Source organism: Bufo gargarizans, chromosome 2, assembly GCF_014858855.1.
Source record: "Bufo gargarizans isolate SCDJY-AF-19 chromosome 2, ASM1485885v1, whole genome shotgun sequence".
In the NCBI taxonomy this organism is placed as follows: Eukaryota; Metazoa; Chordata; class Amphibia; order Anura; family Bufonidae; genus Bufo; species Bufo gargarizans.
In genome coordinates, this window is record NC_058081.1 from 627,801,220 (window position 1) to 627,873,308 (window position 72,089).

Below are 72,089 nucleotides of genomic sequence, written 5' to 3' on the forward strand. Positions count from 1 at the left end.
TTTAATATATGCAAATTAGCCTATAGGAGCAATAGGGGCGTTGCCATTGCAGAGAGAGCTGAGCCCATTGATCCTAGAAGCTCATTTGCATATATTAAAACATAATTTTTCTCAGCAGTGCGGGCACATATGACCATGGGACCAACACAGATGCCTTCAGCTGCCAAGTGCACATGTAACAGGTCAGCCAGTTTCAAAGGTGCAAATCTGCTGACAGATGCCCTTTAACCCCTTAAGGACGTACCGGTACCCTATGTTTGCTGAGTCCTTAAGGACTCAGGACGTACCGGTACGTCCTAAGTTTAAAAGTAGATTGCGGCGTGGCGGGGGTTAATAGGAACAGGATGCCCGCTGAAATCATTTAGCGGGCATCCTGTCACAACGCCGGGGGGGTCATGTGATCCCCCCGTATCGTCGATCGCCGCAAACCACAGGTCAATTCAGACCTGCGGTTTGCGGCTTTTACCTGCGGTTTGCGGCGAGCGGTGTCACCGGGTCCCCATGCGGCTGTGGGGGGGATCCAATGGCATGGACGGCAGCGCGATGTCTAAGGAAGGCATTGCGCTGCCTTCCGGTGAAGAGCCTGTGAGATCCAGCCCCCTGGATCTCACAGGCCGGAAGCTGTATGAGTAATACACACTGTATTACTCATACAGCCAAGGCATTCCAATACAGAAGTATTGGAATGCATTGCAAAGGATTAGACCCCCAAAAGTTCAAGTCCCAAAGTGGGACAAAAAATAAAGTTAAAAAAAGTTTAAAAAAATAAAGTTTCCCCTCCCCCCAAAAAAAACTTTCAAGTAAAGATAAACAAAAACATAATTTTCCCCAAATAACGTTAAAAAAGTTGGTTAAAAATAGGGGGAAAAGTATACATATTAGGTACCGCCTCGTCCATATCGACTGGCTCTATAAACATATCACATGACCTAATCCCTCAGATGAACACCGTAAAAAATGAAAAATAAAAACTGTGCTAAATAAACAATTTTTTTGTCACCTTACATCACAAAAAGTACAACAGCAAACGATCAAAAAGGCGTTTGCCCACCAAAATGGTACCAATCTAACCGTCACCTCATCCCGCAAAAAATGAGCCACTATCTAAGACAATCGCCCAAAAAATAAAAAAAATATGGCTCAGAATATGGAGACACTAAAACATTTTTTTTGTTTTAAAAAACCTATTATTGTGTAAAACTTACATAAATAAAAAAAAGTATACATATTAGGTATCGCCGCATCCGTATCGACCGGCTCTATAAAAATATCACATGATCTAAGCCCCCAGATGAACTCCGTAAAAAAAAAAAAAAACTGTGCTAAATAAACAATTTTTTGTCACCTTGCATCACAAAAAGTGTAATAGCAAGCGATCAAAAAGTCACACGCACCCCAAAATACTGCCAATAAAACCGTCATCTCATCCTGCAAAAATCATACCCTCCCCAAGGTAATCGCCCAAAAACTGAAAAAATTATGGCTCTCAGACTATGGAAACATTAAAACATGATTTTTTTTTGCTTCAAAAATGAAATCATTGTGTAAAACTTACATAAATAAAAAAATGTATACATATTAGGTATCGCCGCATCTGTATCGACCGGCTCTATAAAAACATCACATGACCTAACCCCTCAGATGAACACCGTAACAAATTTTAAATAAAAACTGTGCTAAATAAACTATTTTTTGTCACCTTACATCACAAAAAGTGTAATAGCAAGCGATCAAAAAGTCACACGCACCCCCAAAATAGTGGCAATAAAACCGTCATCTCATCCCGCAAAAATCATACCCTACCCAAGGTAATCGCCGCATCCATGACAACCTGGTCTATAAAAATATTGCATGATATAACCTGTCAGATGAATGTTGTAAATAACAAAAAATAAAAACGGTGCCAAAACAGCTATTTCTTTTTATTTTGCCTCACAAAAAGTGTAATATAGAACAACCAAAAATCATATGTACCCTAAACTTGTACCAACAATGCTGCACCCCTATCCCATAGTTTCTAAAATGGGGCCATGTTTTGGGAGTTTCTACTCTAGGGGTGCATCAGGGGGGCTTCAAATGGGACATGGTGTAAAAAAAAAAACAGTCCAGCAAAATCTGTCTTCCAAAAACCGTATGGCATTCCTTTCCTTCTGCGCCCTGCCGTGTGCCCGTACAGCTGTTTACGACCACATATGGGGTGTTTCTGTAAACTACAGAATCAGGGCCATAAATATTGAGCTTTGTTTGGCTGTTAACCCTTGCTTTGTTACTGGGGAAAATGGAATAAAATAGAAAATTTGCCAAAAAATTGAAATTCTGAAATTTCATCTCCATTTGCCAATAACTCTTGTGGAACACCTAAAAGGTTAACGACGTTTGTAAAATCTGTTTTGAATACCTTAAGGGGTGTAGTTTCTTAGATGGGGTCACTTTTATGGAGTTTCTACTTTAGGGTTGCATCAGGGGGGCTTCAAATGGGACATGGTGTCACAAAAACCAGTCCAGCAAAATCTGCCTTCCAAAAACCGTATTGCATTCCTTTCCTTCTGCGCCCTGCCGTGTGCCCGTACAGTGGTTTACGACCACATATGGGGTGTTTCTGTAAACTACAGAATCAGGGCCATAAATATTGAGTTTGGTTTGGCTGTTAACCCTTGCTTTGTAACTGGAAAAAAATTATTAAAATGGAAAATCTGCCAAAAAAGTGAAATTTTGAAATTGTATCTCTATTTTCCATTAATTCTTGTGGAACACCTAAAGGGTTAACAAAGTTTGTAAAATCAGTTTTGAATACCTTGAGGGGGTAGTTCATAGAATGAGGTAATTTTTGGGTGGTTTCTATTATGTAAGCCTCGCAAAGTGACTTCAGACCTTAACTGGTCCCTAAAAATTGGGTTTTTGAAAATTTCTGAAAAATTTCAAGATTTGCTTCTAAACTTCTAAGCCTTGTAACATCCCCAAAAAATAAAATATCATTCCCAAAATGATCCAAACATGAAGTAGACATATGGGGAATATAAAGTAATAACTATTTTTAGGAGGTATTACTATGTATTATAGAAGTAGAGAAATTGAAACTTGGAAATTTGCAATTTAAAAAAATTTGGGTAAATTTGGTATTTTTTTATAAATAAAAATGAATTTTTTTTACTTCATTTTACCAGTGTCATGAAGTACAATATGTGACGAAAAAACTATCTCAGAATGGCCTGGATAAGTCAAAGCGTTTTAAAGTTATCAGCACTTAAAGTGACACTGGTCAGATTTGCAAAAAATCCGTAAGGTGAAATAGGGCCGAGTCCTTAAGGGGTTAAACCAGGCACAGGCTCAGCTGAATGTAATACCTTTCACTTAATGATCCATTGCTTTCGAATATTATTTTGGAGAAAAAGTATATTTTAATGCATATTCAAATGAGCAGTTAAGGGAATGCACGAGGGCAGGCCCAAGACACTCAGTGCATGCTCGCTTCTCCTGCTTCTTCTGCCAGCCACTCCCTCTTCTTTTTGATTGATGGCACCAGGTGAGATGACTATGCAGGAACCTGGGCCAGGAAGAAAACAGAGGGGTTGATAGTGGAAGCAGGAGGAGGAAGGGAGCACAGAGTGCCTTGGTCCTATCCTTTGTGCACTTAACTGCTCATTTGTATGGATTAAAAGTACTTTTTTCTCTAGAGTGAAGCAACAGATCGTTAAGTGAAAGGCATCATTACAATAAAGGGAATGTGTAATCAGGAAATTGCCTATTGTGTAACCCCTTCCACACCTCATGTATGATGGAAGTCTGGTATGTAAACATGGCGTTCACTTAGGAGCTGAGCCAGTGTGATAGCCACTGGGCACCTGCTGTTTTATACAGTAGGCACCTGGGACTAATTTAACCCCTCAGATGTCATGGTCAATCATGACCATGGCATCTGAAGTGGCTTTTTCTAGGAGCGCTGTGTTCTCAGGAGCCCAAACGGCTCCTTCATGCAGTGATCAGGGAAGCTATTCACTCATTGAGTGGCCTTGAGCCTTAGGAAGATTCAAGGCTATCTCAACAAGATGTTGTGACAGGGCTACATAGCGAGCATAGCGAATCTTCCGTAGGCTGCAACGGTAATTTATTGCAGTCTCTGGGAGAAGCGATTTCATGATTGCATGTTCAAGTCCCCTAAGGAGACTTAAAATAAGTGAAGAAAAAAACTTTTTACAAATATTTTTTTTTAAATATAAAAATTCAAATCAAAAGTAAACAGTAAAAAAAATAAGCATTTTATGTATCACCAGGCATCAAAACACCTGCACTACAAAAATACAAAAATATTCATCCCATATGGTGAATGCTGTAGGGGGGGGATCTAAATGGCCGATTTGCCATTTTTCCATCTCTTCACCTCCCAAAAATGTTATAAGAGGTGAGCAAAACATACACAATCCAAAATGGTATCAATGAAAACTACAGAGCTCCCTGCAAAAACTGAGCCCTCATAGGCTATGTGAAAGGAAAAATAAGAAAACTATGGTACTGGGAAGGCCAGGAATAAAAAAACAAAAATGGAAAATTGCAAGGTGCTGAAGATGTTAAATCAAGTTGTTGTTTTTTTTTACAAAATTTCCACAGTATTAGTAGTATTGTAATAGTAAAATTTTAGGATGAAATTTTACAGCATCAGAAGCAGCGCTGTTTCTCAGTTCTACACCGAAACTCCTGTTGTGGTCAATGGGAATTTTAGTAGAAACCAGTTGGAACAGATGTTGTTCAGTTTATAGAATGTGACGGTCCTGTGCCAAACAGGTTTCAGCTATATGCAGCTAGACTCTGCTCTACATCGGGAAGTATTTACAGGGGATCGGAGTGACCGTCTGTTCCAAACTTTGTAAAGTGCTATAATATCAGACACAACTGCCTCCAGAAGTTTGTTGTTCACTCCTATGAGTTTTTTCAGATCTTCTTTAAATTCCTTCTTCTGTCTGTTCCTTGAAAAGCTGCTTTCAACTTCCATGGCCGCCGTTATAAGAGTCATATCTAGGCTTTCCTTCACCAGGGGCAAAGCTTTAGTTTGCTGCCCTATCTCTGGCCTTTCCAGTTTGGTTAGGCCCCATAGCAACATTATTAATGGAGCCCCTTTAATGTGTTGGTCCATTCCCATCACATGCCCCCATTTGAGGTTAAAATATTTTTCAGCTACCCAAAAACCTATTCTTTGAATAATATTAGATTGGTGGGAGTCTCCTATAATGCTGTGGACCTACTGTGCCACTAAATGGATATGGGTTGAGACTACTGCCAAGGGGAGTGTCAAGGGGAAACCTTAGTTTTCACCTTTTCAACCTCATATGGGGATCTGGACTTCGCTGCAGGGGCCATCAGGCTACTCCCTCTACGAGTAGTGTCCATTCATAGACTGCTGACCTAGGCTACAATGAGCGTTCATGACATCTGGAGATCATAAATAAGGTTTCACAGGAGCCGATGGCTGAAGGGATGTGAAGTGATACTCTGCAAACAGACTGATTTTTAACCCCTATATCTAAAAAGCAGCTGAACATTAATAATAAAGGTCAATAAAAAAAAAATTTGACCCAAATGAGTAAAATACAAGCATAAAAAAATTCCTACAAAGGTGTCCATAGCCAATAATCTGTCAGCAGATTTGCACGCATGAATCTCACTTCAATGGGTCCGCAAATCCGGAGATGGGTGCAGTACGCAGCCCTGCAGGGTATTGCGATGGTGAGGTCACGGTTACTTAAGCAAACGAGGGTTGCTCTGGGTTACTCACAGTTTTCTTGAAAGACTCTGGGCAGGCATACACAGTGATGGAGAGGCTGGCACAGGAGACCTCTGGGGCACTCTCAGTGTATAGGGACCAGGCCTGATGGTAGATGAAGTGCCCTGGATGTTTCAGGTGTTTAATGTGCCAGGGCAAGATCCCGATTTATGATAGGAATAATTGAGGAACACGATGTTGTGGTGAACCAAAACTTCCTTTTACTGGAAACAGTTAACTTTGTACAGTCTAGGTTCAGTTCCACGTGGCAGTAGCAATTATAAGCAGGCTTTTACAAATGGCAGGCACAATGTTCTTGCAAGATACTCAGAGGGTTAAAAAACCTACAGATCGGGCTGCACTTTTCCTCAGAAATCCTGTGCACTATTCCTCAGAACTCCTGTCTGTCTTAATCCCAAGGCCCGTATGCCCTATCAATGGCTTTATCTTTGGTCACCAAAACTTCCTCAGGTATATATATCCTTGCATTAGGAAGATCCTTCTGCCCTTCAGCCCTCAGGTTGGCGGTTACACTTCTGCTCTGGTCTGCACTTTGGTTGTGAGAACTGCAGGTTTCTCAGGAGGTAACTTCTTCCCCTCGTGGCAACTAGAAGCCTGGGCTGTCTAGCTGCATGTCAGGCGGTGGCCCTCAGCACCTCTCTAGCTAAAGTGCACACTCTCCTCTGGCTCTACCCAGACAGGTTTCTCAGGAGGTAACTTCTTCCCCTGGTGGCAACTAGAAGCCTGGGCTGTCTAGCTGCATGTCAGGCGGTGGCCCTCAGCACCTCACTGGCTAAAGTGCACACTTTCCTCTGGCTCTACTCAGACTCCTGACTACACAGCCCCCTTCCCTGAACAGGACCTGACTATATATATTAGGGGTTACCTAGCTCCCTCTCCTGTCTAGGAGGAGGAACTACACCCTAATAGGCCTGATACATACATAACAGGGAAAAATACACATAAAAGCATAGCAATATACATTAAAATGGACTTTTAAATACAATGCCACTGTTCCACAGGAGGTGGAGAACAACGTGGCCCAATTGACCCTTGTGTAGTGCCCACATTTACCTAGTGGGACACTACATAGGGAATGGTCCGGAACAGAAGCACCGAACGGAACCCTACGGGAGCACTACGGAGTGCTTCCATGGGGTTTCGTCCCGTACGTCCTTTCCGTAAAAAGATAGAACATGTCCTATCTTTTTGCAGAACGGCCGGATCGCAGACCCATTAAAGTGAATGGGTCCACGATCCGCTGCGGCTGCCCAATGTATGGTGTTCGTGCATTGCGGCCCGCATTTTGCGGGCCGCAGCACGACCACGGGGCGCACGCGTTTGTGGAGGCCTTAAAGTGTAGAGGAAGCAGCAGTTGCAGATAGAGTAGAGTCTCTAGGTGTAGCAGCAACTCCCTCGGTGCTTCTAGAGGCTCAGTTGCATGCATTAAATCATCATTTTTCTCATCTATTAGGGCACATATGAACATGAGGCCAACACATGTCTTCAGCTGCCAAATGCACATGTAACAGGTCAGCCAGTTTCATAAGTACAAATCTGCTGACAGATGCCCTTTAAGCATGGAGCTATTCTTTATTTTGTGTCACTGTATGGTGGAATTTCCTTGTATAGCATTTACTAGAGTTTGTGTAGCACTACAACTTAGGCAATGTGTCGTCTGTATATTATTTATGCGGTGTATAATGATGTTGACACTGGCATTATTTAGGCAGCTATATGGAAGTTTCATTTGCCCAACTTATGGCACTATTATTTGAGGCGGTTTTGGTAGTTTGTTAGGCCTGTTTCACACTAACGGTAAAACTGATTGCCGGGCACAGCCAGCACTGCCAGCAATCCATCCAGCCCCATCGACTATAATAGGGTCCGGCGGAGATCCGGCCACAACCCAGCAAATATGCCAAAGGAGCCGCCGGACAAATACCGCTGTACGCAGCAGTTTTCGGATCTGTTTTACCGTTATGAAACAGGCCCAACTTTTAATAAATGCAAACTTAAAAAAGGGAAATAAAAAACTAACAAAAACAGCCTCAATTTTATTGCATACAGAAAATCTCTTTTATGACCCTTGCTAGCTTGGATGGGGGGGATGGGGGAGAGTTTAGCTCCCAGGAATGCTTCAAGCACTTTATAGACCAGTTACACAACATTATTATTACCCAATTATAATATGTACTCATCTTCTTGTCTACGGCAGAAGGCTGAGCTGGTCATTCAGGGAATGGAATGTGTCGACCTCAGCTATGCAAATGTTCAACACAGCGTCAAACTCTCGTTTCCTATACTTATTTAAGTGATGGCATGCTTATGTATGAAGATGTATTCTCTTTTGCACCCCCCTTTCTTATCTTATGAGAGCTCCTAAAGGGCTGGACTGGGTGTGGACAGGAGAGGCAGCTGCCTAAGGCACAGCTTCTTTCCATACATACTATCCTATGCTATACCTATGTACAACTTGACTGGCAGAAAACATCACTCTACACTCCTGCAGATCACTGTAATCACTGTCATTATGGTGGTATGTGTATATGAGAACTATGGATGAGACTGTTATATGGACACTAATATGATACTGCTATGTGTTGTTATGGTGCTGATTTTTCACAAGACTCCAGAACTGGACACTACTTATGGAAGTCACATTTTCCAATAATTAATAGGGTCTCTTGGTACTCAGATACTCCCAGGACTTATAGAAACATAGAATGTGTTGGCAGATAAGAACCATTTGGCCCATCTAATCTGCCCAATATACTGAATACTATGGATAGCCCCTGGCCCTATCTTATATGAAGGATGGCCTTATGCCTATCCCATGCATGCTTAAACTCCTTCACTGTATTTGCAGCTGCCACTTCTGCAGGAAGGCTATTCCATGCATCCACTACTCTCTCAGTAAAGTAATACTTCCTGATATAGGGTTGAATTGCACGGTCACAACAGATATATGTGAAGTACTTATCACCAATTGCAAACAAGAAAGTACTAAATTAAAGGCTCCGATTGATGACAGGAACGCAATGATGATGGCCACGAGTAGAGGAATGGAGTAGATGGAAGCCTGTATAGCATACAGGCTGATAGCGGATAAATGACCAGAAATGAAGCTATACTGAACTGAGCCTGCTCTGAATTCAACCCAGCAAGAAGGCCTATACAATTTAACAACTCAACAACAGATGCATTTCAAAACACAGCAATGAAAGTTGGTAGAACTACAGATCCCAGAACACACAGATAAGTCACTAGGAATAGAACAAGATACAATGAATCCTAAAAGAAATGCTCAGAGTATCCGTTATCCCCAGCAATCAAAATGAAACAAGGCCTGGATATGTAAAGGCTAAACAATCAACAACTACACCCTAAAGCAACTAGGCCAAGCTAGGGAATAACCCACCCAGATTCAAATGCAATTCCTGGTAAACAGGTGAACATGAAGCTACTGGGAAATCCCTGCTGCTTAAAATACACGCACACTGTTTCCTCAGAGCAATGCTGGTTATTTATAAAGTCTGTGAATATAATGCACACCACCAGAAAGCCCAGTCTTTATTCTCTGGCAAGGGTACTGTGACAACATTAGGTCACCTACTAGTTGCTATAATATTCCACCATTACTGTGACTACCACACAAACTCAATGTTTCCCTTCTAGAAACATTTTACATTCATATACTGTATGTATGTAATGGGCATATATACATTTCAGTCACTGTGTACATTCATTACATTACTTATCTTGCCCTGGCCTTGAGTTACATACTGTATTATACTCCAGAACTGCACTCACTATTCTGCTGGTGGAGTCACTGGAGAAGATTTACTACTGAAAATGTGCCATTTTTTGTGCACTTTGGCAGGCATACTTTGCACCACTTTTACAAATTTTTCTATGTTTTTTACACCTTGCCCAACAAGGGGAGTGGCTTCATAAGAAAGAGGCATGGCATTACAGTAAAGGAGTCATAGACTAAATGTGCCCCCATGTGCCAAACTTTTGCCACATTTTTGGAATAAAACTATACGTGGTGTAAACTTAGACAATACTTTATTTTTTTGCATGTGGACAATTTTTTGGGCACATGGACAGAATTCTAGAGTAAATATTATGCAGGATTTACGATACTCCACATTTACATTAGGTCAACACACCAAAATAGTAAATTGGTCTAATATTAAAGGGGTTTTCAGGGACAATATAAGATCGGCGGGGGTGCCAGGTGTACACAGTGGGGCAAATTGTTGATCTGCGGGGGTGTCAGATCCTCGCCAATCTAATATTTATAACCCATCCTTAAAATCCCAGAAAACCCCTTTAAGACTGTGATTCGTATTGTTAGGGCAAATTGTGACACTATTAGTAATCTGCCCCACTGTGTACATACAATACATTACTTATCCTGTATTGAGTTACATCCTGTATTACACTCCAACTCCAGAGCTGCACTCACTATTCTGCTGGTGGAGTTACTGTGTACATTCATTACATTACTTATCTTGTACTGATACTGAGCTACATCCTGCATTACAGTCCAGAGCTTAACTCACTATTCTTCTGGTGGAGTCACTGTGTACATGCATTACATTACTTATCTTGTACTGATACTGAGCTACATCCTGCATTACAGTCCAGAGCTTAACTCACTATTCTTCTGGTGGAGTCACTGTGTACATGCATTACATTACTTATATTTTATTGCTACTAAGTTACATCCTGTATTACAGTCCAGAGCTGCACTCACTATTCTGCAAGTAGAGTCCCTTTGTATATATTAAACACTATATTACTTATCCTGTATTGATCCAGAGTCCATTCTGTATTATATGCCACTCCAATTCCATTCCCTGCTGGGTCTGCGTCTACACAGATATTAATCTGGTGATTTACATTCTGGAAAGTGACCTGTTTACACAAGACGCTATATAGCCATCACATGTAGGAAAAGATATTTAGGACAAGTGTGGCAGCAAATTTGATAACTGTTTCTAATAACAACCAGCATATTAGCAAATACAGCTAAAGTAATGTAAAATGTATGTACACAGTGATTCACCAGCAGAATAGTGAGTGCAGCTCTGGAGTTTAATACAAGATGTAACTTTGGCTCAATACAAGATAACTAATGTAATGTATGTTCTACCAGCAGAATAGTGAGTTCAGCTCTGGAGTACAATACAGAATGTAACTTAGGATCCATATAGTACAACTCATGTAAAATAATGTTTGTATACAATGACTCAACTAGCAAAATAGTGAGTGCAACTCTTAAGTATAATACAGAATGTAGCTCATGATTAGTGCAGAATAAGTAATATAATGTATGTAGAAAGTGACTCCACCAACAGAAAAGTGAGTGCAGCTCTGGATTATTTTTATAAGTAAAGCAGTTCTGATGAGCTAACGCTGAGTACCTTTGTAAACACATTACATTACTTCTGCTATCCCAAGCCTATAATATAGTCCTGACCTGAAATCAGATTCCTGCTGGTGGAATCTGGGACAAACAGACACATTTAACAGCTTAGCTGGGCTCTTATATTACTGCTCTGTGCTTGGTGAATAACTATACGTCTCAGAATACATATCAACAAAACATGCTCTGCATAGAAGTCGAAGAAGAAAGGGATGTTGGGAAATTTAATCTTTGTAGCTTTTATAATTGTAACATGTAAGTCCTTGCAATTTTGCTCATATTTAAAATATATTCTTCCAAAATATAAATGCTGGTAAAATGGCGTTCATACATTTTCATTGTCTCGCAGCTTCATCTTATAGACGAAGGAAAGAGAACAGATACAAATTGTTCTTTAGTTGCGCCTTCGGAAAAGACAGAACAGAGTACTCAGAGTCTAAACTGAAATATTGATCTTACTTTGTGTCAAAGTTTTTTGGTGTGAGGGTTATTGTGTGATGTGATAGTGTATTTCTTCTGTGTTTCCATTAGTTTTCCCATCACACCCTGAATTTCGTGAGAGGGAACAAATGAATGGACTTGTCTCCCTTGAAAAAAAAAAGTGAAATAAATATATATCCAGACCATAGCGCTTCTCTGATACTGCAATCTTCAATGACTCAATGTATCAAATTCTAAGGAAGCAATCAAATTCTAGAATTATATGACCAGCAGAGCTATGAAAGGACAAATGTATCAACAGGCCCACGGGTCCTCTGCCAAGACATGTGTCACAATTCAAGAGCATTAAAAAAGATGACTGAGGATATTAGGGCCTAGAAGACAACTCAAGGTTTTACAGCTTACACAGAATCTTTTGTCTCCTTCTCACATAAGTGACCGGCTTGTCAGCCCAGACTAGACTTGCTTGAGGGCTGCTATGATAATTTAATTGGATTTTTTTTTTGAGTTTTCATTGAGTTTGTCCCTTTTCAGTGAGTAATGTGTTTGACCATAGTTGAAATGTGGCTATGTTTGGAACACAAAAACTGTACTTGGTGCCCCTTGAAACCAGTCAGAGCAGCACTGTGACTAATCCACATGGCCAACTGAATCAGTTTAAAAAAATTAGGCCCAAAGATCCAATTTAAAGGGGTTGTCCAAGATTCATATTTTCATGACCTATCCTCTCCTGGTACTACCACAAATCAGTGCTTTGAAGAGTCATTCAGTGCTCCAGGGAGCTCTGCGGCCTCTTCCTAGATCATTGACATCCCATTCATTGGCCACATGGTCTAGGCGCAGCTCATTCCCAGTCAAGTGAATAGGGCTCAACTGCAATACCAAGCACAGCCGCTATCAAAAGGATGGTACTGTGCTTGATGAGCAGCGAGAAGGCCACAACAGTCACGGGAGTGCTGCGACCACCTGAAACAGCTAATCGGCACAGGTGCTAGGTGTCGGACCCCCTCCGATCTGATATTGATGAACCTATCCTAAGAATAGGTCATCAACACAAAAATCTCTGAAAACCCATTTAACTCTATGGATGTTGAGTATATTTGTTTTACTTATCGGTACTCACCTTCTGTAAGGATACTTCCATATTCAATTCAACATTGTGACATCTTCTGGTTTTCTGTTAGCTCTCTGGCTACAATGCTTTATATTTTTGGAGTATTTTCTATAAAGAACATATTTTATACCCATAAATATAGGGTAAGCTTATGTGGATGCTTTAGGGCCCCATGGGGAAGGAGGTCCAGCTCAGCTTGAGTGAAGTGCACTTGAACAAGGCTGATCCTCTTCCCTGGCTCAGCAATAGTAGAGGTGACCAGACCAGAGATGTTCACCAACCCTCTCTTCTATATAGGACGAGTAGCTGGTAGAGTCAATGCAAATTTTGCTAGTAGGCCCCCTTTTCTTTATGTCTTCCCCTGTCCATAAGGCTTCAAGGTCTTTTAAAGACAGGTAATGCAGTGGTGTGCAACCTGGTACTCTCCAGCGGACAGCCTTCAGTGAGGCACATCGGCAATTGTAGTTTCATGTCAGCCAGAGGGCTGCAGGTTGCACACCACTGGTTAAGACATGACATATAGACCTTTTTCTCTTTCGTCAGCTGTAACCACAAACTGCGAGCAATACGCCTCCGCTTTCTGTGGCATAATAAATAAACATTTAGCACCTTCGCTAATGGAGATATATATGAGTGTAGTTTATCAGAAGCCAAGGGTAGAGGAAGAGCGAACCAATGAAGCTACAACTGATCAATAAGACACTTGTGCAAGGTATAAGTAAGATAAAGAATGTATATTCGCAGCTGAATCATGGCCTGTGGAAGAAAAACATCAAATAATAATAATAAAAACCTACAGAAAACTCAAGGAATAGATCATAGAGTATATGGTATTGTCCAGAGGTCAGGTCAGCATTGCAGATTGTACAGGTTCTCAGCCCCACGCCCCCATAATAAATGGGCAACCTTAATTGCTTGTTGTGTAAATCTCCTCGACCTTCTGAGGTTAAGGATACATTGAAATTCACTATAATGGACCATCACAATTAACTTAGTTATAAGAAGATGCAGAACATAGTGGTTGGTTCTCTAGTAATTACAATCTGTTATCTACATTATTCGGAACACCTTGTCATGGTGCCTGTGCCTATAGATGGCCCCTGAGGAGGGGTGCATGCTAAAGGTGTCATTTACATATGATTACACCGATCTATGTGTATTGATATGTTAATAAAGGCTATGCACATGCAGTGGCGTGCCTAGGGTGTTTGCCTAGTTCCTTTCTCTGCCCCTCTCCCCCCCCCACCACCACCAATACTTGACCACAAACCTCTTACATCCAGGGACATCTCCTGTCATGTAGACCTTCTCTTTCCTCTTCTCCTCCGTTAGACACCATGACAAATTCTTTCAGCCGTCTCTCGTCTCTACAGAGTTTGTAATATAGACATGTTAGATTTCTCAGTTTTTCCATCAACCCCCCCATCCTGGTGTCCCCACAGTGTCATCCTGCTGCCACTCCCAATACTATGCCCGTTGTGCCCCCCAATGCCCCAGGTACTATACTGCTGAAAAAATAGTGACCCTAATAGACATAATCGGGGTCATTTATCACACTGGTGTAAAGTAGAACTGAATTTCCAAAAGAGCTGTCAAATATGAAAGGTGGAATCTGATTGGCTGCTATAGGCAACTAAGGCTACTTTCACACTAGCGTTCGGGCGGATCCGTTCTGAACGGATCCGCTCATATTAATGCAGACGGAGGCTCCGTTCAGTACGGATCCGTCTGCATTAATAACTTTAAAAAAATTCGCAAGTGCGCAAGTGCGAAAGTAGCCTGCGCGGATCCGTTCAGACTTTCAATGTAAAGTCAATGGGGGACGGATCCGCTTGAAGATTGAGCCACTTTGTGGCATCTTCAAACGGATCCGTCCCCATTGACTTACATTGAAAGTCTGGACGGATCCGCACGGATCCGCACGCCTCCGAACGGCCAGGCGGACACCCGAACGCTGCAAGCAGCGTTCAGCTGTCCGCCGGTCCGTGCGGAGGCGAGCGGAGCGGAGGCTGAACGCCGCCAGACTGATGCAGTCTGAGCGGATCCGCCTCCATTCAGACTGCATCAGGGCTGGACGGCTGCGTTCGGGTCCGCTCGTGAGCCCCTTCAAACGGAGCTCACGAACGGAAACCCGAACGCTAGTGTGAAAGTAGCCTAAGCCAGTTCTACTTTACACCAGTTTTTATTAAATTACCCCAAATGTCCCTATAGTGTCTACAGCAGTTATAATGTCCCTTAGAGTGCTCCCAGTAATAATAACACCCTATATTGTGCTTGAGGTAATCCCTGTATAGTGTCCCCAGAAATAATAGAATAGCCCCTACAGTGCCTCCCCAATAGCAACGCCCCCCACGCTGCCTCCATATAGTAATTTGCTCCACACTGCCCCCATACAGCAATTTGCCCCCACGCAGTAATTTCCCCCACACTGCCCCCACGCAGTAATTTCCCCCACACTGCCCCATATAGTAATTTCCCCCCACAGTAATTTCCCCCACACTGCCCCATATAGTAATTTGCCCCCACACAGTAGTTTCCCCCACACTGCTCCCATGCAGTAATTTCCCCCACACTGCCCCCACACAGCTAGATTGTGTGAGAAATCAGAAAATGACCTTATGTTTCAATTAAATTTTTTATGTTAAACACATTTTTAAATAATTTTTGATGATGTTATATTTAATTGTCCATGTCACTGTCTATATTTAACCCTTTCATGACCAAAGGTCATTGATGCCCCAGTGTCCAGGTCAAAATTTACAAATCTGACATGCGTCACTTTAAGTGGTAATAGCTTTGGAACACTTTTACTTATCCAAGCCATTCTGAGATTGTTTTATCGTGACACATTGTACTTCATGACAGTCATAAATTTGAGTCAATATATATCACCTTTATTTATGAAAAAATCCCAAATTTACAAAAAAAAATGAAAAAATTTGCAATTTTCTAAATTTCAATTTCTAAAACAGAAAGTGATACCTCATAAAATATTTATTACATAACGTTCTCCGTATGTCTACTTTATGTTGGCATCATTTTGGAAATGTTATTTTTTTTTTCCCGGACATTACAAGTAGAGTTGAGCGGACACCTGGATGTTCGGGTTCGAGAAGTTCGGCCGAACTTCCCGAAAATGTTCGGGTTCGGGATCCGAACCCGATCCGAACTTCATCCCGAACCCGAACCCCATTGAAGTCAATGGGGACCCGAACTTTTCGGCACTAAAAAGGCTGTAAAACAGCCCAGGAAAGGGCTAGAGGGCTGCAAAAGGCAGCAACATGTAGGTAAATCCCCTGCAAACAAATGTGGATAGGGAAATGAATTAAAATAAAAATTAAATAAATAAAAATGAACCAAAATCAATTGGAGAGAGGTCCCATAGCAGAGAATCTGGCTTCACGTCACCCACCACTGGAACAGTCCATTCTCAGATATTTAGGCCCCGGCACCCAGGCAGAGGAGAGAGGTCCCGTAACAGAGAATCTGGCTTCATGTCAGCAGAGAATCAGTCTTCATGTCATAGCAGAGAATCAGGCTTCACGTCAGCCACCAATGCAACAGTCCATTGTCAGATATTTAGGCCCAGCACCCAGGCAGAGGAGAGAGGTCCCGTAACAGAGAATCTGGCTTCATGTCAGCAGAGAATCAGTCTTCATGTCATAGCAGAGAATCAGGCTTCACGTCACCCACCAATGCAACAGTCCATTGTCAGATATTTAGGCCCAGCACCCAGGCAGAGGAGAGAGGTCCCGTAACAGAGAATCTGGCTTCATGTCAGCAGAGAATCAGTCTTCATGTCATAGCAGAGAATCAGGCTTCACGTCACCCACCACTGCAACAGTCCATTTTCATAAATTTAGGCCCAGCACCCAGGCAGAGGAGAGAGGTCCCGTAACAGACAATCTGGCTTCATGTCAGCAGAGAATCAGGCTTCACGTCAGCCACCAATGCAACAGTCCATTGTCAGATATTTAGGCCCAGCACCTAGACAGAGGAGAGAGGTCCCGTAACAGACAATCTGGCTTCATGTCAGCAGAGAATCAGTCTTCATATCATAGCAGAGAATCAGGCTTCACGTCACCCACCACTGCAACAGTCCATTTTCATAAATTTAGGCCCAGCACCCTGGGCAGAGGAGAGAGGTCCCGTAACAGACAATCTGGCTTCATGTCAGCAGAGAATCAGTCTTCATATCATAGCAGAGAATCAGGCTTCACGTCAGCCACCAATGCAACAGTCCATTGTCAGATATTTAGGCCCAGCACCTAGGCAGAGGAGAGAGGTCCCGTAACAGACAATCTGGCTTCATGTCAGCAGAGAATCAGTCTTCATATCATAGCAGAGAATCAGGCTTCACGTCAGCCACCAATGCAACAGTCCATTTTCATAAATTTAGGCCCAGCACCCAGGCAGAGGAGAGAGGTCCCGTAACAGAGAATCTGGCTTCATGTCAGCAGAGAATCAGTCTTCATGTCATAGCAGAGAATCAGGCTTCACGTCACCCACCACTGCAACAGTCCATTTTCATAAATTTAGGCCCAGCACCCAGGCAGAGGAGAGAGGTCCCGTAACAGAGAATCTGGCTTCATGTCAGCAGAGAATCAGTCTTCATATCATAGCAGAGAATCAGGCTTCACGTCAGCCACCAATGCAACAGTCCATTTTCATAAATTTAGGCCCAGCACCCAGGCAGAGGAGAGAGGTCCCGTAACAGACAATCTGGCTTCATGTCAGCAGAGAATTAGTCTGCATGTCATAGCAGAAAATCAGGCTTCACGTCAGCCACCACTGCAACAGTCCATTGTCAGATATTTAGGCCCAGCACCCAGGCAGAGGAGAGAGGTCCCGTAACAGAGGATCTGGCTTCATGTCAGCAGAGAATTAGTCTGCATGTCATAGCAGAGAATCAGGCTTCACGTCACCCAACATTGGAACAGTCCATTGGCATATATTTAGGCCCCGGCACCCAGACAGAGGAGAGGTTCATTCAACTTTGGGTAGCCTCACAATATAATGGTAAAATGAAAATAAAAATAGGATTGAATGAGGAAGTGCCCTGGAGTACAATAATATATGGTTAAGGGGAGGTAGTTAATGTCTAATCTGGACAAGGGACGGACAGGTCCTGTGGGATCCATGCCTGGTTCATTTTTATGAACGTCAGCTTGTCCACATTGGCTGTAGACAGGCGGCTGCGTTTGTCTGTAAGGACGCCCCCTGCCGTGCTGAATAGACGTTCAGACAAAACGCTGGCCGCCGGGCAGGCCAGCACCTCCAAGGCATAAAAGGCTAGCTCTGGCCACGTGGACAATTTAGAGACCCAGAAGTTGAATGGGGCCGAACCATCAGTCAGTACGTGGAGGGGTGTGCACACGTACTGTTCCACCATGTTAGTGAAATGTTGCCTCCTGCTAACACGTTGCGTATCAGGTGGTGGTGCAGTTAGCTGTGGCGTGTTGACAAAACTTTTCCACATCTCTGCCATGCTAACCCTGCCCTCAGAGGAGCTGGCCGTGACACAGCTGCCTTGGCGACCTCTTGCTCCTCCTCTGCCTTGGCCTTGGGCTTCCACTTGTTCCCCTGTGACATTTGGGAATGCTCTAAGTAGCGCGTCTACCAACGTGCGCTTGTACTCGCGCATCTTCCTATCACGCTCCAGTGCAGGAAGTAAGGTGGGCACATTGTCTTTGTAGCGTGGATCCAGCAGGGTGGCAACCCAGTAGTCCGCACACGTTAAAATGTGGGCAACTCTGCTGTCGTTGCACAGGCACTGCAGCATGTAGTCGCTTATGTGTGCCAGGCTGCCCAGGGGTAAGGACAAGCTGTCCTCTGTGGGAGGCGTATCGTCATTGTCCTGCCTTTCCCCCCAGCCACGCACCAGTGATGGGCCCGAGCTGCGTTGGGTGCCACCCCGCTGTGACCATGCTTCATCCTCATCCTCCTCCACCTCCTCCTCATCCTCGTCCTCCTCGTCCTCCAATAGTGGGCCCTGGCTGGCCACATTTGTACCTGGCCTCTGCTGTTGCAAAAAACCTCCCTCTGAGTCACTTCGAAGAGACTGGCCTGAAAGTGCTAAAAATGAACCCTCTTCCTCCTCCTCCTCCTCCTCCTCCTGGGCCACCTCCTCTTCCATCATCGCCCTAAGTGTTTTCTCAAGGAGACATAGAAGTGGTATTGTAACGCTGATAACGGCGTCATCGCCACTGGCCATGTTGGTGGAGTACTCGAAACAGCGCAACAGGGCACACAGGTCTCGCATGGAGGCCCAGTCATTGGTGGTGAAGTGGTGCTGTTCCGCAGTGCGACTGACCCGTGCGTGCTGCAGCTGAAACTCCACTATGGCCTGCTGCTGCTCGCACAGTCTGTCCAGCATGTGCAAGGTGGAGTTCCACCTGGTGGGCATGTCGCATATGAGGCGGTGAGCGGGAAGGCCGAAGTTACGCTGTAGCGCAGACAGGCGAGCAGCGGCAGGATGTGAACGCCGGAAGCGCGAACAGACGGCCCGCACTTTATGCAGCAGCTCTGACATGTCGGGGTAGTTGTGAATGAACTTCTGCACCACCAAATTCAGCACATGCGCCAGGCAAGGGATGTGCGTCAAAGCGGCTAGTCCCAGAGCTGCAACGAGATTTCGCCCATTATCGCACACCACCAGGCCGGGCTTGAGGCTCACTGGCAGCAACCACTCATCGGTCTGTTGCTCTATACCCCGCCACAACTCCTGTGCGGTGTGGGGCCTGTCCCCCAAACATATGAGTTTCAGAATGGCCTGCTGACATTTACCCCGGGCTGTGCTGAAGTTGGTGGTAAAGGTGTGTGGCCAGTGGCGCACCTACAGGGGGGGTCCAGCGGGTCTGGACCCCCCCTAGGCTATATGTCCATTTAAATTTTTTATTAATTTTTGACTATTATATAAATATACGTTATATAAGTTCCCGTTTTGCTGCTTAGCCTGATTTCCATCCTGGCAGGCGGCAGCATTATACTCATTTCCCCTCCTCCCCCAGGCTCGTCTCAGCTCAGCCTGGCACCGCCTACCGGCTTTCTCCTGCTGCTTGCTGGCTCCTCCCCGCCTCCTCCTTCCCGCCTCCATCTTCCCGCCTCCATCTTCCCGCCTCCTCCTTCCCGCCGTCTCCGAGTCCTACCCACCGCCGGAAGCTCTGTTACCGGCACCATCTTCCAGTCAGTGCAGGCAGGCTGAGGCACCGCGGCCGCCCTCACGATTTCTCGCCGTCGCCGTAACCGTTCCGCCGTAAGATTCAATTAATATTCATTAAGAGCGACTCAGGGAGGTGGTGGATCATTCATGGGGGCCATGGCTAGAGCCTAGACTTCAGACCCCACTCCAGTATCTGCTCTCTGCACCTTAGTTTATGAGGAGTATAGTGCTACTGCTGTCTGACACGTGACACCTGCTCCTGCAGAGCAGATACTGGAGTTTGGAGGTGTCTATAGGGGTGCAGGGCAGATACTATCATGTGTCACATGTTAACATGATTCACATCATATAATGTAAGGATGCAGGAGGAGCAGATACTGTCTGGGGGTGTCTATAGGATAGGGGACGGTGAAGAGGTGCAGAGCAGATATCATACTGGAGTCTGGAGGTGTCTATAGGGGTGCAGAGAAGATACTGGAGGTGTCACATCATTATATAATGTAAGGGTGCAGGAGCAGATACTGGTGTCTATAGGGGTGCAGGAGCAGATACTGGGGTTTGGAGGTGTCCTTAGGGGTGCAGAGCAGATAATGGCGTCTGGAGGTATCATATACTGTAGGGGTGCAGAGCCTCTGCACCCCTACAGTATATGATGTGACTGTGACACCTCCAGACCCCAGTATCTGCTCTGCATCCCTATAGGATATGATGTGACACCTCCATCTGCTCTGCACCCCTATAGTATATGATGTGACGACTGCAGTATCTTCTCTGCACCCCTATAGTATATGATGTGACTCCTCCTGACTCCGGTATCTGCTCTGCACCCCTATAGGATATGATGTGATACCTCCAGACCCCAGTATCTGCTCTGCACCCCTATAGTATATGATGTGACTCCTCCTGACTCCAGTATCTGCTCTGCACCCCTATAGTATATGATGTGACGACTGCAGTATCTTCTCTGCACCCCTATAGTATATGATGTGACGACTGCAGTATCTTCTCTGCACCCCTATAGTATATGATGTGTAGTGGCGTCGCTAGAGGGGGGCGAGGGGGGGCAATTGCCCCCCCTATGTTGTTCCTTGCCCCCCCAGGTGCCCCCCCGCTGATTCCCCCGAGTGAATACTAATGAGCGCTTCCATTAAGGAAGCGCTCATTAGTACAGAAGGACCAGGAAGTGGTGAACGCTCTGTACTCACCACTTCCTGGTCCTCGGCTGTCGGCTGTGCAGGGCTGCGCACAGCGTGAGGTCGCTCTGTGACCTCACGCTGTGCGCGCCAGTTTAGAGCACGCACAGTCGACTGAGGAGGGAGAAAATGGCAGGCGGCGTCCGTCCAGGAGCAGGAGAGGTAAGTGTTTTTTTTTTTAATTTTATAAAAAATGTGGCTGCTGGGGGCATTATGGGGGCTAATAGGAGGCATATGCGGCTAATAGGAGGCATATGGGGCTAATTGGAAGCATATTTGGGGGCTAATTGGAGGCATATTTGGGGGCTAATTGGAGATGTATGGGGGCATTTGGAGGCATATTTGGGGGCTAATTGGAGGCATATTTGGGGGCTAATAGGAGGCATATGGGGCTAATAGGAGGCATATGGGGCTAATAGGAGGCATATGGGGCTAATTGGAGGCATATGGGGGCTAATAGGCATATGGGGCTAATAGGCATATGGGGCTAATAGGAGGCATATGGGGGCTAATTGGAGGCATATGGGGGCTAATTGGAGGCATATGGGGTCTATGGGGCTAATTGGAGGCATATGGGGGCTAATTGGGGGCTAATTGGAGGCATATGGGGGCTAATTGGAGGCATATGGGGGCTATGGGGCTAATTGGAGGCATATGGGGTTAATTTGAGGCATATGGGGGCTAATTGGGGGCTAATAGGAGGCATATGGGGGCTAATTGGAGGCATATGGGGGCTAATTGGAGGCATATGGGGGCTAATTGGAGGCATATGGGGTCTATGGGGCTAATAGGAGGCATATGGGGGCTAATTGGAGGCATATGGGGGCTAATAGGAGGCATATGGGGGCTATGGGGCTAATTGGAGGCATATGGGGTTAATTTGAGGCATATGGGGGCTAATTGGGGGCTAATAGGAGGCATATGGGGGCTAATTGGAGGCATATGGGGGCTAATTGGAGGCATATGGGGGCTAATTGGAGGCATATGGGGTCTATGGGGCTAATAGGAGGCATATGGGGGCTAATAGGAGGCATATGGGGGCTAATTGGAGGCATATGGGGGCTAATTGGAGGCATATGGGGGCTATGGGGCTAATTGGAGGCATATGGGGTTAATTTGAGGCATATGGGGGCTAATTGGGGGCTAATAGGAGGCATATGGGGGCTAATTGGAGGCATATGGGGGCTAATTGGAGGCATATGGGGGCTAATTGGAGGCATATGGGGTCTATGGGGCTAATAGGAGGCATATGGGGGCTAATTGGAGGCATATGGGGGCTAATTGGAGGCATATGGGGGCTATGGGGCTAATTGGAGGCATATGGGGTTAATTTGAGGCATATGGGGGCTAATTGGGGGCTAATTGGAGGCATATGGGGGCTAATTGGAGGCATATGGGGGCTAATTGGAGGCATATGGGGGCTAATTGGAGGCATATGGGGTCTATGGGGCTAATAGGAGGCATATGGGGGCTAATAGGAGGCATATGGGGGCTAATTGGAGGCATATGGGGGCTAATTGGAGGCATATAGGGGCTAATTGGAGGCATATAGGGGCTAATTGGGGGCTAATAGGAGGCATATGGGGGCTAATTGGGGGCTAATTGGAGGCATATGGGGGCTAATTGGAGGCATATGGGGGCTAATTGGAGGCATATGGGGTCTATGGGGCTAATTGGAGGCATATGGGGTTAATTGGAGGCATATGGGGGCTAATTGGGGGCTAATAGGAGGCATATGGGGGCTAATAGGAGGCATATGGGGGCTAATAGGAGGCATATGGGGGCTAATTGAAGGCATATGGGGGCTAATTGGAGGCATATGGAGCTAATTGGAGGCATATGGGGGCTAATAAGAGGCATAATGGGGGCTAATTAGAGGCATAATGTGGGCTAATGAGGCATAATGGGGGCCAATGGGGCTAATAAGAAGAATAATGGGGGCTAATGAGGCATAAGGGCTTATATGGGGGCTGATATGGGAGTGATGAGAGGCATAATGAGGGCTAATGAGAGGCATAATGTGTCATCCACAGATCCCCCATAACAGTGTGTCTTCCACAGATCCACCATAACAGTGCGCCTGTGCACTGACGAGAGACAGAAAGAAGGGGAAAGAATCCGTGGAAGCAAGCAGAGGACAGCACAGCAGACGACTGAATAGCTTCTTTTGTAAGTAAATTGTTTTATTATAACTGTATCCCTGCAGACCGCAACTCTCTCGTATTTTGTAATCTTATTTTGTTTTTGCCCCCCCATTTTTGACTGTGGTATCTTTGTGCCCCCCCTATATATTGTTCCTAGAGTCGCCACTGATGATGTGACGACTGCAGTATCTGCTCTGCACCCCTATAGTATATGATGTGACGACTGCAGTATCTTCTCTGCACCCCTATAGTATATGATGTGACGACTGCAGTATCTGCTCTGCACCCTTATAGTATATGAAGTGACGACTGCAGTATCTGCTCTGCACCCCTATAGTATATGATGTGACGACTCCTGACTCCGGTATCTGCTCTGCACCCTTATAGTATATGATGTGACGACTCCAGTATCTGCTCTGCACCCCTATAGTATATGATGTGACGACTGCAGTATCTGCTCTGCACCCCTATAGTATATGATGTGACGACTCCAGTATCTGCTCTGCACCCCTATAGTATATGATGTGACGACTGCAGTATCTGCTCTGCACCCCTATAGTATATGATGTGACGACTCCAGTATCTGCTCTGCACCCCTATAGTATATGATGTGACGACTCCAGTATCTGCTCTGCACCCCTATAGTATATGATGTGACGACTCCAGTATCTGCTCTGCACCCCTATAGTATATGATGTGACGACTCCAGTATCTGCTCTGCACCCCTATAGTATATGATGTGACGACTGCAGTATCTGCTCTGCACCCCTATAGGATATGATGTGACTCCTCCTGACTCCGGTATCTGCTCTGCACCCCTATAGTATATGATGTAACGACTCCAGTATCTGCTCTGCACCCCTATAGTATATGATGTGACGACTCCAGTATCTGCTCTGCACCCCTATAGTATATGATGTGACGACTCCAGTATCTGCTCTGCACCCCTATAGTATATGATGTGACGACTGCAGTATCTGCTCTGCACCCCTATAGGATATGATGTGATACCTCCAGACCCCAGTATCTGCTCTGCACCCCTATAGTATATGATGTGACTCCTCCTGACTCCGGTATCTGCTCTGCACCCCTATAGTATATGATGTAACGACTCCAGTATCTGCTCTGCACCCCTATAGTATATGATGTGACGACTCCAGTATCTGCTCTGCACCCCTATAGTATATGATGTGACGACTCCAGTATCTGCTCTGCACCCCTATAGTATATGATGTGACGACTGCAGTATCTGCTCTGCACCCCTATAGGATATGATGTGATACCTCCAGACCCCAGTATCTGCTCTGCACCCCTATAGTATATGATGTGACTCCTCCTGACTCCGGTATCTGCTCTGCACCCCTATAGTATATGATGTAACGACTCCGGTATCTGCTCTGCACCCCTATAGTATATGATGTCACGACTCCAGTATCTGCTCTGCCCCCCTATAGTATATGATGTGACGACTCCAGTATCTGCTCTGCACCCCTATAGTATATGATGTGACGACTCCAGTATCTGCTCTGCACCCCTATAGTATATGATGTGACGACTGCAGTATCTGCTCTGCACCCCTATAGGATATGATGTGATACCTCCAGACCCCAGTATCTGCTCTGCACCCCTATAGTATATGATGTGACTCCTCCTGACTCCGGTATCTGCTCTGCACCCCTATAGTATATGATGTAACGACTCCGGTATCTGCTCTGCACCCCTATAGTATATGATGTAACGACTCCAGTATCTGCTCTGCACCCCTATAGTATATGATGTGACGACTCCAGTATCTGCTCTGCACCCCTATAGTATATGATGTGACGACTCCAGTATCTGCTCTGCACCCCTATAGTATATGATGTGACGACTGCAGTATCTGCTCTGCACCCCTATAGGATATGATGTGATACCTCCAGACCCCAGTATCTGCTCTGCACCCCTATAGTATATGATGTGACTCCTCCTGTATCTGCTCTGCACCCCTATAGTATATGATGTGACGACTGCAGTATCTGCTCTGCACCCCTATAGGATATGATGTGATACCTCCAGACCCCAGTATCTGCTCTGCACCCCTATAGTATATGATGTGACTCCTCCTGACTCCGGTATCTGCTCTGCACCCCTATAGGATATGATGTGATACCTCCAGACCCCAGTATCTGCTCTGCACCCCTATAGTATATGATGTGACTCCTCCTGACTCCAGTATCTGCTCTGCACCCCTATAGTATATGATGTGACGACTGCAGTATCTGCTCTGCACCCCTATAGGATATGATGTGATACCTCCAGACCCCAGTATCTGCTCTGCACCCCTATAGTATATGATGTGACTCCTCCTGACTCCGGTATCTGCTCTGCACCCCTATAGTATATGATGTGACGACTGCAGTATCTGCTCTGCACCCCTATAGGATATGATGTGATACCTCCAGACCCCAGTATCTGCTCTGCACCCCTATAGTATATGATGTGACACCTCCAGACCCCCGTATCTGCTCTGCACCCATATAGTAGCCTGGATGCGGCACCATCTTCTGGCAGCGACTAGTCAAGTAAATCTACTCTCTGTCCTCTGATGTATTACATAAAGGAGATGCCCTGGTAAGTAAAAGAAGCAGAGTACTGAGTGACTGACTACATGACCTTCCAGGTTACCTCACTTTGTATTGTTAAAGCTCTAAAGGGGTCCCTTCCAAGAAAAAATTATTACAGCAAGAATAATACACAAAGAGGAGATGCCCAGTCAAGAACATGACAGTGTCTAGCCATAAAATACGTAACATGTTGTTCTGTTAATCCTGCTGTAAGAACAATTTCTAATTTCAGCTGTATGGCCATGTGGGAGTGGCCTAGTAAATATGGGAGTGGCTTATAATAATGGGCGTGTCCATTTTTTTTTGCGGCAGCATTTTTCCCACCAGGACCCCCCCTAGACAAAATTCCTGGGTGCTCCCCTGTGTGTGGCTGACTGGATGAGCAGGTGGAAGAAGAGGAGGAGGAAGCCGAGAAGGAGGAGGTGGCAACAGGAGGCAAAGAATGTTGCCCTGCGATCCTTGGCGGCGGAAGGACGTGCGCCAAACAGCTCTCCGCCTGGGGCCCAGCTGCAACTACATTTACCCAGTGTGCAGTTAGGGAGATATAGCGTCCCTGGCCGTGCTTACTGGTCCACGTATCTGTGGTTAGGTGGACCTTGCTACAGATGGCGTTGCGCAGTGCACACTTGATTTTATCGGATACTTGGTTGTGCAGGGAAGGCACGGCTCTCTTGGAGAAGTAGTGGCGGCTGGGAACAACATACTGTGGGACAGCAAGCGACATGAGCTGTTTGAAGCTGTCTGTGTCCACCAGCCTAAATGACAGCATTTCATAGGCCAGTAGTTTAGAAATGCTGGCATTCAGGGCCAGGGATCGAGGGTGGCTAGGTGGGAATTTACGCTTTCTCTCAAATGTTTGTGAGATGGAGAGCTGAACGCTGCCGTGTGATATGGTTGAGACGCTTGGTGACGGAGGTGGTGGTGGTGTTGGTGGTACATCCCCTGTTTGCTGGGCGGCAGGTGCCAACGTTCCTCCAGAGGCGGAGGAAGAGGCCGAGGCGGCAGCAGCAGAAGAGGCCGAGGCGGCAGCAGCAGAAGAGGTAGCAGGGGGAGCCTGAGCGACTTCCTTGTTTTTAAGGTGTTTACTCCACTGCAGTTCATGCTTTGCATGCAGGTGCCTGGTCATTCAGGTTGTGCTAATGTTCAGAACGTTAATGCCTCGCTTCAGGCTCTGATGGCACAGCGTGCAAACCACTCGGGTCTTGTCGTCAGCACATTGTTTGAAGAAGTGCCATGCCAGGGAACTCCTTGAAGCTGCCTTTGGGGTGCTCGGTCCAAGATGGCGGCGGTCAGTAGCAGGCGGAGTCTCTTGGCGGTGGGTGTTCTGCTTTTGCCCACTGCTCCCTCTTTTGCTACGCTGTTGGCTCGGTCTCACCACTGCCTCTTCCTCCGAACTGTGAAAGTCAGTGGCACGACCTTCATTCCATGTGGGGTCTAGGACCTCATCGTCCCCTGCATCGTCTTCCACCCGGTCTTGATCCCTGACCTCCTGTTCAGTCTGCACACTGCAGAAAGACGCAGCAGTTGGCACCTGTGTTTCGTCATCATCAGAGACACGCTGAGGTGGTATTCCCATGTCCTCATCATCAGGAAACATAAGTGGTTGTGCATCAGTGCAGTCTATGTCTTCCACCGCTGGGGAAGGGCTAGGTGGATGCCCTTGGGAAACCCTGCCAGCAGAGTCTTCAAACAGCATAAGAGACTGCTGCATAACTTGAGGCTCAGACAGTTTCCCTGATATGCATGGGGGTGATGTGACAGACTGATGGGGTTGGTTTTCAGGCGCCATCTGTGCGCTTTCTGCAGAAGACTGGGTGGGAGATAATGTGAACGTGCTGGATCCACTGTCGGCCACCCAATTGACTAATGCCTGTACCTGCTCAGGCCTTACCATCCTTAGAACGGCATTGGGCCCCACCATATATCGCTGTAAATTCTGGCGGCTACTGGGACCTGAGGTAGTTGGTACACTAGGACGTGTGGATGTGGCAGAACGGCCACGTCCTCTCCCAGCACCAGAGGGTCCACTAACACCACCACGACCATGTCCACGTCCGCGTCCCTTACTAGATGTTTTCCTCATTGTTATCGTTCACCACAACAACAAAAATATTATTTGGCCCAATGTATTGTATTCAAATTCAGCTGAATATAAATTTGAGGCCTAGTATTTAGGCGCTGGGTGACAGGTATAGATTTACTGACAGAATTAGACTTGGAAATGCACAGTAGCGTGTGTGTGAAGTTATTCTGAATGACCCTATGTGCACCTTGAATATTATATACCCTTTTAGGGATGTATTTAAAGTAGGCCTGATGCAGCAGAAACCACTAAATTAGGAAATTGCTAAATTGGGAATTGTATTTCAACCCAGAACAAAAAATGTGCTTTGACGGACACTAAATAACTTGCCCAGCCAGAACAGTACACCAGTAGCGACAGATTTAGCGGGATATAAATTTGAGGCCTAGTATTTAGGCGCTGGGTGACAGGTATAGATTTACTGACGGAATTAGACTTGGAAATGCACAGTAGCGTGTGTGTGAAGTTATTCTGAATGACCCTATGTGCACCTTGAATATTATATACCCTTTTAGGGATAGATTTAAAATAGCTCTGATACAGCAGAAACCACTAAATTAGGAAATTGCTAAATGGGAATTGTATTTCAACCCAGAACAAAAAATGTGCTTTGACGGACACTAAATAACTTGCCCAGCCAGAACAGTACAGCAGTAACGACAGATTTAGCGGGATATAAATTTGAGGCCTAGTATTTAGGCGCTGGGTGACAGGTATAGATTTACTGACAGAATTAGACTTGGAAATGCACAGTAGCGTGTGTGTGAAGTTATTCTGAATGACCCTATGTGCACCTTGAATATTATATACCCTTTTAGGGATAGATTTAAAATAGCTCTGATACAGCAGAAACCACTAAATTAGGAAATTGCTAAATTGGGAATTGTATTTCAACCCAGAACAAAAAAAGGGGTTTGACGGACACTAAATGACTTGCCCAGCCACAACAGTACAGCGGTAACGACAGATTTAGCGGGATATAAATTTGAGGCCTAGTATTTAGGCGCTGGGTGACAGGTATAGATTTACTGACAGAATTAGACTTGGAAATGCACAGTAGCGTGTGTGTGAAGTTATTCTGAATGACCCTATGTGCACCTTGAATATTATATACCCTTTTAGGGATAGATTTCAAATAGCTCTTATACAGCAGAAACCACTAAATTAGGAAATTGCTAAATTGGGAATTGTATTTCAACCCAGAACAAAAAATGTGCTTTGACGGACACTAAATAACTTGCCCAGCCAGAACAGTACAGCAGTAATGACAGATTTAGCGGGATATAAATTTGAGGCCTAGTATTTAGGCGCTGGGTGACAGGTATAGATTTACTGACGGAATTAGACTTGGAAATGCACAGTAGCGTGTGTGTGAAGTTATTCTGAATGACCCTATGTGCACCTTGAATATTATATACCCTTTTAGGGATAGATTTCAAATAGCTCTTATACAGCAGAAACCACTAAATTAGGAAATTGCTAAATGGGAATTGTATTTCAACCCAGAACAAAAAATGTGCTTTGACGGACACTAAATAACTTGCCCAGCCAGAACAGTACAGCAGTAACGACAGATTTAGCGGGATATAAATTTGAGGCCTAGTATTTAGGCGCTGGGTGACAGGTATAGATTTACTGACAGAATTAGACTTGGAAATGCACAGTAGCGTGTGTGTGAAGTTATTCAGAATGACCCTATCAGCACCTTGATTCTGATATACCCTTTTAGGGATGTATTTAAAGTAGGCCTGATACAGCAGAAACCACTAAATTAGGAAATTGCTAAATTGGGAATTGTATTTCAACCCAGAACAAAAAATGTGCTTTGACGGACACTAAATAACTTGCCCAGCCAGAACAGTACACCAGTAACGACAGATTTAGCGGGATATAAATTTGAGGCCTAGTATTTAGGCGCTGGGTGACAGGTATAGATTTACTGACGGAATTAGACTTGGAAATGCACAGTAGCGTGTGTGTGAAGTTATTCAGAATGACCCTATGTGCACCTTGAATATTATATACCCTTTTAGGGATAGATTTAAAATAGCTCTGATACAGCAGAAACCACTAAATTAGGAAATTGCTAAATTGAGAATTGTATTTCAACCCAGAACAAAAAATGTGCTTTGACGGACACTAAATAACTTGCCCAGCCAGAACAGTACACCAGTAACGACAGATTTAGCGGGATATAAATTTGAGGCCTAGTATTTAGGCGCTGGGTGACAGGTATAGATTTACTGACAGAATTAGACTGGGATATGGCCAAAAAATAACCACACTATTGCTGGTTAAATGCACTTGGTGTAACAGCTTGACCAACCACACTACTGAGGGTTAAATGCACTTGGTGACAGGCGCAGCTTGCCCCTGATGTAGTATATGGCCAAAAAATGAACAGACTATTGCTGGTTAAATGCACTTGGTGTGACAGCTTGACCAACCACACTACTGAGGGTTAAATGCACTTGGTGACAGGCGCAGCTTGCCCCTGATGTAGTATATGGCCAAAAAATGAACAGACTATTGCTGGTTAAATGCACTTGGTGTGACAGCTTGACCAACCACACTACTGAGGGTTAAATGCACTTGGTGACGGGCGCAGCTTGCCCCTGATGTAGTATATGGCCAAAAAATAAACAGACTATTGCTGGTTTAATGCACTTGGTGTGACAGCTTCACCCTGATGTAGGCTTTAGCCAAAAAACAACCACACCATTGAGGGTTAAATGCACTTGGTGACAGGCGCAGCTTGCCCCTGATGTAGTATATGGCCAAAAAATAAACAGACTATTGCTGGTTAAATGCACTTGGTGTGACAGCTTCACCCTGATGTAGGCTTTAGCCAAAAAACAACCACACCATTGAGGGTTAAATGCACTTGGTGACAGGCGCAGCTTGCCCCTGATGTAGTATATGGCCAAAAAATAAACAGACTATTGCTGGTTAAATGTACTTGGTGTGACAGCTTCACCCTGATGTAGGCTTTAGCCAAAAAACAACCACACCATTGAGGGTTAAATGCACTTGGTCGCAGCTTGTGCTGGCGCACCACAAGACGCAAAATGGCTGCCGATCACCCCAGAAAAAAGTGACTGACAAACGGTCTGGGCAGCCTAAAAACAGTGAGCAATTGAGTATCAGCAGCTCAATGACCCACAGCTGCAGATCGATCAATAATTAAGTCCTTTGGAGGAGTTAATCTGCCTAATCTCGCCCTACTGTCGCAGCCGCAACCTCTCCCTACGCTAATCAGAGCAGAGTGACGGGCGGCGCTATGTGACTCCAGCTTAAATAGAGGCTGGGTCACATGGTGCTCTGGCCAATCACAGCCATGCCAATAGTAGGCATGGCTGTGATGGCCTCTTGGGGCAAGTAGTATGATGCTTGTTGATTGGCTGCTTTGCAGCCTTTCAAAAAGCGCCAAGAAAGCGTCACAAAAGCACCAAGAAAGCGACGAACACCGAACCCGGACTTTTACGAAAATGTCCGGGTTCGGGTCCGTGTCACGGACACCCCAAAATTCGGTACGAACCCGAACTATACAGTTCGAGTTCGCTCATCCCTAGTTACAAGGCTTAGAAGTTTAGAAGCAATTCTTAAAATTTTTAAGAAAATTTCCAAAACCCACTTTTTAAGGACTAGTTCAGGTCTGAAGTCACTTTGTGGGGCTTACATAGTGGAAACCCCCCATAAATGACCCCATTGTAGAAACTACACCCCTCAAGTTACTTAAAACCAATTTTACAGACGTTATTAACCCTTTAGGTGTTCCACAAGAATTAAAGGAAAATGGAGATGAAATTTCAAAATTTCACTTTTTTAGCAGATTTTCTATTTTATTACATTTTTTTCTTTAACACATTAAGGGTTAACAGCCAAACAAAACTCAATATTTATTACTCTGATTCTGCGGTTTACAGAAACGCCCCACATGTGGTCATAAACTGATGTAAGGGCGCACGACAGGGTGCAGAAGGAAAGGAACACAGTATGGTTTTTGGAAGGCAGATTTTGTTGGATTGGTTTTCTGAACGCCATATGTTTTTTATTTTTCTACCGTCGTCTTTTGCAGGGGCTAGTTTTTTGCAGAAAGAGTTGAGGTTTTTATTGGTACCATTTTTGGGTACATAGGATATTTTGATCATTCATTATTACACTTTATGGGGCAAGGTGGCCAAAAAATTGGCTGTTTTGGAAGTTTCTTATTTTTATTTTTTACAGCGTTCATCTGAGGGGTTAGGTCATGTGACAGTTTTGTAGAGCAGATCGTTATGGACGTGGCAATACCCAATATGTATACTTTTTCTTATTTATTTAAGTTTTACACAATAATAGCATTTCTGAAACCCAAAAAATCGTTAATTTCTAACGATAATTTGTGTTCCCTTAGTCCTAACAGCAGCACAGATGGGGTTAACTGCCCCCCGTGGACTGGTAGGACCGGCAGAATTTTTAATGAGCCCAAAAGACTAAACCAATAAAAGAACTCCAGCTCCCTTAAAGGGAGGGGTTCATCCCCCAACCCACCGTGTATATCACAAGAAAAAAATACTTTAGGGCGGGAAATTTGTGTGCTGCTGTTAGGACTAAGGGAAAACAAATTATCGTTAGAAATTAAGGATTCCCTTACGTCCTACTAGCAGCACAGATGGGGAGATAGCAAGAAGAATCCCCTAGGGAGGGTCCTCATGCTCGGCAGAAGTAAGGACTGTCTGCCCAAAGGCCGAGAACTCCGATATCCTAGCATCGATCCTATAATGGGAGATGAAGGTAGATTCAGAGCTCCAGGAAGCTGCCTTACAGATCAACTCTAGGGGGAGAAGATTTCTCTCCGCAACAGAGGTAGCTACGGCTTGGGAAATAAAAGCTTCCCTAATGGCTTCCTTAACCCAGCGACTAATAGTCATTTTAGACGCCTTACGGCCTTTTGACTTACCGGCAAACAGGATAAAGAGATTTTCATCCAACCTGAATTCTTTGAATCTATCCACATAGATCTGAAGGCATCTAGATATATCCAGTGGATGTCGGACTGGAACATCAGAGGAGGAGGCAGAGAGTAATACAGGTAGAGAGACTACCTGATTAATATTTTGAAAGGTAGAAACCTTAGGTCTAAAATAAGGTAGAAATTTTAGAAGGACCCTATCTTGTAGGAACATGGTATATGGGTATGACGCGGAGAAAGCTTGTAGCTCCGAAACTCTTTTGGCCGAGGTTATGGCCAGAAGAAAGGCCATCTTAAGTGTTAAGAATTTAAAACTTGCCTCCTCCAAGGGTTCAAAGGGGGGGATGCTAGCCCCCTAAGAACAACTGACAAATCCCATTGAGGAACGGGTTTCAGTATTGCAGGCTTCAATCTTTCCGCTCCTTTAAGGAAGCGCTTGATGAGCGGGTCCCGAGAAGATGGTCTGTTAAGACAGGCCGAGATGGCAAACACTTGGACCTTCAGGGTAGAAGGGGAGAGACCTCTGTCTATCCCATCCTGAAGGAACTGTAAGATCGCTGCGAGGGGCGGATCTGCAAACGCCACCTGGTTGGAGCTACACCAAGAGGTGAAGATCCTCATAATCCGGGAGTAGGCCTTTCTGGTAGACTCTGCTCTGGAATGCGATAATGTTCTCAGGACCGACTCAGAGAGCCCTTCCACTCTGGGAAGGGACTGGTCAACCTCCAGGTTGTCAGGTTGAATCTGTGCAGATCTGGGCAGAGATGAGTGTCCCACGACACCAGGGTCTGCTCCAGGGGGAGTCTCCAAGATTGTCCCCGACTCATCTGAATGAGCTGTGTAAACCAGGATCTCCTGGGCCAAAATGGTATGATGGCTATTACCAAGGCCTGATCCTGACGGATTTTCATCAATACCCTCAGGATCATGGAAAAAGGAGGGAAGATGTACGCCAGCCTGAACCTCCACGGTATTGTCAGAGCATCTATCGCCAGGGGGTTGTCCTCCCTGTATAGGGAACAGAACCTCTGTACCTTGGCATTGAACTTGGTTGCCATGAGATCTACCTCTGGCATCCCCCATCTGAGGACTAATTGTTTGAAGATCTCCGGATGTAATGACCATTCCATGGTCGGTAGGCCGCGGCTTAGGCGGTCCGCGATGACATTGAGGGAGCCTCTGATGTGAGTGGCGGATAGATGGGATAAGTTCAGCTCTGCCCACCGTAGAATTACCCCGATCTCGGAAAGAAGGGGTAAGGATCTTGTGCCTCCCTGCTTGTTTATATAAAGCACGGCAGTCATGTTGTCTGACTGGACTTTCACTGCTTTGCCCCGAATCCGAGGGGCGAAGTGAAGGAGGGCTAGCCGGATAGCACGCATCTCGCAGAGGTTTGAAGAAAGATGCCGCTCCTGAGGAGACCAGGATCCCCGAACTGGGGACCCGTCTAGATGAGCGCCCCAGCCTACAAGTGACGCGTCCGTGGTCAATATGAGCCAAACTGGTTGGGTCATAGACTTCCCTTCTGGCAGATGGAACCACCATCTGAGGGAATTTCGGGTTTGGTTGGATAGGGAGCACAGGGAATCTAGCCCCTTGGGGCTGCCGTTCCATTTGTTTAAGACCTCCGATTGAAGGGGTCGGAGGTGCCATAAAGCCCAAGGGACTGCATCCGCAGCCACTGAGATGAGCCCCACCATCTTCATGAGGGTCCGTTTGGAGACTCGTCGTGGTACGTAAAGGAGCCTTGCTAGGTCCTGAATCCGCATTCTTCTTTCTGGTGTCAACTGGAGGGACATCTCCAGAGAGTCGATTATGAATCCCAGATAATGGATAGAAGTCGAAGGGCTCACGTTCGACTTCTGCCAGTTGACAATCCAGCCTAGGCGGAGCAGAAAAGAAATTGCAACATGAAGGTGGTGGGAAAGTAGAGGGACTGAAGGGGCTAGAAGAAGCCAGTCGTCCAGGCAAGGGACAATGGTCAGACCTTGGAGTCTCAATGCTGCCACTACCGATACTACCACCTTGGTGAAGATCAGGGGGGCAGACGAGATTCCGAAGGGAAGGGCGGCAAACTGGAAATGTCTGCACACTCCTGATATCTGGACCGCGATCCTGAGAAACTTCCGGGAGGGAGGATGGATCGGGATGTGGAGGTAAGCGTCTTTGAGGTCCAGAGTGGGCAGGTCTCATCAAGAGGCGTATTGCAGTCATAGCAAGCCAGGTGTTATCTCTTGGTGGCTGATTTCCGTGGCTGATCGGGCTCTCTGGGAGAGGCCATAACTGAAAAATAGAACAAAAGAAATTAAAGCATCCTAACAACGGAAATAAGGGAAATCCCTCCATGATTTTAGGAGCACAAACAAGAGGAGAAGTCAAAGATAAGCTGAACAGCAAAAACCGGTCTGAAATAGCAGTATCACACAAATAGCAGGAGACTCTGGAGCTAACTTGTAAAAGCAGTGCAGCCAGAGACCGACTAAGGGAATCAGGGCGCTTAAATAGAGTAGCTCCGCCCAGGGGAGTGGTGAAGTCCAAGCTAACTCTCCCCCTCAATACTGCTATCCAAACTGTCTTCCCTTTACAAAAAAAGGGAAAAAGGCTTATGCCTAAGTGAGGGTACCCTCATACACCACATATTCCCCCCAGGAATAGAAAAAACGGCCGGAAAAACTGTCGACTGTCGGCCGAGAAACCGGAAGTGACGCCGCGGCTAGGCCATGTCAAACTTTCAGCAGAGCGCCGCCGAGCCATCGCAGGGGGGGGGAATAATGGAGGCAAGCATGCCGCTAGTAAGTGCATGAAACCGCTCAATGAGGCGCAAATACAAGCGCATTAAGATAAAAGGGGACTAAGGGTGACCCCAGGTCAGAGAAAATGTCCCCAACTCCCCAATTAAAAAGAAAAAAGGGAGAGAGAAAACTCGCCAGTCCACCTGTCCAAAGGACAGAAAAAAACACGGTGGGTTGGGGGATGAACCCCTCCCTTTAAGGGAGCTGGAGTTCTTTTATTGGTTTAGTCTTTTGGGCTCATTAAAAATTCCGCCAGTCCTACCAGTCCACGGGGGGCAGTTAACCCCATCTGTGCTGCTGGTAGGACGTAAGGGAATGATGTTTTAGTGTCTCCATAGTCTGAGAGCCATAGCTTTTTTATTTTTTGGGCGATTGTCTTAAATATGGGCTCATTTTGCAAAGCGTCCGGTTGCCATGGCAACCATCGGGCGCTGCGATCACAGCAGCCCTGATGGTTGAGAGAGGGAGCCCCCTCCCTCTATTAACTACTGCGGCATCTATGGGGTTACAGCAGTGTCAGCATAGAGCTGACACATGCTGCTGATGGCGGCGGCTCAGGAATGGAGCCGCCGCCGCCATCACACACAGAAGGGGGACCGCATCGGGGGCAGGGGGCAGCGCTGGAAACGGGGGAGGAGGGGCAGCATTTTACACATTACAGATCGGGGCAGGAGGGGGCGGACCGCATCGGGGGCAGGATAAGAAGGACAAGAACAAGAAGGGGGCACAGATCGGGGGCTTCAAGAAGGGGGCACAGATCAGGGGGTTCAAGAAGGGGGCACAGATCAGGGGCTTCAAGAAGGGGGCACAGATCGGGGGCTTCAGGACACATTACCGATTTCAGATTCTGATCTGCAGAGCGCAGATCAGAGCCTGAAACCGGCATTTTAACACTGTCGCGATCCGATTAGTTAGTCTGCACAGACTAACCAATCGGATCGATTGCCGGCAAGGGGCCACTCTGATTGGTCCCCTGCCGGCATTACTGCACTGTATGCTGTCCGTGACAGCATACAGGGCAGGGGCAGAAGCTTTAATCCAAGCGCTTTGCAGGAGACCTTAAAGGGCTTTTCCGTGATTATCTTTTGAATTCGAATAGTTTGAATTTGAGAAATTATCACTGCACGAACAAACTTCCCGTGATCAAACAATGTGGATCGTACAGATCTGCCCGACTGAGAGATTATTATCAGTCGCCACCACATCCCCTCGTCTATTTAGAAATCTGCCAGTCATTACCAGGTGTAATTGCCAGTTCGGGGCAAACAAGCAACAATCGCAATAATGAGCAAACTGTGAAAAACACGTAGCGATTATCGTTGTGTAATGGAACGTCTTTTGCATGCAAAATACTCGCTAAATCGTTGCTTGCTGCTTGTTAATCAAAAAATACCCGTCCGTCTAATAGGACCCCTTTGTCCTCATCACTGGATCATCTTACTAAAAATCTAATATAACCTTTTGACAGCTCAGAGACAGAGAAAGACACCTTTCATCAGTATCAAATGCTCCTATTTTTAGAAAACTTCCTCTAAAGACAGCAATCCTCATCAAGTCTTCTATTGTGCTTGCCTCACATGAACCAGTGGCTCACTTTGACTCTGGTCCCTCAAAGGAGAAGGGTGAACTTTCTTCTTTCTTCCTTGTATAGTTGGTGATAAATTGAAATTCACTATAATGAACCATCACAATTTTCTCAGTTATAAGGTGGAGGAGGAAATACTCTACCTGCCTTCTCTAGTCGTTACAATCTGTCGTCTGCTGAGTGCCAAACGCTGGGGGCTCCTCGCAGCTTCCAAGCGCAGCGCTGCTTGTCCATTGGATAGCGGTTGTGCTTAGTATTGTAGCTCAGCCCCATTCCGCTCACATAGCCGTATGAGAACTTGTTTTTTGCAGGACAAGTTGTACTTTCTAATACCGCCATTTAATTTTGCATACAATGTAGTGAGAAGCGGGGAAATATTCTGCAGAATTTGAAACCAAAAAAAGCTATTCTGCCACAGTTTTATTGGTTTTGTTTTTACGCCACTTACCATGCAGTATAACTGACTTGTCCTCTTCATTCTCCAGGTCAGTATGATTACGGTGATTCCACATATGTATAGTTTTTCATGCATTTTAGTACTGAAAAAAATTATTTTCGCCGTATTCTGACCCCCATAATTTTTTTATAGTTATGTTTACAGAAATGTGTGAGGGCTCATTTTTTGAGGGACGATCTGTAGTTTTTGCTAATACCATTTTGGTGGGTGTTTGGCTTTTGATGATTTTTTTACTTTTTGTCATTTTGTCATTCACGGTATGGGATACTGTTTTTTATGTTTTTGCACATGGCAATGCCCATGATATTATTTTTTTAATTGTTGATTTTGATTTTGGGGAAAGGGGGTTGATTTGAATTTGAATATATATATTTTTTTATATTTTTCCAAACTTTTTTTTTTTTACTTTTTTTAGGTCCCCAATTGGACTCCATCAGGTTGCAACTTGTATAGAATAATGGAATTTGCTCCATTATTCTATACAGAAATCACTATATTACAATTCAGTGCTGCCACCTGCTAGCCTTAATTGTAATATACGAGTAATGAGCCTGGAAACCTAATACAGGCACAGGATCATTAATATGTACGAATGCCTTCCCCAATCTCCATTACCCAAAAGCACATGCTTCTGGGCTTTAGCCCACTCAGACACCGTGGTCACATTTGACCATGGTATCAAAGGGGTTAAGTGTCCGCGGTCGGCATTACCACTGATCATGGACATTAGCCGCGGGTGTCTGTTGTATGAAACAGCAGGCACCCAGCGGCTATGGTGCTCAATCTGCCCCGGAGCGGGCAACATCTTTAAAGATCCAACATCCATGTACAGATGACGGAAAGGGGTTAAATACAATTGTAGTGAAAAAAAAGTTGCCTTTGGCCTCACCCACTTTATCCGACTTTTATGTTGGAAAAAGTGGAACAGGTGCTTCAAAAATATGGCCCTCATTATGAACACCATATTTCTCCATGTATTTATACCCCAAAATTGCATAAATACATTGATAAATGTCCTGATTCCCTTCTATTACAAAGCTAGCTGGCTGCCACTAGGGGGAGCTCAGTGCATAGGAATTAATACAACTACCATGGAAGCTGTAATTATTTCTTTGAATGGAGCTCCCCCTAGTGACACCTGCATGAATACGCAGTGTTTTAACATGGGGAAGAAAAGATCAAGTAGTCTAGTAGTTTAGTTCTGTAGTCTAAGGAACATTTATCAAGACTGGTGTAATACACACTGGTCTTAATCTATCCCCCCCCATAGGCGTCACAAGTGCCTCATCAGTGTGGCGTATCTGAGCAGATCCATATGCCAAAGTGGAAATCTACATGGCAAGGAAGCTAGTGTAGATTTCCACTATAATCTGTCCCAGTTTTCTGGTGCAGATTATAATAAATGTGCTGGCCAGCTATAGCCGCCTGTGCTCTGCCCATTCCCAGCCCTCCTCCACGTTTTGGAACAGTGGCGAGCGAGACCCAGATTTTCTGGTGACCAAGGACTGATAAATGTGTCCCTGAGTCTTTTTTGTATGTGCCTGTTATAAACATCAGCATGGTCTATGACTGTGAATGGGTGGGCACACGTGGTGACGTCACCAGATCCAGCCTGCTCTGAAGCACTGGGCTCCCTCATAGAAAATGAGGCCTAGTGAATATTAAAAATTTCCCTAAAACTTACACTTTATTAATGAACCAATGTTAAAAATTGCTGGGTACCCCAATGATTATACACACTGTTTTCACCCTGGGTGCCCCTACCTAAAGTAGAACACCCGCCTTAAATAACTCTATCAAATATCTATTGGGATGTAGCAGGCTATAGGGACTGTAGTGGGACCGACAATACAAATAAGATACAAATCTCTAGTCATAGCAAAAATCACAGAACTAGATACCACTATCCATGGTTCATTAAAGGGGATGACATATCCTCTGTATAGGTCATCATTAGAGATGAGCAAAGTTTAGAGTTATTCGATTTGGCAACTTTGCCAAAATTAGCCAAGAAATTCGATTTGTTCCCAAATAATTTGTCACAAATCGCTAGAAATCAGGTATACCCAGGCCACTCTACCTTAAGGTATAGCCACACGGAGCAGCCAGCCATGCTGTGGACAGGTTGTGGCCATGCTGAGCTAAAGAACCACGTGGCCAATTAGCTTGCAGCTGCCTTTCATTTAATAATGAAGACCACACTGTATAGTCCTTCTTCATTGTTAAAGGGCTTCTGTCACCCCCCAAAACTCATTTTTCATTTTTGGGCATATCAAAATCCTTATTAGACGACTATTCCCTATATAGGGCTCTTACCTTGTTCTGTGGCTTGGTTTCACAAAAATTTAAAATATGCAAATGACTTCACTACCAGCAAGTAGGGCATCTACTTGCTGGTAGCCACCGCATCCTCCTTTCAAAAAAACGCCTCCTGTTGATTGACAGGGCCAGCAAGAGCTCTCCTCCTCCGGCTGGCCCTGTCTGCAATTCAAATCCTGCGCCTGCACCATACGTGTCTTCATTCGGCACAGGCGCTCTGAGAGAAGGACGCTCGCTTCCTCAGCACTTCCTCAGTGCACCTGCGCCGATGACGTCTTCTCTTTCGGGTTTAGAGGTGACGTCATCGGCGCAGGCGCACTTAGGGAGTGCTGAGGAAGTGAGCGTCCTTCTCTCAGAGCGCCTGCACCGAATGAAGACACGTAAGGCGCAGGCGCGGGATTTGAATTGCAGACAGGGCCAGCCGGAGGAGGAGAGCGCTTGCTGGCCCTGTCAATAAACAGGAGGAGGGGGCGTTTGTTTGAAAGGAGGATGCGGCGGCTACCAGCAAGTAGACGCCCTACTTGCTGGTAGTGAAGTAATTTGCATATTTTAAAAGCTCGATTTTTAGTGAAACCAAGCCACAGAACAAGGTAAGAGCCCTATATAGGGAATAGTCATCCAATAAGGATTTTAATATGCCCAAAAATGAAAAATGAGTTTTGGCGGGTGACAGAAGCCCTTTAATGGTCGCATGGCACCTTTAATGCACCTTTAAACAGGGGCTGTTACTGGTACAGGGTTTGGCGAATTAGGTGGGGGCACAATATGTAGATTATTACTGTTCTGGTCTGCAATCTCCTGTAGGTTATTTGACAATAAACACAGAATATTAATCAGCTCTGGCATACCCACTTCTCAAACCCCAGCGACCAGCGCTCTCCGGTGGAAGCCGTTCTTCTGCCATCTGCTTTTCTTCCTTTTCCACATCATCTAATATCGATGAGAATATGTCATCAGGAACATCCAGCTCCTCTTCTCTCTGCATCTTGCTGGATGGGGATGAGGATGGTCATCATTAAGACCTGGCCCCCTCTAAGGGGTGCAGACTGGATGTTATTGGTTGGTAAAGGCTTCCATCTTATTGGTATTGAATGACATATATAGTTTCACACTAGCGCTTGAGATCCATCAAAGCTGAGATCCATCAAAGCTGGATACATCAACTCTTGCACTTAAAGGGGTTGTCTGGGTTCTGAGCTGAACCCGGACATACCCTTATTTTCACCCAGGCAGCCCTCCTGAAGCTAGCATCGGAGCATCACATGCTCCGATGCGCTCCCTTGCCCTGCGCTAAATCGCACTGGGCACGGGCTCTTTTGTTTATCATAACACACTGCCGGGCGGAAACTTTCGCCCAGCGGTGTGTTTGGTGACGTCACCAGCTCTGATGGGTAGGCTTTAGCGCTGCCCTAGCAGTTTTACTGGCTAGGGCAGCGCAAAATCCCGCCCATCAGTGCCAGTGACGTCACCTGGGTTCCTGGCAGCCCCATGGAGAGCCCCGATACGTCACCAGATCTCCAAAAAATGCCTTTGCCCTGCGTGATTTAGCGCAGGGCAAAGGAGAGCATTGGAGCATGAACTGCTCCGATGCTCATGTCAGGGGAGCTGCCGGGATGAAAATGGAGATATGTCATGGTTCAGCTCTGAACCCAGACAACCCCTTTAATAAAATGAGATCCAATTGTTATTGCTCAACCAAGTGTCCCTTCGATTTTCTTCCAATTCTCTCCTGCATCACTTCTGTTGTTTCCTCACTCCCTATTTTATCCCCACTATTTCCATTTGAGTTTCCAATGGAATGAGCGCATCTTTCTTTTTTTTTTGTTTCATTTTGGTCTTATTTCCTTACTTACTGCTCCTGTTCATTGGTTCACTTGGGTTACCACTATATGCTATAACTAGTTGGAATGCAACCGTTATAACTTAAATGGGGATTGTCCATTTAAGTTTATCAAGCCAAACAGTGAACATGTTTTGCTGCTACTTGACTGTATTTGTCTTTGTTATTATTACTTCCTATATTGAAAACATCTTCTTCAATAAAGAATTTACAAAAAAATAAAAATGGTTCACTTGGGTTCACGACAATTTTTTTTCTCTTCACATTCTTAATCTATTCTTTTACACCATTCTTTCTTGCTCATAAATAATTTTTCTATTTGATTTTTTTTTTCCTTTTTCAATTGCATGGATTTATTGTTGTTGTTTTTAATTTTTTTTTATTTATCAAATAGCTAATTTCATCTACTTCCTGTTGATTAGATCCATTTCTGTTTCACCAAGAATATAAAGTCCACTTGTTCTGTGTATTCCATATGGGTTTTGGGCGTTGTTTCTTGCATTCATTTTTTTAATAAGAGGACACTTATCAGTTAGCGCTCCCTATTCCCCTTTTTTATTTTGTTTTATTGGTGCTTCCTTTCTGGACCTCTGAATAGTATTTCCAGCAGGAGGGAGCGGTATGCCTTCGTCAAGATTACGTCAGCTGAGCAGCTTTTCACTGGGCCAGGGGTGTTATTTATACAACCCTTTCACATTGTTGCACCTGGCACAGTTTTATTTTGCTATACAATGTACGGCGCTGTGCTTGATGAGCTGCGAGAAGGCTGCGGTGTTCACAGGAGCACCAGTGCCTTCTCAAACAGATGATCTCGAGTGTCAGACCCCCACAGATCTGATACTTATGACCTACCCAGAGGATAGGTTATCAATTAAAAAGTCTTGGAAAACACCTTAAATAAAGGTTACGTTTAATGGAAATTTTTCGTCCTTGATATATTTTTCCTAGGCTAATTGTGGCCTACTGATCAGGTTCTCCTTCCACAGAACGTCGGCTCCTCTTCAAACAGCTGATTGGCGCGGGGGCCGGGTGTCAGACCCTGCCGATCCGAGGGGTAGGTCATCAATATATTAACAGGCTGCACAACCCCTTTAAGCCTGATGGGGGATTCAGGTTAATAACGTTGTGCCTAGTCAGCTACTAGATATTAGCATAAAATGTAATGGTAGTTTCCCTTTAAAGATTGACTACCAGCTACAATTTTGCACATAGGACGCCCTCCTGACCCAAACAAAACTTTCTTTAAGCACTTTCTACCCTTGTGTAGACAGGCAATATTCATTTTGATTCTCTTTGCCCTAGGTATTACATTAAACTCTAATCTTTTTAAAGCAAGGATTCATCTAGGTCATTGTTGTTGTTTTCTTTTTCTTTTTTTTCGCCTTTGCACCGAGCAGAAAATCCGCAGCCGCACATAAAATATCAGCAATAAATAAAGGCAGGCTTGATATTTTTATAATACACAAGTTGCATCGATTGAACTTTAAAAGAACATATTATTACACCGAATTCTGAAAATGCCCCGAAAATGCTACTTTCTGCCTTTTTTTATGATCTTATTATTTTTATGTGAGTCCAAAGATTTTTTGGGGGCTAGTTTGTGCACTTGTTATGTAATTCCCTCCCTAATAATATCTTATGCAGTGTGTCCTATTAATTGTTAATTAACAGAGATTTAATGCAGTGTCAACCACTTTCCTCCGCCGCCGTCGGTGCAATCTTGACTCTATTCTGACTTTTACCGCCCTTAGTAGTAAAACGTTGGCACGCAACCGCCTTTCTTTGGAATGGGCTCCCCAAAGTGCACTCATTCCAATTAAAACTGCTTTCTTTTACCACATACAATAATTATTCATTCCATTTTATTTACTTGCAGATGGCTGGAATGTCCCATATCATCTTATTTTTTATCTCCAACGCGCCTTTTTATAAACACCTTTTCATTACGAGGCAGCCTGCATGCTGAGACAGCACGCCTTTTGTTTCTGAACTTAATTGGTTCTGGTAGACACACAAGCCGCCATTGCTATATTCAGAGAGAGTCATTTTCATGTAAATTCCTACCTCACTGTTTTATTGCAAAATCTAATTAATTTAAATCTGGTGTTTGGGTTATTAAATTAGTATCTTACTTTTATATAGACTATTGAAGTGGTATAAGAAAATACTTAATAGATGGTGGGGGAGGGGTAAAGCAGACTGTATGTGGAGCACTGCTTTGTAAAGTCTGAATTCCGATAATTTGCTTATCTGTACATCTTATATAAAGGGATGTTCTGCACCAAAATAATCTACCATTTATGATCCTATTTCATAATTACAAGTTTTGCTCATGGGGATCTTTGTTTTAATATTTTCCTTAAGGCTCATGCACATAAACGTATTTTCTTTCCTTTTTTTCAATGGTCCGCAAAAAAACGGAAGTTTCTCTGTGTGCATTCCGTTTCCGTATGTCCATATTTTCATTCCGCAAAAAAATAGAACATGTCCTATTATTTTCCGCATACGGACAAGAATAGTACTGTTCTATTAAGGGCCAGCTGTTCCGTTCCACAAAATACAGAATGCACACGGACGTCATCTGTATTTCTTGCGGATCCGTTTTTTGCAGACCGCAAAATACATACGTTAGTTTGCATGAGGCCTTAGGGTCCAAAGAAGGATCATGTATTAACGGAATACACTGAAGAAAACTGATATACTGTGCTTCGAACATGCTTAGAACATGTCCTATTTTTGTCCATTTAGCGTAAGAAGGTAAGGCATTGTTACAATAGATCCGCAAAAAAATAAAAACAGATGTAAAAAGGACGTTACACGGATGTCATCCGTTTTTTCGCAGATCTGTGTTTTGCGGACCGCAAAATACATACGGTCGTGTGCAGGAGCCCTAAAGGGAATGTGTCATCATAAAATTACCTAGTTTTTATGTTAAACATAATTTAAATGGAATAATAAATTAAAGAATTTTTGGTGCTGTTATTTAAAATTTTCCATGTCTATATTTAAACAAAATCCTAAAATCCTACGGTTTTCACACTGGCCACTAAGCCCAATAAGGCTACTTTCACACTTGCGTTCAGTCGGATGCGCTCATATAATGCAGACGGTGGATCCGTTCAGAACGGATCCGTCTGCATTATATTGTTACAAAATTTCTAAGTGTGAAAGTAGCCGCAGACGGATCCGTCCAGACTTTACATTGAAAGTCAATGGGGGACGGATCCGTTTGAAAATTGAACCACAGTGTGTCATCTTCAAACGGATCCGTCCCCATTGACTTACATTGTAAGTCTGGACGGATCCGCTTGCCTCCGCACAGCCAGGCGGACACCCGAACGCTGCAAGCAGCGTTCAGGTGTCCGCCTGCTGAGCGGAGCAGAGGCTGAACGCTGCCAGACTGATGCATTCTGAGCGGATCCGCGTCCACTCAGAATGCATTAGGGCTGGACGGATGCGTTCGGGGCCGCTTGTGAGCCCCTTCAAACGGAGCTCACAAGCGGACAGCCGAACGCTAGTGTGAAAGTACCCTAAATGGTGCCACTTCCATGTCTGTTAGGGCTCATACACACAAATGTATTATATTTCCGTGTCCGTTCAGTTTTTAGGTTTTTTTTGCAGACCGTATGTGGAACCATTCATTTCAATGGGTCCACAAAAAAACCGAAGTTACTCCTTGTGCATTCTGTTTCCGTATATCCGTATGTCCATTTCACCAAAAACATAGAACATGTCCTATTATTGTCCATATTACGGATGAGGATAGGACTGTTCTATTAGGGGCCAGCTGTTCTGTTCTGCAAAATACGGAATGCACATGGACATCATCGTTTTTTTTTTTTTGGTGGATCCGTTTTTTGTGAACAACAAAATGCATACATTCGTGTGCATGAGCCCTTAAGATTATTTCTCTGCAGTCATTTCATTATTATCACTGGCTGGATTATAATGATATCACCTCCATATAAGTATCCGTCATTCACCATAGGTGATATCACAGCTTATCTACTCCCTTCTGACCTCTGCACAGGTCACAGAGCAGGCCTAGAAAACTCTACCATAGAATTTACTGAGGTTCCTGTCTGTGGTGTCTGTGGCCCATGTGGCTGCTGTAAAGGTAATTCAGGCAAGATGGCAGACAGACGTAATCATGTTCAGAAAATAGCATTAAAAAACAGAAAAATAGGATATATGCCATTATCTGGTTTTAACCAGTAGAAAATAATGTATCAGTGACACATTCCCTTTAATTATTAGAAAAAAGCTGCACCCCAAATTTCTTAGGTAATTTAAAGGGGTATTACCTTCCCATCTTAGACAATGGGGGCATATTGCTAGGACCCGCACCTATATCGAGCGGGGAGCGCTGTGGCTGGAGGACCCCAGACTTCCCAGGGTCCGTCCACCACCAATCGCTAATCCTCGCCTCTCCCATAGAAGTGAATGGGAGCGTGTCGCGCATGCGCGGCCCATGCTCCCATTCATTTCTATGGGGCATTCGGCAATAGCATGCATGCGCAGTGCGCTCTCCTTCGCTTTCGGTACTCCATTCTCGATATAGGTGCAGGTCCCAGCGGTGGGACCAGCACCTATAAGACAATGGGGGCATATCCTAGTGATATGCCCCCATTGTCTGAGATGAGAAAACCCCTTTAAGTAGCTGAAGGTTTTAGAGTATTTGGCTGTTTTATGCGATTTTCTCTTTGGTGTGCGTTGAATGTCCTCAGACCCTGAATTAGGGTCTAAACCGTTGTGTGCATCTGTGTCCGTTGTTATGTTTTCCGTTTGTCATCCGCGTCCGTGATCCGTGTTTCCTGTCCGTCCCAAAAATATGACCTGTCCTATTTTTTTGACGGACAACTGTTCGCGGACCCATTCAAGTCAATGGGTCCGTGAAAAAAACACGGAGGCACACAAGATTGTCATCCGCGTCCGTTATCCGTGTCCGTTTTTTTCCTATCATTTTCAAGGCAAACTTGACTTAGTTTTTTTTATCACTTTTCTGGTCTGGTGATCCTCCAAAAATCAAGGAAGACACACGGAAGAAAAAACGGACACGGATCACGGAGCAACGGAACCCCGTTTTGCGGACTGTGAAAAAATACTGTTGTGCATGAGGCCTCAGGCATAACTCAGTAAAACTTTTTGCATGGAGTGTTCCTTTAAAAATGTGCAGTGGAGCTGAAGCACTGAGAGTTGTCAGCGGTCCTAGGCTGCTGCTGCAGTGTGAATCTTTGTGCCATAGGATGTGATTTGCAGAAAGTCGTTTTCTGATCAGCGGACTCCATTTTAAATAAAATAAAAAAGCAAGAATAACCATGTAGTGCATGGAAATGAAGCAATAATAATAATCATCATTTTTGACCATACTGTTGGTTTCAATTCTGTACTATATTCAAGATCTCTGCTTGCTGTTAGTGAATAGGAGTGTTCTTGTTATATAAAAATATGTAAACCTGCAGGACATTTATGGTATCAGTCTAACATTCAATATGTGAACCCAGTCTGATGCCGGTCATCCGTTTTTCCACCTGGCAATATATTAGTAAAATAACTTCTGGATGTTACCGTTCCCCTTTTCTATGGGGTGTCTGTGTCTCTAGATCAGGGGGTGCACAACCTTTTTTGGTCTGAAGGCCGTGTTGTCACATTGTTCTCTTTCAAAAAAAAAAATGTCGACCAGCGATCGTTTGCATTGGTCTATTACAAAGGCGGCACGATTATACGGGTCAATCATTGGGAACAAGCATTCCTATGAATGCTCGTTTCCGATCATTGGCCTGAAGATCATGCAGTGTAAGGGCTCATGCACACGACCGTATGCCCTCCAGAACATACAGTCCGTGAGCGAGTGGGACTATTTTTTCCGCTTCAAAATCCACAGGTGCGAATTTTTCAAAGTTGCGGTTTTTGGTGCAGATTAGGCTGTGAATTTTGTGTGTGAATAATGTTATTGTATCGCAGATAACATCTTCACTGAAATGAATGTTGACAGGAAATCAACAAAACTTTATTTGCATTCTGTTCTGCTGCAAAACGTACATTCCACAATGGAACTGAAAGCAGGTATTGGCACTTTTCACCCACACAGGCTAACACAGGGGACATCTTTATGGTGCATATTTTTTGCGGAAAAATACGAAACATGTGAAAGCACCCTTATAGGGGCTTAAGTGGCGACATTTCCTTACTAATGTGGAAAGCGCTCATTACTTAACACTTTAAAGAGGACCTTTCACTAGAATAGAATAAAACATCTAAACTAACTATACAGACATGGAGAGCGGCGCCCAGGGATCTCCCTGCACTTACTGTTATACCTGGGCGCCGCTCCGTTATCCCGGTATAGCCTCCGGTAGCTTCAAATGTTAGGCTCCACCCAGGGGAGCCTGCCGGCGTCTCATTCTCCCATGCTGTAGCGCTGGCCAATCGCAGCGCTCAGCTCATAGCCTGAGAGGCGTGTTTTGCACGCGCGTGAGAAAAATCGGCATGTTTGGTACCTAAACCCAAACTTCTTCACAGAAGTTCGGGCTTGGGATCGGTGTTCTGTAGATTGTATTATTTTCCCTTATAACATGGTTATAAGACATGGTTATAAGGGAAAATAATAGCATTCTGAATACAGAATGCATAGTAAAATAGCGCTGGAGGGGTTAAAAAAAATAAAAAATTATTTAACTTACCTTAATCCACTTGATCCGCAGTCGGCATCTCTTCTGTCTTCATTCTTTGCTGTGTGCAGGAACAGGACCTGTGGTGTCGTCACGCCAATCACATGGTCCATCACATGATCCATCACCATGGTAAAAGATCATGTGATGGATCATGTGATGACCGGAGTGACGTCACCACAGGTCCTGTTCCTGCACACAGCAAAGAAAGAAGACAGAAGAGATGCCGGATGCGCGATCAAGTGGATTAAGGTGAGTTAAATTATTTATTTATTTTTTTAACCCCTCCAGCGCTATTTTACTATGCATTCTGTATTCAGAATGCTATTATTTTCCCTTATAACCATGTTATAAGGGAAAGTAATAATGATCGGGTCTCCATCCAGATCGTCTCCTAGCAACCATGCATGAAAATTGCGCCACATCCGCAACCCCATTCATTTCTATGGGGCCTGCGTTACGTGAAAAACGCACAAAATAGAGCATGCTGCGATTTTCACGCAACACACAAGTGATGCGTGCAAATCACCGGTCATGTGAACAGCCCCATAGAAATGAATGGGTCGGGATTCAGTGCAGGTGCAATGCGTTCAACTTGCGCATCCGCGCAGAATACTCGCCCGTGTGAAAGGGGCCTAATAGTCCCCTTGTGGGTATTAAATGGTTAAAAAAAGAAAGAAAAGTATTGCTGTTTTTCCCATCTCCCTCCCAGAAAGAGTTAATAAAAGTAAATCAGTAAGTTATCTGTACCCCAAAATGGTGCCATTACAAACTACCACTTGTCCCGCAAAAAACAAGCCCTCATACGGCTACATCGACGAAAAAATATAAAAAGTTACAGCTCTTGGAAGATGATGATAAAAAAAATGTAAACATTTGCTTTGTCATTAAGGCCTAGAACAGGCTGGTCACTAAGGGGTTAAATGACTTTTTTTTTTTCTAAAACAGACAACCCCTTTAAGAACAATCCTATCTCATAGCAGTGTAGATGTGATCTGAGGCAATATCCGCCGAGTCCCTGTCCAATTTGTAATCTTTATTCATGCTTGTTGTGGTTTTTTGTGTTTTCTTCGTCTGGCTTTGACTATTTTACCTTATTTTGCAGTTTTGTATTATATATAAGAAATCGTAACAATAAAACAAGCAGCTCTCTCAATTTTTTTTATGCCCACGTCGCATTTTGAACTTTTCTCCAAGTGGGATTAAAAAGTGTCTTAAAATCTTCCATAATTCTAGTTCCTTGTGGTAGAATTTACTCCTCCGTATTGCAATATAGGTTTATATATAAGCGCCCCGGATACATAAAGCAGCCCGCTCACCGTACATCACAGGCTATAGTGTCAACGACATTCCACATAACTTTTTCGCCCATCATCCGCAGAAGGGTAACGTTCTCATTTATAAACTCAAAGACACTTTGCCTGGTATCAATTTCCAACCCAGGCTTCAATCAATGTAATAAAATCAGAATAAAACTGTTTAAGTAATGAAATGTTACCTTTGGATCCTGCCTCGTAAAAATGAAGAGGAGCTCAGATCATGAATTAACAAACAGAGAGCAGATATATATCCTTATGTTCTTATTGCTGCAGTAATATAACATTTTTATTGGTGCCGCCGCAACCATGACCATAAAGTTATATTGTGAATCTCCTTAGGCCTAATTTTTTATTATTTTTTTTCCACTTCTAAAAATAGCTGCTTTAAAAAGATGACATAATAGACAGTGTTGGCTTAAAGGGGAATTCCCCCCTACTGCGGATGGTATGGTCCAAGATAGATGATCCATTTGTAAAACTATGAAATTTTTCTGTATATTGTGTCTAAGCCATTCTAACGTCGCTGGTCTTGTCAGTCTTGCTCTCTATTGTCAATCCTACATGACAATGCGTAATACATAATGATGAAAAATTGCCTGACCTATCAATGTCCGCCATCATCAAAATGCACCAGAATTCTAGCACAAATTGTACCACAAAAGCTGGCGTACATGCTTTGCAACAAATTCACTAAGTGTTATAGACAGTTTCAGTATTTGTGACTTGTTTGACAAGAGGAAGTCACTTAGGAAAAAGGGGTGTGACTTTGTGGGAAGAGGCATAGTTTAAATGGGGCAATGTGTCCCAAAAATTGTACAGTTGTGCATTTTTTTTTTCTATAAACTAAGCAAACAAATAGCTGGAATAAACTTTGTCAGCTAACATCAGTCATTGTGATAAATCTGGCACAGTTTAAGACAAAAGAGGTATAATACAGTGTGGGCTAAGCATGCGCATGTGGAACCTGTATTCCCTGAATTTAATGGAGGCCAGTATGGCACCAGTGGAGATAGTATTTAGTGTTAGGTTCCTGTCTTAAAGAGCTCGCCTTGCCGGTGGCGGACAGGCACAAATAATTTTTCACAAAATTTATTTTCTAAGAATCTCACATTTATAATGCAGCATTAGCATCAGTACATTTTCAACAGTGAGTATGGCACGATTGTATTTACTTTATTATTTGTGTTTGGAGAGCACAGTTGCACAGTTTAAGACTGTTTGGTTAATGTCGACCATTGTCTAGTCACCACTGACAACATATCATCACATAGATAGATTCAAAGATAAAGATAGATAGATATTAGATAGATAGATATCAGATATCAGATAGATAGATAGATAGATAGATAGAAAGATAAAAAAAAATGCAAAAAAGCAGCAAGCTTGAGAAAGGCGATATCCTTGCGACTACATTGGCGAATAAAGTATTTTTTTTTCCATTTTATATTTTTGCTTCAGTGTGCTGCCTTTTTGCAGTTTTTATTTACTGGGTAATGGTCTATTCTAGTGCTGGGCGAGCATGCTCGGCCGAATACTAATTTTACTCGAGCATCGCGATGCTCGGCACATCGCGGTGTTTGGCCGAATACCGCGTGTGCTCAAGCGCAATGCTCATGTCTCCTCCCAGCCAATAAACGTGCTGGTAAGTACTGCCATTCACTGTAATGCCGTCGCCATGATGGCTATTGGCATTACAGTGAATGGCTGGCCCGAACGCCTCATCGGGTGCTATATTCGGCTCAGTCTTAGTCAGGGAGAGCTGGAGAGCAGAAGGGAGAGATAGTGTAGGGAGTGAAATAGGAATATTTAAGTTTTTATACTTGTTATAGACCCAAGAGTCCTTTTAAGAACTATTGTGTGTGGCAGCAATATATATTTTTAGCGCAACCTGCTCTAAATTGCTAAAACTTGTTAGAGACCAAAAAGTCTTTTTAAGGACTATAGTTGTATCTGGCAGCAATATATATTTTTAGCGCAACCTGCGCTAAATAGCTTGCAGTTTGGCCGCTGCAGACAGCGAAATTATCTGCGCTACATCTCCTGTCTAATGTGTGTGCAGCCTAAAAATATCTGTGACATCCAGTGTACTTTTTCCATAGATGGTGTCCGCTGCGGACAGTTACATTACCTGCGCTACATCTCCTGTATAACGTTTACGTATCTGAAATATCAGTGACATTCAGTGTAATTCTTTTCGCCGCTGGTGACGGCGACATTATCTGCGCTACATCTCCTGTGTAACGTGTGCGCAGCCTAAAAATATCTGTGACATCCAGTGTACTTTTTCTGTAGACAGTGTCCGCTGCAGACAGTTACATTACCTGCGCTACATCTTCTGTATAACGTTTGCATATCCGAAATATCAGTGACATTCAGTCAAAATATTTTGGCATTAATTTAGTGTAATTTTTTAATAGGCGGTGGTGACAGCGACATTACTTGCGCAATACCTCCTGTTTAACGTGTTTGCACCCTAAATTTCAGTAACATTCATTCAGTGTAATTTTTTGCTAAGCGGTGGTGACAGTGACATTACTTGGGCTATACCTCCTGTATAACGTGTGCGCATCCTAAATATCAGTGACATTCATTCAGTGTAATTTTTTATTAGGCGGTGACAGCGACATTACTTGCGCTATACCTCCTGTATAACGTTTGTGCATCCTAAATATCAGTGACATTCATTAAGTGTAATTTTTTATTAGGCGGTGGTGACAGCGACATTACTTGCGCTACATCTTCTGTTTAACGTGTGCACATCCTAAAACTATCTGTGACATTCTGTGTACTTTATTTGTGCATACACTTACAAAACCTGTGCTACTGTACATGTGACATACTTACAAGCATATATACAATTTAATATGCGCAAGGCGATCAGTAAGGGACGGGGAAATAGCCGTGCTGCTTATGGTGCACATAAGTGGCAGTGGCCCTGGGCGCGGTGAAACTGTGCCTGCTGCCAGAGCACAAGAAACACACTCATCCACGATACCTAGCTTCATGTCCCAGTTTGCAGGGCGGCGCAGGACACCACTCTCGAAGTCACACCAGTGCGACCAGGTGGTCGGTTGAATTGCAGCAGATAATGCTTCCAGTCAGTTAAGCACCACCTCTTCCACAAACAAGTGATCCCACACTCGGATATCTCTTTTCATCGCCATTCCTTGATTTGGGCCTCTCGCCAAGCCCCCTTGAAGAGGGACATGAGGAAATCTTGTGCCATGATTCCCAAACTCTGGAGCATCCACAGTCAGAAGAAGATGGGGAACAGCAATTAGTATTTCACAAGGTAGATGATGATGATGAGACACAGTTGCCAATAAGTCAACCGCAATTAGTACCTCAAGAGGTTCATGATGAGGATGAGACACAGTTGTCAATAACTGAGGTTGTTGTTAGGTCAACAAGTCAGGAGGATGACCAGAGTGAGGAAGTGGAGGTGCTGGACAATGAAGTCACTGACCCAACCTGGGAAGGTGGCAAGCCGAGCGAGGACAGAAGTACAGAGGGGGAGGGATCTGCAGCACCGCAACAGGCTGGAAGAGGCAGTGGGGTGGCAAAAGGGAGAAGGCGGGCCACACCAAACAGGCCCGCAACTGTTCCCCAGAGCACCCCTTTGCAGCAATCTCCCTTCCCTAGGGGTAGGTGGTCTGCAGTCTGGCGCTTTTTTGAGGAAAGTTCGGACGATAAAAGAATTGTCATTTGCAACCTGTGCCGTACCAAAATGAGCAGGGGCGTGAACACTAGCAACCTCACCACCACCAGCATGATCCGCCACATGGCATCAAAGCTCCATAATACGTGGGCCGAACACCTGGGTCCACAATCAGTGTCTGCGGGTCACTCCACTGCCTCCTCTTCCCCTCTGTTATGCGCTGGACAATACCCTGTCCAAGACGCAGGCCCGGATGCCTCCCGTCATGCACTTCTGTGTTCCAGCGCAGCATACAGATGTCTATACCCCAGGCCTTTGAACGAAAGTGCAAATACCCAGCCACCCACCCACAGACCATAGCACTAAATGTGCACCTTTCCAATATGAAAGCCCTGGAAATGTTGCCATTTAGGCTTGTGGACACTGAGGCTTTCCACAGCCTGATGGCAGCGGCTGTCCCACAGTAATCTCTCCCCAGCCGTCAATATTTTTCATGGTGTGCAGTCCCAGCCTTGCACCAGCATGTGTCCCGTAACATCACCCATGCCCTGACCAATGCAGTTATTGGAAAGGTCCACTTAACGACTGACACATGGACAAGTGCTTTTGGCCAGGGATGCTACATTTCCCTGACGGCACACTGGGTGAACGTTGTGGAGGCCGGTAGCGAGTCCTACCCTGGGATGGCACAGATGCTACCGACGCCAAGGATTGTAGGCCCTACTTCCATCAGGGTTTCCGTCGCCACCTACGTTTGTGGCTGCAGCCCCCCCCCCCCCTCTCCTCCTACGCCTCCTCCTCCACTTCCACCTCTGAATTATCATCTTGCAGCACCAGTTAGCCATCAGTCAGTAGCTGGAAGCAATGTAGCATTGCAGTGGCGAAGCGGCAACAGGCCGTGCTTAAAGGGAACCTGTCATGTGGATATTTGATTATAATCTAATTATATACAATCATTAACTACTAAAAAGTACCTTAGATGTATTCACTTACTGGTGTGACGGATGGTTACCTCATAATATACACACAAAGATGCCGCATGCTAATGAGCTGATTCGAGTCCATTGTGATGTCATTGAGTCCAGCGTATATTTAATTCAGAGCTATAGCCACTCCCCTGTGTGCCCATTTCCGCAAGTCCTCAACAGCTTCCGCCGGTCTGGCAATGCTGCAGCAGCGCTTGCAATTGCCAGGTCACCAACTGTTGTGCGACGTGAGCACGCGCTGGAACTCGACGTTCCACTTGTTGGCCAGGCTTTGTGAGCAGCAGAGGGCAGTAGTGGAATACCAGCTGCAACATGGTCATCGCCTTTCCAGTCAGCTTCCACTCTTAACAAGTGACGAGTGGGCATTGATGTCTGACCTCTGTGAGGTTTTACGCAACTTTGAGGAATCAACACAGATGGTGAGCGGCAATAACGCTATTATGAGCGTAACCATCCCACTTCTGTGTCTACTCAAATGCTCGCTGCTCACAATGAAGGCGGACACTTTGCATGTGGAAGAGGTGGAAATGGGGGAAGATAGTACACAGGGTGATAACCAGACCACACTCAGTTCATCTTCTCAGCACGAATTGGATGATGATGTTAAGGAGGAGGAGGAGCAGGAGACGGTTGCCTCCACTACACAGAGGGTAGTACCCATGAAAGTTTTATTCCATCTGTGCAGCGTGAATTGGGATGGGTAGAAAAGGAGGAAGAGGATAAGGAGATTGAGAGTCATCCTCCTGATGAGGACAGCGAAGTCTGTTAGGACTTTGGCACACATGGCTGACTTTATGTTAGGGTGCCTTTACCGTGACCCTCACGTTGTACGCATTTTGGCCAACACCGATTAATGGTTGTTCACCCTTCTTGACCCCGGCTACAAAGAGAACGTCTCATCTCTCATTCCTGTGATGGAGAGGATGAGCAAAATGGTGCAAAACCAGTAGGTCCCTTGGAAAAATTGCTCCCAAAATTTCCAGCTTACAATGCTGGCTGCAGAGTACGTAGTTCCTTGGCCAACCAAGGAGGGGAGACTAGGGGAACACACAGTAGTTCCAACAGAGGCAGGGCAACACTCTCCAAGGCCTGGGACAGTTCTATGACACCTCGCCAGCACCCTCAACCTGATGCGCGGGGTAGTGTCACAAGGAGGAAAAATTTTGGAAGATGGTGAAGGAGTACGTAGCAGACCATGTCACCGTCCTCAGTGATCCCTGAGTGCCTTACAACTATTGGGTGTCCAAGCTGGACACGTGGCACGAACTGGCGCTCTACACCTTGGTTAATGACCACTTCCCTTTTCTCAGCTGTTGCTCAGTGGTCATCACCCCACCCTTCTGACTATGCGGTTGATATTACCAACAAACAAAAACACACATATATAATAATAATTGATTTTTATTAAATGACATCATAAAAGACGACATATAAATAGTAATAAATGTAATAAATAGCAGTAATGCAGTAGCGCTGCGAATCAGCGGCTCACCAAAAGTACATAGGATAACTGTACCCCCTTCAAACTCCACTCCTTATGGCATAGCAGCAGTATTAATGCAGGGAGACAAACCTCCTCAACCAGCCACAGGAGGACATATATTACAATAATATGGATAATTGCTTGCAGGTAAACACATCACAAAAGAGTTGCGGCAACCATGGGGAATAATGTAAGCTGTCTATGTGGACATAGCAAAGCCACTTGCATGCAGCAACCCATGTGGAGCCCTGTAGCAACAACTAACCAGTGAATACCTAATAGAATATATAGTGGGGGACATACCTTAGACCTCTGGCAAGCGCACCCCGACGAGCGGCTTCTTCAAGGGGCCCCCCCCAAGCGAAACGTGCGTCGGGGTGCGCTTGCCAGAGTTCTCTGACACTCAGGTTTTCGTATGGATCTCGAGAAAGTCCGTGCGTTGTTGGACTGGGATCGACCCGAAAATCACCAACTACTACTGTAAATTCCTCTTGAACTATTCAACTGTGGTTAAACCTTTACCAGACATGACTAGGAAGGGGGTTAATTTCTCTGTTTGGTCTGAGGCAGCATTACAAGCCTTTTCTGCTGTGAAGGAATGTTTTGTTTCAGCTTCTATTCTGGTGCAACCAGACATGTCTCAGCCATTCATTGTAGAGTTTGACGCATCCGAGGTAGGGGTGGGAGCAGTTTTGTGGCAAGGTCCTTCACCTAGTAAATGGCGCCCATGTGCTTTTTTCAAAAAAAAAAAAATACTTTCGGCTGCTGAAAGAAATTATGACGTGGGTAATAGTGAATTTTACTGCCCATTAAGTTGGCTTTTAAAGAATGGCACCATTGGTTAGAAGAAGCAATTCATTATATTACTGTAATTACTGATCACAAAAATCTGGCTTACCTTGAGTCGGCTAAACGACTGAATCCAAGGCAGGCCAGATAGTCGCTGTTTTTGACCAGATTTAACTTCATTGTCACCTACTGCCCTGGGGTTAGGAACGTCAAGGCGGATGCTTTTTTTCATGTCACAAAGCTTACCTGGGGAGGGGGGTGATTCTTAAGATCCTAGTCCTATTTTGTCAGAAGGGGTAGTTAAATCTGCCCTATATCCTAAACTTGAGGCTAAGGTGTTGGAGGCCCAAGATGATGCTCCGGACTCCAGGGAAATTGTTTGTTCCTTCAGACTTACTTCATAAGGTATTTGAGGAACATCACTGTACTGTCTTGGCTGGACACCCTGGGAGTAGATCCACTGTAGATCTCATCTTGCGCAGATTCTGGTGGCCGGGGCTGCGTAAGTCTGTTGAGGACTATGTGTCAGCCTGTTGTACCTGTGCTCATGCTAAGGTGACACATACTCGGCCTTCTGGATCTCTTCTTCCGTTACCCATCCCGTCCAGACCTTGGACGCATTGTCCACGGACTTTATCACTGATTTGCCGAATTCTTCGGGAAAAAGCGTAATCCTGGTGGTAGTTGATCGGTTTAGCAAAATGGCGCATTTTACCTAATGCCAAAGACTCTTGCACAGGTGTTTGTCGATAACATGAAACTACATGGCATTCCTTCTGATGTGGTGTCTGATCGGGGGTACTCAGTTTGTTTCCAGGTTCTGGAAAGTGTTCTGTACTCGACTGGGGGTAAAATTGTCCTTTTCTTCGGCTTTTCATCCTCAGTCGAACGGACAGACGGAGAGCACCAATCAGAATCTGAGATGTTTTGTTTCAGAGAAATAAGTGGAGTGGTCTTCATTCTTGTCGTTAGCTGAGTTTGCCATTAATAACCGTAGACAGGAGTCCACTGATAAGTCGCCGTTTTTTGGGGCACATGGATTCCATCCACAGATTGGCACATTTTCTGGTTCTCAAACTTCCGGTATTCCTGAGGAGGAACGATTTTCCTCTTCTTTGTCTTCGATTTAGCGGAAAATTCAAAACAACCTGAAAAAGTTGGGCAACAAGTATAAGCGTGTGGCTGACAGGAGACATATGAATGGTCCAGACCTGAGAGTAGGTGATTCTGTGTGGCTGTCCACAAGAAACATTAAGCTTAAGGTACCTTCTTGGAAGTTGGGACCACGATTTATTGGTCCATAAAAGATCACTGCCATTGTTAACCCTGTAGCCCTCTGTCTTGAACTTCCTCAGGCTTTGAAAATTCATAATGTATTTCATAAGTCGTTGTTGAAGAAATGTGTCGAACCTGTTGAGCCGTCCTCCTTGCCTCCGGCTCCTGTCATAGTGGACGGTAATTTGGAATTTCAAATCAGCAAGATTGTGGACTCCTGAGTTCTCCGCAGATCCGTCCAGTATCTCGTCCACTGGAAGAGTTACAGACCAGAGGAGAGGATGTGGGTTCCAGCGGCTGATGTTAATGCAAATCGTCTGCTCGGTCCTGGTGCACAGAAGTCACCTGTAGAAGGGGGGTACTGTCACGGTCCCTCAGGTGACTGATGTCAGGAAATCAAGGAGATTGGCTGAGCGTGGAGGAATCTAACAGCCTCCTTAATTTCTCTTTATTCAGTGTCGATCGGTTTAATGACCACTTCCCTTTTCTCAGCTGTTGCTCAGTGGTCATCACTTCTACCCTTTTGTCACGGATGTAGTAGGAGAGAACACCAAAAGACAATCAAGAAGGAAGGGGAAAGACACTAGGCCTCACTGCTAGGGAAGGAAAAGGGTCACCGCCTATAAAACCCTGCTCCTGGCCCTGACTCCTATCCGTATAGGCACCTCTCGATATTAGAGATATCATACACGGGAACCTAGAAAACCCTGGCGACCCTCAAATGCCCTAAAGATAATGACAGGGCAGAGACCACCTGTTCCTTCCCTGGTGAAGGAACTAGCATCTCACTGAGGCCTGGGGGGGGATACAAAACACGACAAGCGGAACACAACTTCAGAGGATGAAGGATGAACAGGACTTCAACATGAACCACACTCCAGCTCTTTCAAGACCAAATTAAGCTATCCCAAGCAAGGAGTGATGGGAAAAGTCAGACTAAATAGGGTGTGGTAGAGGTCACATGGTCCACACCTGAACAGGAGGTGTGGACATACCAGCAACACACAGACTAAGTGAAACCAAAATAGGCTGTCAGATCACTAATGTATAGATAATCTTTCAGACCTTCTGGGACCTGTCACAGATGTGACACCTTTATAGTCTCACCCCACCCTTCTGACAATGCGGTTGATAGCTTCATTTGGGTTTGGCTGAGCTGAGATCCTTTCTGGTGTTCCCGTTCTTCCATCTCTACAGAAGTTAAGTGTCGCGTTTGTATTTGTTTTATTCCCTGTTGTTGTATCTGGGCCTGAGACAGAGACTTATTTTCGTCCATCTGGGGAGGAATGGGTTGTCTCTGGTCCTATACTTATTCCAGGGTATTATAGGGCAATCAGGGCCTAGGTATCCTGATTATGAATATTCCTACCTTCAAGGTCTATTCATATTGATAGATAGTCAGGGCCCGGATGTCACGGCTGAGGATGGGGGAAACCCTCAGCCGTGAGATGCCAGGTGTTGAAGTGGCTACTCGGCCATGAGGCCACAGGATAGGGAGCAGGTCACCTCCTATTGCATCCCTAGCCAGACCCTAACTCCTAACCTGCATGGGCCGACCTTTAGGGTAGGAGGGCCCATGCGCAGGAACCTCGGAGCCCTATCTTACCCTCCGCAGATCCCTGCGCTAGGAGCTGGGTAAGACGACCTACTCCTCCTAGACACGGAGGAGCAGGAGCCTCAATGGCCAAGCTGTTGGTAAAAGGGGAACAGAAACCGCAATACGGAAATGGCAGGCGAACAGAAGTTCACCAACCTGCCACAGCCCTGCTGACTGGATCCCTAAACAGTCAGGGATCCAGAACCGTATGCTGCACAGAAACATATAAAGGTCCCAACAGAAAACATCCACCAACACACACATAAAGACATAGGCATACATTAAACCTTTTGACCATAACATAGACCTAGCATACATTAAATCTATGACCACAGTGGTGGCTCTCACAGGCAGAATGGGAAACACAGGAGGCTGCTCCAGCTAGCAGGGCTGAAGCAACCTCCTGAAGCCTGCAAGAGACTCAGGCTATATAGGCCCAAGTGGCCACACCCAACGGAAGGACACACCCAGTGACATCACACACACTGGGAAGAGGGTTAACCCTTCCAGCACCACAGGAAAGGAAAACACCAAACATACAGGGGAAGTGACCAAACTAAGATCACCCTGTGGCTGTTGCCGCTGGCAACGACATGGGTGGCAGCCGTCCTGGGAGACAGCCCGAAGGCCGAGACACTGCCACCACATGTACATAATACCAAACGTTGCCACGGGCAGCCACAGTGAAAGGACGATGTCCGTGCGCACCAAACAAACTACAGTGCACACCAGACATACAACACAGAGTGCACACAGACATAACACAGTGCACACAACACACAGACACCTAACATAGAGGTTGCTAGGTGCAACCGCATGCACAGCAGGAAAGCTGCGACCAGACTAGCGTTGTCAGCGGCAACCACAGGTGAGGCAAATACCAGTGCCCTCACCTGTGATTGACAACAAAACCAAAACCGCTGACAACCACATGCGGTTGAAGAGTCACGGTCATAGCCATGGCCGTGACACCGGATTAGGGTTGTCTAGGAGGTGACCTGTTTCTTCCCTAGTTTCCAGGCCCAGTTACTGTTCCCCTTCCCTCCTGTGTTCAGTGTGGAGGTCCCCCCCCCCCACTCTGATCGTGACAACTGCACCAACCACTTTTTTTTACATTTTGGATTAAACCCATGGACTTTACCCTTGCAGACCCCTCATTTTCACTGTTTAACCTCTGTACAGGGATCTGCTCTTCGCTGCAGGGGAGCAGACTTCTACCTCTTGGAATAGTCCTGGTGTGGTTGCCGGCTGACTTACTAGAGTTAGAGACATTGGTGGAAAGTACTAAGGCATCTGGCAACATTTATAGTTAGGAAACAGGCTGAGGTTAGAGAACATGCAAATCCATACAAATAGCCAAGGTCAGGGCAGACTGCAAAGGGTCAATATGGTCAATGGGCTAAGATCAGAAAACAGAGGGTAAGAATCGTTAGACTGGCAGAGCACTGTACACAGGCAGACAAACAGAACAGCACACTTTAACTTGGTACTAGCACGCTAGACAACCTCAAGCTCAGGAACCCTCCAGAAATATCTAGCCAGTGGTCTCTGGCAAACTAGGTTGCACGTGCTGGCTCTTTAAGAGCCACAGAGTGCTCACAAACCCAAAGAGCAGTGCAGTAGGACTTAGTAGGAATGCACAGGCCACAGGCAGGCAGATGAGGGCATGTGGGCCCCGACCAACGGCGAAATAATGGACAGACCAGTATAAGTGACACAGAGTCTTTATACCTGCCTGAGGCAGTAGAGCAGGACATGGACCTCTAGCGTAACCATACATAAATAAAAGAAATAGATGGATAGATTTTAAGTAATTCACTAATATGTACAAGTAACTATCACTCAAGTAGAAGTTTTTAAAAGGTGTTTCCACTTACATAGAGTCCCCACACAGATTTATAGAGATCACCAATAAAAGAGTCACCCGTAGTAATGGCCAAGGGAGCTAAAAATTGCACTTTGGTGGTGCCTTTCCTGAACATGCACAGAGTAGGAACGATTGAATGACTCTTTTAGCCATGCTAGAATTTGGTATCAGTTGCAATGCATCATGGTACCGCATTCCAGGACCATTTATAAGACTTTCAATGAAGCATTTATATAAATATGTACAGTGGAGGAAATAATTATTTGACCCCTCACTGATTTTGTAAGTTTGTCCAATGACAAAGAAATGAAAAGTCTCAGAACAGTATCATTTCAATGGTAGGTTTATTGTAACAGTGGCAGATAGCACATCAAAAGGAAAATCGAAAAAATAACTTTAAATAAAAGATAGCAACTGATTTGCATTTCATTGAGTGAAATAAGTATTTGAACCCCTACCAACCATTAAGAGTTCTGGCTCCCACAGAGTGGTTAGACACTTCTACTCAATTAGTCACCCTCATTAAGGACACCTGTCTTAACTAGTCACCTGTATAAAAGACACCTGTCCACAGAATCAATCAATCAAGCAGACTCCAAACTCTCCAACATGGGAAAGACCAAAGAGCTGTCCAAGGATGTCAGAGACAAAATTGTAGACCTGCACAAGGCTGGAATGGGCTACAAAACCATTAGCAAGAAGCTGGGAGAGAAGGTGACAACTGTTGGTGCGATTGTTCGAAAATGGAAGGAGCACAAAATGACCATCAATCGACCTCGCTCTGGGGCTCCACGCAAGATCTCACCTCGTGGGGTGTCAATGGTTCTGAGAAAGGTGAAAAAGCATCCTAGAACTACACGGGAGGAGTTAGTTAATGACCTCAAATTAGCAGGGACCACAGTCACCAAGAAAACCATTGGAAACACATTACACCGCAATGGATTAAAATCCTGCAGGGCTCGCAAGGTCCCCCTGCTCAGGAAGGCACATGTGCAGGCCCGTCTGAAGTTTGCCAATGAACACCTGAATGATTCAGAGAGTGACTGGGAGAAGGTGCTGTGGTCTGATGAGACCAAAATAGAGCTCTTTGGCATTAACTCAACTCGCTGTGTTTGGAGGAAGAAAAATGCTGCCTATGACCCCCAAAACACCGTCCCCACCGTCAAGCATGGGGGTGGAAACATTTTGCTTTGGGGGTGTTTTTCTGCTAAGGGCACAGGACAACTTATTCGCATAAACGGGAAAATGGACGGAGCCATGTATCGTGAAATCCTGAGCGACAACCTCCTTCCCTCTGCCAGGAAACTGAAAATGGGTCGTGGATGGGTGTTCCAGCACGACAATGACCCAAAACATACAGCAAAGGCAACAAAGGAGTGGCTCAAGAAGAAGCACATTAAGGTCATGGAGTGGCCTAGTCAGTCTCCGGACCTTAATCCAATCGAAAACCTATGGAGGGAGCTCAAGCTCAGAGTTGCACAGAGACAGCCTCGAAACCTTAGGGATTTAGAGATGATCTGCAAAGAGGAGTGGACCAACATTCCTCCTAAAATGTGCGCAAACTTGGTCATCAATTACAAGAAACGTTTGACCTCTGTGCTTGCAAACAAGGGTTTTTCCACCAAGTATTAAGTCTTTTTTTGTTAGAGGGTTCAAATACTTATTTCACTCAATGAAATGCAAATCAGTTGCTATCTTTTATTTAAAGTTATTTTTTCGATTTTCCTTTTGATGTGCTATCTGCCACTGTTACAATAAACCTACCATTGAAATGATACTGTTCTGAGACTTTTCATTTCTTTGTCATTGGACAAACTTACAAAATCAGTGAGGGGTCAAATAATTATTTCCTCCACTGTATATTACAATTACATATAAATCATGCCGAGGGGGAATTGCTCTTTACGTTTCCATTAGATACAGCTGTCATTTTTACATAGATGCACAGTTCATGGGTCTCGTGGAATATCCTCATTTTATGATGAGCTATCCTATTGATGAATAAACCTGTTTGTACACTGAGCCATTATTGCAAATTGAAGCAGAGAGCATCCTGGGAAATAGTAATAAGGTGCAGCAGAAACGGGTTAGATGTGTAATGAGTGACAGCGAGCGGTAATGGACACCTGACATCTCTTTACCCTTAGGGACCCCAGGCTTGAGTTTTATCCTGTGAGCCAAGCCATCTCTTTGTTTCATGCTCAAAGTATAAATCCTGACAGGTCTGCACTGTTCTCTATGGCACCTGTATAAATAATGCACTCCAAAGCCAATCTCCCAGGAATTAAGGAGCCGCACTCCAGCAAGGACGGTGGACTGGCCTGCAAAGTAATTATTTCCTATTAGCTCTCTGGAAAAACAATGGCGAGTTGGCGTTGCAGCCCTGCAGCATTTATTAGGGGATGATTTAGATTGCGGAGACTGATTAACATTTTGTGGTTGCAGCAGTGGTTTGTGTAGTTTCAATTCCTTTGGAGTAAAATTGATTAGAATTGATGAACGCTTGGTAAAAAAACGGAAGCAAATTGCTCTGTTAAACCAAGGGAATTCAAGCTTTGGTTCCATTAATAGACTTCTGTTTTTTTTAATCTATATTGCTTATATTAGTCAGATTTTATTTCCTAAGAATGGATTGCTACATTGTTTTGTTGCCTTGAAGCAAAGTAAATTTATCAATACAGTCATAAGGTAACATTGTATATTGAAGTGACCGAGCTTGTTTTATGACATTTGGCCGCTGCTGTAGGTATATTTTTATATGGATTTACAACTAAAAGTATCTTCTGATATTTCAGACAGTAGTCTGGCCAGATTATAGAACGGGGAATTTGTCCAATGGCCCCCAACACAAGATATCCCATTTCTCTATTGTCCAGTGGCAAAAATATGCAGAGATAATGAAAGCTTTATTTTTTTTTAAAAAACCTGTGTGTAAGTGCCCTTTTACACAGCCCATTAGAACAGGCAGTGATGGGGAATGAAGAGGTTAGTTGACAATAAGTGCTTGTTTATACGCTGCATTTACAGTAAATCACTGCTGTATGGCGATGGACGATTATTACTATGTTCATTTTCTAAAGAAGTGGTGGTAAACCTATGGCATGTGTGCCAGAGGGGGCACTTAGAGCCCCCTCTGTGGGTATGCGCGCCCTGGAAAAAGTTTAAGGCATACTAATACACCTGTCACGGTCCCTCCCATGACAGAGGTTAGAAGATCTGAGAGACTGACTGCATGTGAGGTTATCTGACAGTCTCTCTGTTTTCACTTGTTGCAGTGTTGTTGTTGGTAATCACCACACCTTTTGTCTCAGGTGCAGCTTGTGGTCATTACTGCTCCTCTATTTAGTCTGGACTCACACTTCATACCATGCGGTTGATATTCTCTGCCTGGAGTTAAAAGAGCTGGTGTGTGGTCCTCATCTGAGCTCCTGCTCATCCATTTTCTATTGAAGAGTTGTTCTTCTCTTTGTATTTTGTTGTTCCCATTTGCTCGTTGTTTACTAGGCCTCAGGGAGACGCTGGTTTGTTCATCTGGGAAGGAACCAGTAGTCTCAGACCTGGTCACTACTCCTAGGGCTATTCAGGGTTACTAGGGCCTAGGTTTACAGTGTATGAATATTCCCAACTTCAGGGTCTATTCATACTGACAGGAGTCAGGGCTAGGTATAGGGTTTTCATAGGTGGTTATGCGTCAAGCCGGACCGGAGGGTAAAACATGTGAGGCTCACGGTGGGCTGATGGGGGTAGTAGTTCATGTGCTCACGGTTAGCAGAGCCTCCCTGGGCCGACAGTGCAGTGGATGGGAAGACGGCACTAAATCCTCTGGGGCACTCTCTCTTGCAGAGAACACCAGCCAGATGGAAGTTGAGGTGCCCTTGATGGTAGTGGGTATGCTTAAGGTGCTTTGGTGGCTGAACCCCTGTGTTCGTGATGCCAGCATAAAGGGGTGGCACAATAGATTTTCCTGCTCTATAGGGGGTGTACCTCAATTTTCCCACCGCTAGCAGGGCGTAGCTTAAAGTGATGGCGCAGCAAATTAATGAAGAAGGCCTCCAGCTGCCATTTTAGGTTCAAGAACGACAGTCTATTCACTGACAGCCAACAGTGATAGTGACAAAGCAACATGCAATTTTTCCAGTTTTGAAACTGCATTTTTGTAGAAAGTAACTTGTATAGTATGCCTCTGTAATTTCCAAGCAATTTGGACACTCTTCCACAACAATAAAGATGTCTGAAATCTCCACTTTAAAGAATACGCAAAATCTCTCAATTAAACAACTGGGGCTTATTCTCATAAGGTGCAAAGGAGTTTGTATCCTGTTTGCATAAGGTGCAGGGGATTTTGTATCCTGTTCACATAAGGCGCAGGGGATTTTGAATCCTGTTTGTGATGCCAATTCATGCGACGAGGGGAAAACACGTGAGGCTCACGGTGGGCCGATGGCGGTAGTAGTTCATGTACTCACAGTTAGCAGAGTCTCCTGGGGCTGGCAGTGCAGTGGATGGGAAGACAGCACTAAATCGTCCGGGGCACTCTCTCTTGCAGGGAACACCAGCCAGAGGGAAGTTGAGGTGCCCTTGATGGTAGTGGGTATGCTTAAGGTGCTTTGGTGGCTGGGCCCATGTGTTCGCAATGCCAGCACCGTAAGGTGCAAATGTTGACTATAGTAGTAGTAATGAGGAGTCAGTTGTTGCAAAACAATTGAACATTTACTTGAATCAATAGTCTCAAGGTAGATGTTCATCAATAAAGTGCATTCATATGGCACCAGTAATGATTCAGATGTTAAGGTAATTGTAATCCTTATATCAGGTTTAGGCAATTGTCCAGGGAGAGATTTTCTAATGCTGTTACTTGACAGGCAAAGACTGAGTATATTTACTTTAAGTCCCAACTATAGCACTCTGGTACTAAATATGCTGATTTCTACTTATCTTGATCTATCCAATAAGGGTGTTCTCCCTCGTGGCAGGCATCGGTCTTCTGCTACATTATTTGCAGGATTCTCTCCGAAAGTAATCAGGTTTTTAGGTTTCCACTATATCCCGGAAGGCTTCAAGTGAATAAGGACAATTCTGCACACTAATTATCCATTCGTGTCCAGGAACTTGTGCTAGTTAGGTCCATAGACTAGACTCAGCTGTAACCCTCACTAGGCTTGCTTCATGTTTAGACATAGACTTATGGTCTTGTGCTTGGCTACTGTAGATAAATGTTCGCTGTACTCCCTTAGCCTGGCCATGACCAAGGGGTAGACATAGCAGACTACATGGTGGACGATGCCTGTTTCTCTCCTCCAAACATATTGTACTAACTAACTTCACATTCTATCTACAATCCACACTGTACTAAACACACCCAAGCTATATATATATATATATATATATATATATATATAAAACAACAGAAGTTCAGGGCAGCACACCTTGTAACGGGTACTGGGTGCCAGCGATGTCAACACTCTACCGCAGTGTCGAGTCAATGTAGAAAAAAATAAATCCACCGCAGCACATCCAATGGTGAAAAAATGTGGGATCCTTTATTCACCCAAGCAGCGACGTTTCGGTCCGCTTGCTGGGACCATTTTCAAGCAAAAAATGGTCCCAGCAAGCGGACCGAAACGTCGCTGCTTGGGTGAATAAAGGATCCCACAATTTTACACCATTGGATGTGCTGCGGTGGATTTATTTCTTATATATATACAGTATCGGACTGGGGTTCCTAGGGCCCACCAGTAACATTTATTTTGGGGGCCCACCGTACAGATAACATTCAAATATTACACAGCAGCAAGATGCTACCAGATGATTGAATATGGGGTCCCTGCAGCAACTTTGAGAAGGTAGGTCCTGGGGAGATGAGGACACTGGCAGCTTTCCTCTATACCTAGAAGTCATCTCAGCTGTGATTGTGTCTAGAATAATAAACTTTTTATATGAACATAGGCTGGTTGAGGTGCTGTACATTGAATATATGTATGTAGTGCAGTATGTCTACTGTGTTATGTGCCACTTGTGCAGGGGGTGGGAGACTAGGGGCCCACCTTGCTCAGGGGCCCACCGGGGGATTCCAGGTATAGTCTTGTACATAGGAGGTAGTTTTAGAGTAGTTACAGTCATGAGAAAAAGAAAGTACATGGTCTTTGAATTCTATGGTTTTATGTATCAGGACACAAAAACATCTGGTCCCTAGAAGGTCTTAAAATGAGGTAATTACAACCTCAAGTGAACAGCACCACACAATAGATTCCTCTGTTTTATTATGTATTCCACAAAAATTAAGCCAAAATGAAAAAGCCATGTGTGGAAAACTCAGTACACCTCATAAATCAATAGCTTGTAGAAACACCTTTTCCATATAACTTTATAAATCTCTCACATTGTTCTAGAAGAATTTTGGCTCACTCTTTACATCATTGCTTCAGATTATTGAGGGATTTCGGGCATTAGTTTATGCACAGCTCTCTTAAGATCCTGCCACATCATTTCAATTGGGCTAAGATATGGATTTTGACGGGGTCATTGCAACACCTTGATTCTTATATTTTTCAGCCGTTCTGTTGTAGATTTGCTTGTGTGCTAGGGATCATTGTCCTGTTGCATGACACAATTTCAGCCAAGCTTTAGCTGTTGGATTGATGGCCTCACATTCAGCATACTTTATTATAAAGAGGAGTTAATGATCGACTCAGTGGCTGCAAGGTGCCCAGGTCCTGTGTATGTACAAAGGAGCCCAAATCATCCCTTCCACCAGTGTGCTTGAATTTGGCATGCAGTGTTTGTACTGATACGTTATGCTTGGTTTTCACCAAACATAGTGCTGTGTATTATGGTCAAACATCTTTACTTTGGTCTCATCTGCCCAAAGAACATTGGGAGTCATTTACTAACAGAAATTTTCTTATTTTTTAGTATATTTCTGGTGCAGATTGTCCCGCAAAGGTTATTTGCGTTTTTTCCCTCTCACGCCAGATCTAAAAAAAAAGTGGGCGGGGGAGAGGAAGGGCCAGCAGGATCATCTCATTTATCATTTTCTATGCCTGTTTTAGTTTCAAAAACCATTTATTTGGGTTTTTCGCATAGTAAAGAAAAAAGGCAATCACATGAGAAAAGTTCACATAACAGGTGACATATTACAAGTACGTCTCTTGGGTTTACACATAAAGCATGGTACATTAAGCAATGCATGTTATTGCAGATTATGCAAGCATATATTAATCTGACATACAGAAGCTTAGTTTAAAGGGAAATACTATATCTGACGTCTGGAGAGTGAGGAGAGGCTAGCCAGAGCTCCCACACCCTCTCAAAGGCAGCATACACATCGGTGCGAATAGCCGACAGCTTTTCGAATATCAAGATTTTATTGACCCTATCTACAACAGCCGGGAAGGATAACGAGTCAGAACGCCATTTAAAGGCAATGTGAATCCTCGCCGCCAGAAGAATAAATTGGGCAAGCTTGAATTTGGCATAAGGAATCTTGTGCGGCTTGTCACCTAACAGACAGAAGGGCACCGTCTTGGGGCAATTACAGTCTAAGACTGAGGAAATCAGATGAATCACCCTATCCCAGAAACTCTTTACTACACGGCATGACCACCATGTGTGAATCATAGTACCCACCTCACCGCAGCCTCTAAAACAAAGTGGAGAGACTTCCGGATATATATCGTGTAGGCGTGCAGGAACCAGGTAAGTCCTATGAAGCACTTTTATAGAGGTCATGAACCCTTCGTGAGAACCATTGAGCAATCTGACCATTTGGAGGGCGTAAGTTCCCGACTCATATCCGCCTCCCAAGCTCTCATGTAGGGTAGTTTGTGATCAGAAGGGACCGAGTTGAGCGCCCCATATATCCTGGATAATAACCCCTGTCTATATAGCGTAAAGTTTATTGTACGTTCAAATGACGTAAGCTCTACAGACCGGTCAGTTGGAAGAACCGCCCTAAAAAAGGAAAAAATCTGGTTCATGGTGAGGTATTCTCTAATGGGAGGGGAGAACCGTTCCTTAAAATCCGCAATGGAAATCAGTTTGCCTTTAGACATGAACCTAAGCAGTGAACACAAATTATTGCTCACCCACCAATCCATATTGCAAGACTGAATGCCCGGCAGGAAAGCAGGGTTACCCACAAGGTATTCTAGTGGTGAGGGCTTACTCTGCAGAGCGGACTTAAACCTGACCGACCTCCACAGCAGTATTGAGTAATATGACAATATGGAGTCGTTGCGTAAAGTCTGAGGGATGGGAGAGGTAGACCATATCAGTGCCTTCCATGTAAAGGGTTTAAAACTGTTCAGCTCTATCCCAATCCAAAGAGGATGTGTGTTCGGGTCTAGATATGTCAAAAACATCTGGGCCAATCTCGCTGCCCTATAGTATTTGACAAAATCAGGTACGGATAAACCCCCCTGCGACCTGTGTCTACACATCGTTACTCTAGCTATGCGGTGACGTTTGTTCGCCCAAATAAACCTCAGCACATCTCTCTGTAAGGATCTCAGATCCCCCACAGGGACCGGTATCGGTAGGGTCCTAAATAGGTATAGGAGCCGAGGGAGAACCACCATTTTAATAATGTTTATTCTGCCTATCCAAGACGCCTGTAAAGTCTGCCACGACGTTAAATCCTGACGGATCTTACGGTAAATAGGTAAGAAATTCAATTTGTAGACAGAGTCTAGGTTGTTCGGCATCTGGACCCCCAAATAAGAGATGTGCTGAGGTCTGTGTTGGAAGGGGAAACTGTCCAACAATGTTGATGTAGTGGAGGCAGGTGTGTTGCATAGGAGTAGCTCAGATTTGGATTGGTTGATCGCCAGGCCTGAGGCTTTGGTGAAAGCGTCCAGGAGCTTCAGAAGGGAGGGAAAAGAAACAATAGGGTTAGTGATGGTTAGTAACAGGTCGTCCGCAAATAAACTCAACTTGCACTCCGTACCCCCAATGGTATATCCCGTGATGTCAGGGTGGGCCCTGATATGAGTAGCCAGTGGTTCCATGGCTAGGGCAAATAAAGCCGGGGAAAGGGGGCAACCTTGCCTAGTACCCCTTTCAATGGCAATGGGGAGGGGTGTCGTAGTGGGGAGCTTAAGGGAGGCCTCTGGTCTAGAGTAAAGTGCTTGGATAGCTGCTAGGAAAGGGCCATTAATACCCATCTTGGAGAGAACCTTATAAAGATAAGACCAGGTGACAGTATCAAAGGCCTTTTCAATGTCCAGGGCCAGAAGTGCTAATGGGGTCTTCAATTTGTTAGAGGATTGTATAATATTTAAAATTTTCCTAATATTATCAGGGGCTTCCCTATTTGGTATAAACCCGACTTGATCCTTGTGGACTAGTGACGGGAGAAAATTTTTGAGCCTATTCGCCAATATGGAGGTGAAAATTTTATTGTCGAGGTTTAGTAGGGAGATTGGCCGGTAATTGGACGGAAGCAATGGGTCTCTATTGGGCTTGGGAATAACCGTGATGGACGCTCTTAGGAACTCCTCCGGGGGAGCAGTCCCCTGCATTAAAAAGTTACAGTAGTTGGTTATGTGGGGAATAATGACAGTGCTAAATTTTTTATAATACAATGCAGAGTACCCGTCTGGGCCTGGGGCCTTACCCAATTTCAGGGAGTTAATGGCAAATGTCACTTCTTCCTTGGTGATAGGATTACTAAGCTCCGATTGAGCTTCAGGAGTCAGTGTAGGGAGTCTTATGGAAGCCAGGAAACTATCGATTTTGGTGCTAGGGTCACCTACAGGGGCAGAGTAAAGGGATTTATAGAATCTTTGGAAGGTCGCATATATGGTGTCCGGATTTGAGGTGGTCTGTCCCGTCCTTGTACGTATTTGGAAAACCTGATTGGTCTTCTGTTTGGCTCTGAGCTGGTTAGCCAGCAACTTGTCAGGCTTGTTTGCATACCTATAATAAAAGGAGTTAGTCCATCGAAGCGCTTTCTCCGTATTGTTTGAGAGGATTATATTTAATTGTTGTTTAACTTCCTTTATTGCTCTAAGAAGGTATAAGGAGGGGGCCCTTTGGTGTGCCCAGACCAGTCTGTTCAGTTTGGCCTCTAATCCTGTCTGGGCCTGAGTCCTTTCCCTTTTCCTCTTGGAAGCAACTCCTATCAACCTACCCCTCATAAAGGCCTTGTGGGTCAGCCATAGCGTCATAGGGTTAACCTCAGAAGTATCATTATCAGAAAAGAATTTAGAAAGGTCTTCCTGCAACTGTAAGACGATGGTTGGGTTAGTCAGAAGAGATTCATTTAACCTCCAATGGTAAGGTGTAGCCCCACGATGCGGAGCCATAAATTCTGCAATAACCAAATCATGGTCCGACCATGATGACACCACATGTCTGGAGTAGGACATATATGGCAAAAGGGAGGTGGAGGCCAAAATCATGTCAATGCGCGAGTAGGACTGGTGGGCTGGCGAGAAGTATGTATAACCCCTCTGGGGGCCATTGTGTTCCCTCCATGTGTCAGCAATCGCCAATGATTGCATAACCTGAGCGATCAGTTTTGCCTGAGTTGCCGGGCGTGATGTTGTGGGAGGGACAGAGCGATC